Source organism: Pelophylax lessonae (assembly GCF_965119305.1).
Source record: "Pelophylax lessonae genome assembly, chromosome: 7".
In the NCBI taxonomy this organism is placed as follows: domain Eukaryota; kingdom Metazoa; phylum Chordata; class Amphibia; order Anura; family Ranidae; genus Pelophylax; species Pelophylax lessonae.
Window position 1 is genome coordinate 102344438 of NC_138774.1, and position 72089 is coordinate 102416526.

General features: G+C 45.3%; 2 protein-coding genes across 2 annotated transcripts; both read right to left on the reverse strand.

Moving 5' to 3' along the window:
- Positions 1-6255: 6255 nt before the first annotated feature.
- On the reverse strand, positions 6256-36436 carry CCDC61 (coiled-coil domain containing 61). Its single transcript, XM_082263583.1, has 14 exons — positions 36331-36436; positions 24808-24963; positions 24604-24686; positions 23263-23423; positions 23027-23179; positions 22729-22939; positions 19121-19203; positions 17977-18164; positions 15880-15958; positions 13777-13835; positions 13535-13610; positions 11604-11673; positions 11398-11470; positions 6256-6824 (listed from the first exon to the last, which is right to left on the reverse strand). Exons 2-14 carry the CDS (start codon positions 24953-24955, stop codon positions 6730-6732), a joined length of 1479 nt encoding a protein of 492 aa, XP_082119709.1. The 5' UTR covers positions 24956-24963; positions 36331-36436; the 3' UTR covers positions 6256-6729.
- Positions 36437-48489: 12053 nt separating this feature from the next.
- Positions 48490-49334, reverse strand: NANOS2 (nanos C2HC-type zinc finger 2; the record flags this gene model as incomplete). Its single annotated transcript, XM_082262542.1, has 1 exon — positions 48490-49334. One exon carries the CDS (start codon positions 49332-49334, stop codon positions 48684-48686), a length of 651 nt encoding a protein of 216 aa, XP_082118668.1. The 3' UTR covers positions 48490-48683.
- Positions 49335-72089: the final 22755 nt, after the last annotated feature.

The window sequence follows — 72089 nt, forward strand, 5'->3', positions numbered from 1 at the left end:
ATATGGTAGCGCAAACTCATCAAAAAGATAGTGCCATAAATAATGTGCAAACCGCACAAAGTCCAATAGTTCAACAGATGTCACATAGGCAAAAGAGAAAGACTAAGAGATATCATAAACAGTCCGTAATCCTTCAATCTATCTCCTGGGATGACTACGTGAAGAAACGTGTTTCTCAAGGGGATCACCACCACCACCGTGCTCCAAAGGGGGGAGGAGAAATGCCCACTCACCAGATGCTGTGGCCCAACCCACTTTCGTGTTTGAGCGTTAAGGCTTATAATGATGGTCACTGGTCCAGAGTATCCACACCGGGAAGCACACCAGCACAGTCAACAAAAGCTCAGCAGTCCATTGCAGCCTCAGACTGAGTAACTGCCCTGGTTGGGCTCCTCCATGCCATCATCTCCTAGCTGCTGGATGGCATATAAGATCAAGCCATAGGCTCAGGAAGGGACCTCGAGCAATGACACTAACAGTTGTCCATCCTGCTGCTGAGCTTTTGTTGACTGCGCTGGTGTGCTTCCCGGTGTGGATACTCTGGACCAGTGACCATCATTATAAGCCTTAACGCTCAAACACGAAAGTGGGTTGGGCCACAGCATCTGGTGAGTGGGCATTTCTCCTCCCCCCTTTGGAGCACGGTGGTGGTGGTGATCCCCTTGAGAAACACGTTTCTTCACGTAGTCATCCCAGGAGATAGATTGAAGGATTACGGACTGTTTATGATATCTCTTAGTCTTTCTCTTTTGCCTATGTGACATCTGTTGAACTATTGGACTTTGTGCGGTTTGCACATTATTTATGGCACTATCTTTTTGATGAGTTTGCGCTACCATATATATGTAGAGATATTGTATAATGTCGATCTCGTGTTACTGATGTTAAACGCTGGCTCTGCATTCAACACCTCAAGTAAGCCATGCTATACCCTGTTAGGCTTTGGGTAGGGGCAGAGGACCATGTCCGCCTTTTCGAGGATCCTGAATTGGCATCCACCTGGCTCGATCAGTGGTCGGCAGAGCAGACTGCCCCAGCCTGATCCTCCATGATAATACCCTCTTCCATGGAAGACTGAACCCCCCCCCTTACCGAAGATCTCTGGGTGGTGCGGACCCACCGTGTCCTCACCTCTGCTGCATTCCTTGGGGTCACCCCCACCCTGCACTTTTCAGCGAGGGGTCCCCCCAGCCTGGCCGGATGGTTCAGGCAGACTCCTGGTACTACCAATATCCCTCCTATAGGGCTTACTCCTGTTTTTTAGCCACACATTCCTCTGTGTTCTGTATAGATTTTTTCTTTCTTTCCCGCACCCTACTCCTTCTGCTCCAAGATGTGGGTTTTTGCCCCAGAATTTTATCAAATCATTTCCATTACTGGGTAAAATTGGCTTTGGGCCCCCCCTACCAGCAGCACCCCAGTGGCACATCAATCCCTTCTGGCTGACAGCCCTAGGCAACTCAGAGGTATTGGCAGCTAAATGGCAGTACTTTTTCAATACCAACATTGATACAGCACCCCCGAGGGCAGTATGGGAGGCATTTAGGCTACATGCCCGCACCTTACTCACCGCTCATATCTACCGCTTAAAATACTCTTCCAAACTGGTTAGGGGCCACTGATAGGCTTAGTCAACTAGAGGAATCATTTGCCAGAGACCCCTCCCTGACCACAGCCACCACTTTGAAGATACACACATATATAGTTGACCAGTTGTATCTTAAGCAGGCAAAGTGGCAATAATTTTTTTGCAAAGAATGTATTTTTGAACATGGAGAACATGCAGGCAAACTCTTGGTCTACCTTGTCCACCATGGTCTTAGGCCTCCGGTGGTAGTCTCTTTACAATCCCAGACGGGATGCTTCTTACTGACCCTAGTTTGGTTGCAACAGAATTCGGGTCCTACTTCTCTAGCCTATACACTTCTTGGGTAACCCTATCAAGCGACTCTACTTGAGCCTTTCTTCAAAACCTAGAGTTCCCTAGCCTAATGGAGGAAATAAGTAAACCTTCTGGAAATAAGATCTCAGCAGCAGTGTCCCAATTAGCAGAGGCCCCAAGCTCAGATGGCCTACCACTTGAATTTTACGCAGCCTAAGCTAATACACTGCTCCCACAATGACATGCCCTATATACCAATATTTTTAATACTTCTATGAGTGGAGCTTTAATTATCATTCTTCAGAAACCTGGTAATTAGATGTCAAGGTTCTAGCGAAATTGTTAGAATAACTTAGTTCAGTCAAGAAGCTATCTTTAGTCCACAGGCTTTATTCCCGGCAATCAGTGCAATTAACATTAGACGGTTGTTTATGAACATCCAAGCTTCATATGAAATTACTGGCACTAGAATGGTGGTGGCATTAGACACTGCAAAGGCGTTCGACTCGGTGGAGTGGGGGTACCTATGGGAATATCTACGTAGATATGGGTTTGGTCCTAATTTTATTAAGTGGGTGCAACTACTTTATCAGTCCCCTATAGCTAAAGTCTCAGTGAATGGCTGGTCGCCAGATCCCTTCCTATTGAGTCGAGGCACACACCAAGGCTGCCCCCATTCCCTGCTATTGTGTGCCCTAGCCACAAAACTCCTGTCTATAAACTTTAGGTCCCAGCCCAGTATTCATGGTCTTCGGTCTGTCCATTTGGTGGAAACAGTGGACATGTACGTTGATGATATGATTCTCTACTTGGAAGATCCAGGGTCCTCTCTTGCTTACACTCTTCAAGTCAAGTCATTGACCAACTGTGTCCCCGTTCTGGCTTAAAAGTCAACTGTGATTAATCCCAAATTCTTTCCTTTGACCACTTTCCACCAACTGACAACCAGACAAGTCTACTTCTTGCCAGCGTGGCTTGGTAGCTTGGGATTTGGGTTTCCTGGTCTTTTATGAATTAAATCCCATTAAGATAGAGCCCTTGTTTACCCTCATTAAGCAGAAAAACAAAATCTGGGCAAAGCTACCATTAGGTGTCATGGGTAGAATGAACTTGATCAAAATGGTTCTATTGCATGTGCTTTGGCAATCCCTGTTTATTTACCTTTAAGGATCTTCAAGACCATTGATTCCATCTTGAATACCTTTGTCTAGGGCAGTGGCAGGCATAAATTGCAATGGTAATACTGAAAAATACAACGGCTCTGGGGGGGGGGGGCGCAGCCTTGCCAGACTTTAACTTGTATTACACTGCAGCCAAACTATCCCATTTCTACTACCTTGATCTTTAAAGGTATTTAAAAGATATAATAAATCATCTGCGCCAGGAAAAAAAGGTAAACTAACACAAGTGTGTAACTATTGGTGTTAAATATAACTATTTATGAAATATTTAAGTCATTTGTTAGAAGGCAGCTGCTGTGGATCGGCCTGCTAAGGCCAAATTATGATCAGAAATATATAGGAAGGATGTAACAATGTACACTCTCCCTCAACACAGCGCTTGCTAAAAATATGAGTGCTCTAAATTGATCACATGTAAAAAAAAAAACCCTCCACATGGGGACTCGAGTACTGAGCCAGACCCACTGGATACTTAGAAGGGGACCCTGCACCGCGGTGCCTACAGACCCACGGGATATCAAGGAGCTGGACCAGATAATTAACACACAGCCTGCGCCCCTGTTGAAAGGGGAACTCAGTGCGGTGAGCATAATACCTGCGGGGGGGGGCCACGGACTTTGCACCAGAGCACCTGCATGGTATCTGGCTGTTTCTCATTCAGGAACAGCGGTTCATCCCACTGGTTGCTACAGACCAGCATACTTCCTATACACTTTTTACCTTGCACTACTATTTATTTGCACTAGTTGCATCCTGTTTTTCAGGATTCACTGTAAGGGCTCTTTCACACGGGCTTTCCGTGTGAGAGCTCCGCTGCGGTCCTTTTTTTTTTTTTTTTTTTTCACGGAGCGGATGACATTTCTGTCATCCGCTCCGTAGGTCCGCATATCATCCCATCCGTTTGCGGATGATATGCGGACCTAATGTAAGTCTATGGGGATTGCGGATGTCAGCGGATGACACCGCTGACATCCGATTTTCCTTCCTTTCCGTTTTTTGAACGGAGGAAAAATAGGGTTCTGTTCCGTTCGAAAAAACGGAACAGAACTGAAAGGAAGGAAATCGGATGTCAGCGGATGGTATTCCGCTAACATCCGCAATGCCATAGACTTACATTATGTCCGCAAAAAATAGGATGATTTGCGGACATACGGAAAGCCCGTGTGAAAGAGCCCTTACACTGGTTTTAGCACAGCAATAAAATATTTTTTCTTTCCGAGGTAATTAACTAAAGGATCACCATAACACGGATAAGGTTAAAAACAGGTGGTTCATACTTCATTTATACAGCATGTTGCCCTGGGAACTAATTAATCATGAGCACCACAGCTTATAGGTGTATTTTTTCATTTAATATTACCTGAGGTTGATATAGCAGTATTTGCACATAGCACCCAGCTTGCTGGCACTTTAGTACCATTTGATTTTATAGTTCCACAGTGCAAGGATTGATTTATTTTTTTTATAGTTCATATCCATAAGTGTCTCATGTGAATTAGATACTACATTGGCTTGGATCAACCCCCAACAAATATATACTCACATACTACCTAGCAGGTAGTGCCATATCCCAACGTTCCATTGCACACACATTTGGGAGTTAGCCCTAACCAGACTTGGTAATCCCCCCTTTTCATAGTCACACTCCACTCCACTGGTGTTCTAAACCTATATAAAGGCGTTTCCAGCTGCAGGCTTTAAAATGTTTACAGGCAGACAGGCTATGTTATCCCTCATCAATTCCATGCTTTTAACTACATACAGCTTAAAACATACAGTGCCAGCTCAGTTTCCTTGACAGAGATAATTCTGGGCACTGACCTAGCTAAACTGATCTCCACACTGTACTAACTTCCTCTGCGACTAAGGAAGCCCATCGAGCTGAAACCAAGTGTAAGCATGACTTGGGAGCTGTTGAAGAGGTGAATTGGGAGGAAATACTGAATTAATACAAGATGGTCTCTTCCAGGGTCTCTGACTGCCTGACCCAGATGTCCATTTTACACAGGGCCTACCTAACGCCTGTTCGAGTGTCCCATTATAAACCCTCTCACAGTCCCTTATATCCCTAAAGTTGTCCCATTGTACAGACTTTTTGGATCCAAACAGTCCAGTTCCTTTATGAGCATATGGGCCCTCCTTTGTCTCTAGACCCTAAACCCTGCTTGCTTGGCTTCTTTGTGGACCCCGATACATTTCGGAATATATTTTTTACCTGGAACGCTCTTCATTGCTCGCAAAGTGGTTGCGCTAAATTGGATACGGGTTACCCCGCCAACGCTTGAGGTATGGGTCCAAGAGGAGAATTCCACCCCTTCTTTATAAAAAGCGGTTAAAAAAACAGAGGCTGTCCTACTAAATATACTAAGTTATGTGACAGGTGCTTGGCGCAGCCCACCACATATGTAAAGTGACTCTTATGTATATTGTTAACCTATACAGTTTGACATTTAATTTTCACATGCAAGTATTGCCTAGTGATCTGTATGATGGTATATGACTGATGTAATGGGACAATAATGCTTTCTGTTACTGAATGGTCCCCAGGGCTGAACAACTGGCTTGTTTGAATCATTCTGTAATATTGATATTTTCTTAACTTAATAAAAAAATTATGCACATGAAAATGACCACACAATATTTTATCTTGAATAAAAATATATTTAAAAACAGATTTTTGTCAAAAACAAGCCCAACTCCAGCCAAAGGTTTAATTTTATTTTTAATAGAGCAAGTAATAGTCAGAACCTCTGTAAAGATTTAACTGCTGCCTGTGTCTGCACTGGGGAGATTTCCTCTCACTTCTACAGAGACATCAGTACATGAAATCTGAAGGAGCACAGGTGACAGCAGGACAGGAAAATAAAGAGCAATAAAAACATAGTAGATGGTCTAAAAACAATCCCTTTCTATATAAATTTGCTATTATACCTATCCCATCACTTCCTGTCCTTGTGACACTGTCTCCTGGACATAAATGGAGGATAAATCTCCCAGAGATTCTAACCCTTCCTCCTTCTGTACAAAACAAGATATAACATTCTGGCTGGAGTTAGCCTTAAAATGTAATAAAATACAATCTAAATAAATAACATTTCTCACATTACAAAAAAAAAAAAAAAAAGCTGTCAACCCACCCAGAAAAGTCCAAACAATTAATGGAATACATTTATAGAGAAATCATACAATCAATCACATAGTAGCTATAAATCTGACTCTTCATTTGCATTGAAATTTTTTTGTATGCTTTCTGGTTCAAGTAAGCCAATTTAGATCCAATTCTGAGAAATGGAAATTGACCCATCTTGAATTTTTGGTCCACTGACTTAGTGCATTCCAAGTAAAACCCTCTTGTAAAATTAATTCAGGTCTTGAAAAGGCAAGTTTAGGTCCTTGCCACACGTCTGCAGTCTGTGTGATTCAGTATTGGTGATTTCTTGGAAACCTCTGATGTTTATTGCAGATTCCGTAGCATCATCCAACCAAGAAACAGCATGGAATTGGCAAGTTTCGTAATGTATGGTCTCCCAAGGGATTATTTTCTCCATTTTTAATTTGGGTATATTTGGTCTAAAATTAAAACCATTTGGATTGTCCATGTATAAATCAGCACAGTTCTAGACTAAAACACCACCATAAAAGATAAAATGTGTTTTAGACTCCAGTTTAGGTGCGTGTATCTAGGTTCTTCATATAATCTTGCAGGGCCTGCAGTCGGGCATCAATGTCTGATAGGTCAGAGACTGGGTCAAAGCGGTTTTCTGCATTGGGTGCAAGAACACTGAATTAGATTTGATATATACAGAAGTATAAACCTCAACTTGTTTTAAAGAAAAACTGGATTTTTGACTTACTAAAATCATTTTCTCTGAAGTTCATTGACAGACGCAGCTCCATGTTCTTCTTGACCATTGGGTTATGCTGCCCCCTACAGGAGTAGGACACTAGGCAGGAAAAATCTTTACCACGCCTATGGGGCAGTCCCTGCAGGCATTCACCCACTCACTCTGCTATAGGATTCCTTTTTGTTGGAAGCAGTGTTTAGAAGAAAAAACCCCAACCCACTCAGAAATAGAGGGGCAGGTGCTGCGTCTATCAATGAACTTCAGAGAAAAGGATTTTACGGCAAGTCAAAAATCCAGTTTTCTCTATCGTTCAGTGACAGATGCAGCTCCATATTCTTCTTGACCATTGGGACATCCCAAAGCAGCATTTGCATGAGGGGTGGGAAAACAACGCAGAAAAGAATGCAATTCCCCAAGGGCTAAACTCAGCCAACCAGTGAACATGAAGCTCAACCAAGAACAACTGGAGCTCACCTAGAAAAAAAACATACACCCTCAAAGAGAATATTTTCTCTTTTAAACAGCAGCCTGCAAAACCTTGCAAACTTGCAACAGGGAAAGGTGGAACCCGACCCTTTAGTGAATAAGCCTGTACCACCGTCTGCCTGATCCATCTGAATATGGTCGCGGCAGGCGCAGCCAATCCCTTTCGGGGTCCATCCGTGTGGACAAAAAGAGTCTGATTTCCTGAGAGATTCAGTAGCCGCCAGGTAAACCCTAATTGCCCGAACCACATCCAAAGAATGTAAGGCATTTTCCTTTGGATGCTTGGGCTTAGGAGAGAGTGAAGGCAGCACAATGTTTTCATTCAAATGGAAATCAGAAACCACCTTAGGAATAAATGACTGATAAAGTGGAAGTACGCACTTCTCTCTGTAGAGAAACAGATAAGGTGAACGGCAGCATAGCCCCGCCAATTCAGATACTCTGCAAGCAGAGGTAACAGCCACCAAAAAGGCTACCTTCTGTAACAGTGTAAGCAGAGGAATCTCCCTAATGTTCTCAAAGGGAGGTTTTTGAAGAATAGACAGTACCAAGTTAAGATCCCACGGAGGTAACGGTAATTGTCTCGGAGGAGCCATATGGCGAACCCCGTGAATAAAAGTGTGAATACATAGCTAAAGGGCATTGGAAAAAACACAGACAAAGCCAACACTTGGCCATTTATAATACCCAAGGCAAACCGCTGTTCAAGCCCTCTTTGGAGAAAGGTCAAAATCCTAGCCATCGAAAAAAGGAGAGGATGCACCTTCAACGATTCACACCATGAGATGTACGATTTCCACGTACGATGATAGATCTTCCTGGAGGTAGATTGTCTAGCCTTCAACAGTGTAGGAATCACTGAGTCAGAAAGACCCCTGTCCTTCAATACCTGGCTTTCAACAGCCACGCAGTTAAAGCCAGCGACTGTAAAGCAGGATGGAAGATCGACCCTTTAGACAGCAGATCTTCCCTGAGAGGAAGTCTCCAAGGAGCATTGGCGACCAACCTTACCAGATCTGCATACCAAGACCGGCAAGTTCAGTCTGGGGCCACCAGAATGACTGGAATCCCTTCCACCTCTATTCTGCGAAGAAGCCTCGGCAGGAGTTTCAGCGGAGGGAACGCATAGATCAGCCGATACTGACCCCAAGGAGCCACCAGTGAGTCTGTGGCGTCCGCCAGAGGATCCCGAGACCTAGCTACTTGTTGAGTCGAGAGGCTAACAGGTCGACGTCGGGTGTCCCCCACTGGACACACAGCATGTGAAAACACCTCCAGGTACAGGGACCATTCCCCCTGATCCAACGCCTGAAGAGTCAGGTAATCCACCTGCCAGTTCTCCACACCTGGGATATGCACAATGGAAAGGGCTGGAACAAAATTTTCTGCCCATTTCAGTATCTCGGCCACCTCCCGGGCACCAACACACTTTTGGTGCCCCCTTTATGATTGACGTAAGCCACGGTCGTGGCATTGTCCGATTAAATCCAAACTGGACAACCCTGCAGACGATTTTTCCAGTGACTCAGGCAAAGCTTTTTTGTGGAGTTCCAGAATATTGATCGGTAGTCTGGACTCCTCCACGGTCCAGGACCCCTGGACACACAGCTTCCTAAGAACGCCTCCCCAGCCGGACAGGCTGGCATCTGTGGTTACCACGGTCCAATACAATGGGAGGAAGGACTTACCCTGGCGTAGGGCTAACGATGAAGCCACCCCAGAAGAGCACTCTTTGTGCTGTGACTCAACCGAATCATAGTGTCCAAGCATTCTGGATCTTTGTTCCACTTGACAAGAATTTCCCTTTGTAAGGGTCTCGTGTGGAACTAAGCAAACAGAACCGCCTCGAAGGTCGACACCATCAGGCCTAAGGCTCGCATGCAAATCAGCAGAGATGACAGGTTGCTGGATAACAGCAAAAAAAAAAAAAAAAAATCGCCCTCTGTAACTTTTCCGGGGGAAGAAACCTCCTCGCCAAAGCTGAGTCCAGAGTCATGCCCATATAATCCAGTTTTGAAGATAGTACCAGAGCAGATTTTTTTAAATTGATGTTCCAACCAAACTTTTGCTGGGTCCGTACAGTGATTGTCAAGTCGCCCAACAGGACTGAATGTGAGTCTGCTCTTAAGAGGAGATAGTCCAGGTACCCCAGTACCACAATCCCTCGTTGTTGCAGTAATGCCAATACCAGAGCCAACACTTTGGTGCAAACCCTGGGAGCAGGAGGTGGAACCAAAGGGTAATGCCACAAATTGATAATGCTCCTCTCCTACAGCAGAGCGAAGAAAACGCTGGTGTCCAGCGTAAATAGGGATGTGTATATATGCGTCCTTGATATCGATGGAGGCCAAAAAGTCTCCTTGGTGTAGGGACGCCACTACCATGCGAATAAACTCCATTCAAAATTTTTGTATCTACACAAAGCAGGTCCAGGATTGGACGCACTTTGCCTTCTTTCCTGGGAACAGTGAACAGGTTTGAATAGAATCTCTGAAAGCGTTCCCGAGAGGGAACCAGCACAATCACGCCTTGCGACAGCAGATCTTGTACTGCCTCTCATAGATCTGGAGCTAGACATAGATTGGACGTTCGAGACCGGAATATTTGATCTTGTAACCCGATATGATCAGTTAGTGGACCCATTTGTCCTGAATCAAGGAGGTCCATGGTTCCGGAAAGAAGCAAAGATGTCCCTCCACCCCAGTTACAGGTGAGGGCGTCCCTCCATGCAGACGGGGATTTGTCTGTAGATCTGGATTGGCCCGCTCTCGGCTTACCCGACCATATCTTCTTTGAACCCCCAGAAGATCTAAATGGCTTAGATCCTTTCTCCTGCTTGCCGGAGGCACGAAAAGGCCCCTTTCTATTACAGTGACTTGCCCTTGGAGGATTGAAGAAGAAGAGTACTCTTCCCACCTGTAAGACCCTTGATCAGTTCATCCAACGAGGATCCAAACAAACCGTCCACCGTAAAGGGGAGCTCTGATAGAGCCTTTTTTAAAGCCTGATCTGCAGTGGTTCAAACGATTAGTGGCATCGGGGGGGGGGGGGGGGGGGTTGGGGGGCCGACAGGGACGGATCGGCTACACCGGCACCGGCGCGACCACCCGTCGCTGACTGAGATAGGGACCTTTATGATGATGGGGAGGAAGTCCTTCGGGGAGCCTGGTACATACCGAGAGGCCAGGGGGAATGAGGGGTACCCAAGGGTCTGACCTTCCCAGCTGAGGGGCCCACGTCAGCCCTGAGACCGCCAGAGCTATGGAGTGATACTACTCACCATACCAACGACATCGGGTGGGCGCCACTCTGCACAGACTACCTCTCCACTCGGGGTGGGGGGTGCTGACGGCCAAGGGGTACGCTGCGACTCAGGCCGAACCAGGTCCTGTGCGTCCCGGCGAGGTGTTTCACTCACGGGCCAGACCCCGTCCACTGGGGTTTTGTTGTGGCGAGGCCTACGCTGAGCTATAACCTTCACACGCTCGCTGGTTGGGCTGGGAGAGCTTAAGGATCTAGGATATCCAATCTGAAACCCAGTCCGGGTGTTGATTGCATTCTCTCAGCAACAAGCTAAAAAAATTTAATTTTTTAACAAATGTTCCCTTTAAAATAAAAAAAGACAAGCTAAGACCGAAGTCCCAGTCGGTAACAAGGTCCTACTCCTAAACTAGGCAGAAACAAACTGGATCCTATGGCAAAGTGAGTGGGTGTATGCCTGCAGGGACTGACCCATAGGCGTGGTAAAGATTTTTTCTGCCTAGCATCCTACTTCTGTAGGGGGCAGCAAAACCCAATGGTTAAGAAGAATATGGAGCTACGTCTGTCAATGAACGATAGGAAAACTACATTTCAAAATCTGAGGTGCATATTTATGAATGTGGCGCATAACGACTAGATTCCCTCTTTCCTTTGAAAGATCAAGATAGAGGACTATGAACAACAATTTCAATTTTGCACTAATCTACATAAAAAACCAAAAATGAGAAACAAAGTTAGCTACCTTTCTCAATTTTCCGGTTATAGTTTGGTGTGCTGGAAAGCCTCTTTTTGCTGGATGATCGGTCTCTCTTCCCCTGCAGATCCAGAGGAAAAAGTAAAATTCTCCAACTGACACAAACCAAGTGACAACCAATGTACTAAATACTATTTCATGCTGAGAAACAGGGCATCAGCAAGAAAGCGTAGCATTTAAAAATAACAACTTACACTATTCCTGCTATTCCATGATGAAGGGGCAAAGGGTTTCCTGCCACGTGTGGCCTGTTTTCTTTCACCACTATAATATGGTTAGAGCACATTGTGAGTAGTGTGCACAAATTTGACATACACAAAACTACAGATGGTACAAGAAGGCAATACAAAGCTATTTACATATAAATTGACTGCATGATATATGGCAAGTTAACTTGTCCTGGCCTAAAAAGTACCTAAAACGATAACAGTAGTGCTGGAGTGCAACATTTCTATCTTCAAATCCATCCCTGTGGAATATTATGGATCCAATATGCAGAACCTCAACTTCCCTTTAACCACTTGCCTACAGTGCACTTTCACCCCCTTCCTGCCCAGGCCAATTTTCAGCTTTCAGCGCTCTCAGGCTTTGAATGACAATTGCGCGGTCATGCTACACTGCACCTATATGACATTTTTATCATTTTTTCACACAAATAGCTTTCATTTGGTGATATTTAATCACCTCTGGGTTTTTTATTTCTTACAAAGAATTTTGAAAAAAAAAAAAAAAAAAAAAAAGTCTTATTTTCTGTGAGTAAATTTTGAAAATAAATACATTTTTCTCCTTCACTGATGTGCGCTGATGAGGCGGCACTGATAGGCTGCACTGATGAGGTGGCACTGATGAGGTACTAATATGCCGCACTGATGAGCACTGATAGGCGTGATGAGCACTGATAGGTGGCACTGCTGGTAACTGAGAGGCACCATCAGTGCCCACACTCAGTGCCCATAGTGCTGCTAGTCAGTGTCCATCAGTGCCTAGATGAGCAGGCACTGATGGGCACTGACTGGCAGCACTATGGGCACTGATTGTGGGCACTGATGGTGGGCAGTTATGGCATTTTATTTCCCTCTTGTGTAATCAGGGCACTGGTGATCAGTGCCCTGATTACATTTCTCTGTGTTCCCTAACCGCTGATCGGCTCTTCCTCACACGCAGTCTCTGTGTGAGGAAGGAGAGCTGGCAATGAGAGATGATCTCATATGTTTACATTTGAGATCATCTCTCATTGGATGTTCCGATCGCGTGGCAAATGGCCGCTGTGATTGGCCATTCACCACGATCTGTGATTGGCTGTGTCCAAGGGACACGGCCGACACAGATTTTCCCCGATGCTCGCGGGGAGCCTGTTACTGGGAGGCCGTTTAAAGACGGCGTCCCGGAAATTAGAGCCCGTGCTGTAGCCGTCTTTCGGCTATAGCGCGGGCGGGAACTAGTTAAAAGTGTCACTAAAGGCAAAACTTTCTTTTTAGGTTTTGGATAGTGGAGAGAGATTAGTACTGGTCAGATTTTATTGCGGTCTGTGACACTGATATGGAGATTCACCCTATTTGTTCTGTTTATCCTCATTGAAAGTGGAAGTAAAAGAAAAACTAAATTTTTGTAAGAACTTACCGTAAAATCCTTTTCTCTGAAGTTCTTTGACAGACGCAGCTCTTCCTATTCATAGACTTATAACCCTATGCATTTTAGCACTTTTTTAATAGGATGTTTGGTGCAATAATTTTGATTATATGGCAATGGATACACTTAGCACTTTACAATAGATGGGATTTAATTCTATGGATTTTTCATTTCCATGGGTACAATGACTTATGCACTTTAGTACTTTTTAAACTACAGGTTTATTAGTTAGTATTCAGATTTATTTTCACATATATACTCTGTTAATTTTACTTGATTTGGAGAATCTCACTTTATGTACACATGGATCACCAATCAGCGCCTACATTTAACTAGTATTTTCCTGTTTTAGGTGTTTTTTCCCGATTTAAAGGAGCAGCAGGTTGATAGTGAACACTAAAGTATTGGGTATTAGGTGCCTTCACATAGTTTTTTATATATATCCTGTAACTTCTTGTTGAACTATAGGCCCAGTATAGACAGTATGTAACTTTACCTGTTGGGTAATGGATTGACATACTCCATTTCATCTCCAGAGCTTTGATAGGATCGATGACTTCGAAGACTCTCAACTATTTCAGAAATGAAGCATATATAGGTAACTAAGTAATGCTTATGTAAACAGCATTAATAGGTTCAAGTGCTATGTATCTAGAAGCATAGTAGAACGATCCTCTAAACAAATAAAAAAGGCATACAAAAAAATAAATACATATTAAGATGTAAAAGGTGACCCACCTGACGAACTGCGCCTCTGTCCTCTCATACTGGATGGGGATGGCAATGCTCGTCGAACTCTGCAATAAGTAGTTAAACTGTTTAGAAGCCTAATAGAAGCACACTAAACCCTTTATTGATATTTGTAATGCACATGTATTTTGCTACACACTTACACCCAATGAAAAGTTCAATAAAAAAGATATATACATACAGTATCTCATAAAAGGGAGTAGGCCCCTCATATTTTTGTAAAAAGATGTAATAAAATATGTGACAATACTGAAGAAATTACACTTTGCTATAATGTAAAAGTAGTGATTGTACAACTTGTATAACAGTGTAAATTTGCTGTCCCCTCAAAATAACTCAACACACAGCCATTAATGTTTAAACCGCTGGCAACAAAATTGAGTACACCCCTAAGTGAAAATGTCCAAATTTGGAGCAATTAACCATTTTCCCTCCCCGATGTCATGTGACTCAGTGTTACAAGGTCTCAGGTCTGAATGGGGAGCAAGTGTGTTAAATTTGGTGTTATCGCTCTCACTCTCTCATACTGGTCACTGGAAGTTCAACATGGCATCTCATTGTAAAGAACTCTGAGGATCTGAAAAAAGAATTGTTGCTCTACATCAAGATGGCCTAGGCTATAAGAAGACTGCCAAGACCCTGAAACTGAGTTGCATCACAGTGGCCAAGACCATACAGTGGTTTAACAGGACAGGCTCCACTCAGAACAGGCCTCTCCATTGTCGACCAAAGAGGTTGAGTGCACGTGGTCAGCGTCATATCCAGAGGTTGTCTTTGGGAAATAGATGTATGGGTGCTACCAGCATTGCTGTAGAGGTTGAAAGGGTGGGGGGTCAGCCTGTCAGTGCTCAGACCATACGCTGCACGCTGCATCAAATTGGTCTGCATGGATGTCATCCCAGAAGGAAGCCTCTTCTAAAGATGATGCACAATGAAGCCCAAAAACAGTTTGCTGAAGACAAGCAGACTAAGGACATGTATTACTGGAACCATGTCCTGTTTCTCTGATGAGACCAAGATAAACAGATAGTGTCAAGCCTGTGTGGTGGCAACGGGGTGAGGAGTACAAAATCAAGTGTGCCTTGCCTACAGTCAAGCATGGCGGTGGGAGTGTCATGGTCTGGGGCTGCCGGCACAGGGGTGCTACAGTTCATTGAGGGAAACATGAATGCCAACATGTACTGTGACTTACTGAAGCAGAGCTTGATCCCCTCTCTTCAGAGACTGGGCCCCAGGGAAGTATTTCAACATAACGACCCCAAACACACCTCCAAGAGGAACACTGCCTTGCTAAAGAAGCTGAGGGTAAAGGTGATGGACTGACCAAGCATGTCTCCAGACCTAAACCCTATTGAGCATCTGTGGGGCACCCTCAAACGAAAGGTGGAGGAGTGCAAGGTCTCCAACATCCACCAGCTCCGTGATGCCGTCATGGAGGAGTGGAAGAGGACTCCAGTGGCAACCTGTGAAGCTCTGGTGAGTTCCATGCCCAAGAGGGTTAAGGCAGTGCTGGAAAATAATGGTGGCCACACAAAATATTGACACTTTGGACTCAGTTTGGATATTTTGACTTAGGGGTGTACTCCCTTTTGTTGCCAGCAGTTTAGACATTAATGGCGGTGTGTGTTGAGTTTTTTTGAGGGGAAAGCAAATTTATACTGTTATACAAGCTGTACACTGTAGCAAAGTGTCATTTCTTCAGTGTTGTCACATGAAAAGATATAATAAAACATTTGGCAAAAATGTGATGGGTGTACTCACTTTTGTGAGATATTGTATACATGGCTCAGAAGGGAAATAATTACAAGGGAAGTAGGGGTAAAGCCTGCTGATTAGTTTTAGTAGGACTTGGATGCAGAAGTGAAGCAAACTCTTATGTGACTGAGCAAATTTGCACAATACTTTCAAGTGCTTTCCACGTGGGCTCCAATAAATCACATTGAATAGGTGAACATATACCACAAAAGATTAGCACTGGTAAGTGCCCAGTTAAATAGCTCTATACAGAGCCACCCCAAATTCAAACAGGCACAAGCATCTGTTTGAACAAGAACCAAAGGCAGATGTACGAATGGAAGTCTAGTTACTCACTTCTTTAAGTCAACATCTTTCTGCTTACGCTCTCTGTCTCGGATGTAGGCTGTAGGATCAAACCGTGGAGGGCGGATAGCTAAAGGATAGCACAAATTAAAAGATGTATATTAAATGCTTGAACAGAGTCTATATATTTTTTATAAATGATTTTAAAGTAGACAGCAAGGAAGTATGCAAATTGATCCTCTGAACTAATGCTCTAGTCATGGTCCAGTGTCAATACAATATCAAGCAGGCTTCCTTGACAATGTCTTCCCAGTTGGAAAAAAAGCTGGTTCTAAATATGGATATGAACTAGAAATATGTAAGATCAAAAAGAGGAAGAGTAGTCATAGATGGGGTCATTCATAAAAACTTGATTCATAAAAGTGATTGGAAGGTGTGCGGGGGGGGGGGGGGGGCTGGGGTTGGTATAGCCTCACTGTACCCTGCTGTAGATGTTCAAGTAGAACCACTTCTGACAAAAACACTCCTTTTGTGCCCAGGCGGTGGAGGCATTCCCTTGCTGAGCCCTGTATACTGCCCTAATGTTCTCCGCTCTGCTGAGCCCTGTACAACTGCACTAATGTCCTCCACCCTGCTGTCTCCTATAATCTGTCCTACATACTAACGACCCCTATATGTTACAAAACCTCTGTACACTGACCTGCACCCTACCAACCTCTGTACACTGCCCTGCACCCTACCAACCTCTGTACACTGCCCTGCACCCTACCAACCTCTGTACACTGCCCTGCACCCTACCAACCTCTGTACACTGCCCTGCACCCTACCAACCTCTGTACACTGCCCTGCACCCTACCAACCTCTGTACACTGCCCTGCACCCTACCAACCTCTGTACACTGCCCTGCACCCTACCAACCTCTGTACACTGCCCTGCACCCTACCAACCTCTGTACACTGCCCTGCACCCTACCAACCTCTGTACACTGCCCTGCACCCTACCAACCTCTGTACACTGCCCTGCATCCTACCGACCTCTGTACACTGCCCTGCATCCTACCAACCTCTGTACACTGCCCTGCATCCTACCGACCTCTGTACACTGCCCTGCACCCTACCGACCTCTGTACACTGCCCTGCACCCTACCGACCTCTGTACCCTGCCCTACATCCTATCAACCCCTGTACACTGCTCTACATCCTACTGACCTCTGTACATGATGGACTAATCAGACTTGGGGTGGCCAATTACTTTCCAGACATGAAACAAATTGTGAACGAGATTGACAAATCCCTCACTAAAGCTAACTTTTAAGGTAGGCCAAGTTTATAATTTTAGTGACATTAGTTTTACTAAAGTTTTCTAAGATTTCTCCATGCCATTTCTACTTTTTATTGGGGCCTAGTTAAGTTAATTTCTTTAAAAAAAAAAAAAAAAACCAGAGCGACGCCCAAAAGTGATCTTGATCTCTTCCATGTTGTTCACGTAGTCCACCACCTCTCAAAAGGTTGCCTAACCCTGGCCTACTAGGGGGTTACTGCCTATGCCAAAGTACTGGGACACATGCTCTGGCAACATTTGCCAGGGTGCTTAGTGTTCTTGTATGTTTTCTGTTGTGGTGGAGCAGGAAGAAGGCCGGTTCATCAGGGACATGAAAGTTTGTAAATTTTTGGGTGATGATTTTCACATCATTTCAAAACTCAAAAAGCCTAGGACATGGACCCACAGCCAACATGTCGTAGAGAAGGAATTCAGGATGTCGTTAGGGACCCTATACCACCTCCTTAGGAACTTCTAAACCGTTTCCTGAATGTTAGTATAAAATGTATGACTTATGAAAAAAGTATAATAACCACTCCTCGTGTTCTTGTATGAAGGATAGTTGTTATTCCCTCTCCCATTACTGTAGAAGACAAGGGTTGTGTCTCATCTCTGCCAAAAAGCAGAGCATATAATGTGGAGATGGTAGGTCTAACTGGGTCCTGTTCCCCACACATAGATTCAAAAGGTCACATGTAGTGTTCAAGTGGAGGGGAAATAGTGGAGTTAGAAGTTCCTCTAAAATCCTAGTTCAGAGTATATTGGGTGTGACTGCAGCTTTGCCAGATGCATATAATTTTATGGCAATCAAAGGAAAGCACTGCTTACCCACTGGGGAAGGCGATAACCTCGACTGTCTAGTCCTTCCTTCTCCAGAGCTCAGGCCACTTCGTTCCCGGGATGTGGACCTATCTCTTCGAATGCCAACCTCTCCACGAGAGTTATTGCGTTGAATAGGACCCCGGCCAGCAGAACTGGAACGGCTCTGTGGCGAGGGGCCAGTTGGTGTGACACGCCTGTAAAATAGCATAAGAAATAAAGTAAATATGAAGCTCTCGTAGCCTCCTTCAATGCAACACGAAAAAAAAAAAAACCCACAAAAGATACCCTGGTCAGGCCTCAGAAGCCAAAAGGTCTCATCTCTAAACCGTCTACTCCCCTGTTGAACATTTATACATAGGCAAAATTTATGAAATTAAAACTTCAGCAGACACCCCCTAGGTTGTTACCTCTCCTTGCTACAAAAAAGGGATAACAGGAGAATGTAATTGAAGATAAAATGGATTAAGTAGCCCCCAGTAACTCTGCACATCATAAGGGTGGGAAGGAGTTGGAACTCTGCAGCTTGAGAGGTATTGGTGCTGAAGATTCTGCCTCCAAATTGCCATGCCAAAGGCAGACGGGAGCACAAAGAGCATTCAATCTCTGCACTATGGTTTGCCTGCAAGAATCAGCAGTATACATCGAAGGCTCTTCATAAGGGAGGACTCTGAGCCTGCCGAAATGTGGATAAGGGAGGCCTCCACTAGAGCATCTGAGCTCAAGGGGATAGTTGCTTCAACTCAGGCAGAGAAGAGATCTTAGAGAAAACCAAGATAGTAATGGGGTCCCACAAGTAGAAACAATAAAATATTATAATAATAATAATAATAATAATAATAAGAATAATAATAAATAATCATCATAGCCCGGAAAAGACCAGATGTGCAACCTCTCCAGGTCCACTGTTCCCAAAATCATATGGTAGCAGATAATGAGAGACCCCTAAAAGTAGAATGAAGGCCTGAGAGAAAACAACAAATGGTTTTGATGTTCCTGTTAGGCTGGAGGAAACCGAAATAACTGGGGTGACAATAATATATTGATTGGAGAGGATATTTTTGGCTTAGGTGGAGCTTCTCGCACACGTCGGTGAAGATGATTAAGGATAAAACAAGAAGATTCTAAAATATTTTCAAATGGGTTTCCTTACCCTCTTTTGTACATAGCTAGCTCTGTGGTCAGACTCTTCACTTTCAAACGAAGGGTCCGTTCCATTGCTTGTGCTTCTTCCAGCTAAATCAGGGATACAGGCAGATCGTCAGTAGGTGCGGAGGCCAGAAATTCATACAGGCTCCAATATTTCCTCTCTTAGCTGCACACTGTATACATTTTTAGTTTCAATAGTTTTTATTGAGTTTTTAGCAGGCATAACTGGGATAAACAGCCAAGTGAACAAATCACAGTAGTATAAAATAGGGTCAAGGCGTAGAGTACACAACAGTAAGAGAGAGCAAATACACGTATCATTATATATCATAGCTTACGTATACAGGTGTGTGAACATATCCATAACACGTCTGACATCACCCCCCGGGCACCCCAGGGGGAACAAACTATGCCCCGGGAGGATGACAGGAGATAGACCTCTACAGGTTCACAGACCATCAAAACTAACAATCGTATAACCATTCCCGTATCACAACATGCCCAGAACGTAGAGCAAGATACATGAAGTCGACCCAGTTATCAAGGTAGAGGTGGAGTTAGGAAAGAGCAAGGAGAGGAGGGAAAGGGTATGAAAAACAAGATAGAGAAAGGTCCAGCTAGGTCCAGGTAACAAGATCAGTCTGAGATCGTGCACTTGGGGTGAGACAGCCAAGCTTCCCACTTCCTCCGGAACGAGGGAGTGGCAAGCGTTTCCTCCATCATACAATGGTGGTTAAGTGCTAGGATGACTTCATTACAAGAAGGGGGTACAGGAGATTTCCAGTGTGTAGCTATAGCAGATTGTGCTGCAATAAGCAAATGTATAATAACGGTTCTATGGCGAGGCTGAAATTCATGAATATTAATATGCAGGTTGGCTAAAGCCAGAGATGGGGGAGACCTTCTCTTGTGTTATGTCCGAAATGAATGTAAATAATTTGTTCCAGAAGGACCGCAGTGAGACACAAGACCACCGTGTGGTACAGAGTACCTATATCTCCACACTGTCGCCAGCATAGGGAGGGGTGGGAAGGATAGAACTTAGAGAGCTTGAAGGGGGTGAGGTACCAGGAGTGGAGCACCATATGGTACTGTTCCCAATGGGTAACACATTTCGTGGCAACATAGGTGGAGGCAAAGGCTTTCAGCCATGTGGAATCGGAGAATGAGGACGACAGGGTACCTTCCCATTTGGTGACTGAAGGAGGTTTAGAGAAAAGGTTGTGGTTGTTATAAATAGCGTAAAACAGCGTGATACCTTTGATATGAGTGGCCGTGTTCTGGAAGAAAAGGTGTACCAAACTGGGGATTTCTACAGTAGTGGGGAGCGGGTGTTTGTGGAGGAATGATTGGATTTGGAGGTAGGAGAAGAAAGCACTCTGTGGGAGGTTGAAGTGGGTTTGTAAGCTATCAAACGACCGTATGCGGGAGTCATGGAACAGGTCGCTAAGGCGCAATACTTCCTTGCGCATCCACGGTTGTATATCTAGGTGCGGGAGAAAGTGGCACAGCACCTTCAATGGAACTCGTATAGTATGCATTAGGGATGCACCGAAATGAAAATTTTGGGCCAAAACCGAAAATGCAGGATGCCCTTGGCCGAAAACCGAAAATGACTTTTTCCCCAAAAATTTTTTAAAATGGATAGAAGAGGGGCATACGCCAAAAACAGGCAGCGACGTACACCTGTCGCTGCCACCCTGTCGCAGTATATGTACTGTGACGGGTTGGCAAGAGGTTCATTTAATTACCAATGGTATTTGTATTATGCAGCATGAGGGGGTTAATGTATTGTCACTGCTGGTCACTCATCTATTAGTGACCGACCAGTGGCAGGTAATTAACCCCTTTGTGCTGCATTAGTGCAACCAGTGTCAGTGCAACCAGTGTTAATTAACACTGATACTGGTTGCACTAATGCAGCACAAAGGGGTTAATTACCTGCCACTGGTCGGTCACTAATAGATGAGTGACCAGCAGTGACAATACATTAACCCCCTCATGCTTCATAATACAAAAACCATTGGTAAGCTGCCTCAGCGCCCCCTTCGGCAGTACACCCTCCCCCCCCCCCCTCCCTCTGGCTCAGCGTCCCTCCTCGGGTGTCCTTCATTCAAAAGTCCTGCCTCTGGCCGGCGGCCCGCCTCCCGGTGATGTCACTACTACGATCTGTGTTGAATGAAGTGACATACTGGGCGGGAGGGCGGGGCGAGCGGCCGCTATAGATAGAACTATGTGATCCATCCCTGTCAGCTCAGCGCGACTATGTGTGAATGAGAAGTGACCTGACATCGGGCGGGGAGATCGGCCGCTAATAACTATAACTATGTGAGCTTCACTGTCAGCGGAGATACATGCCTGACAGTGAAGTGAAGCTCACATAGTTATAGTTATTAGCGGCCGCTCCCCCCGCCCGATGTCAGGTCACTTCTCATTCACACATAGTCACGCTGAGCTGACAGGGATGGATCACATAGTTCTAGTATCTATAGCAGCCGCTCACCCCGCCCTCCCGCCTGGTATGTCCATTCATGCACAGATCGTAGTAGGGACGTCATTGAGAGGCGGGCGGCCGGCCAGAGGCGGGACTTTTAAAACCTGCCCTGCGCCCTCCTCCTTCCTCACGGCGGCCATTATTTTCGGCAATGTTAACCCATTATTGGCTGAAATGGGATAGGCTCATTTTTCGGCCGATAATTTCGGTGGCCGAAATTTTGGTGCATCCCTAGTATGCATGGAAGGTGCAGGGGGTTGCAAATGGCCAAAGTCCCTCCACAGGGAGATGGAGGCTTGCACAATCTGGTTCTCGGAAGTCCCAGGCCAATCCCCCAGTGCAAAAGCAATGAGAACTAACTGTAAGTCGAGCCCTGGGACCTCAGAAGACTCTATGGAAGCCCATGTTTTGTGCGGAGACGGCGTCCACCAGTATCTAAGTTGGTCCAGAACACACGCCTTGTAGTAGGCAGCCAGATTAGGGACTCCCATACCGCCATGTTTTCTGTGAAAAACCATGGTTTTGTATACATCCATTTTTAATGGTAAGCTTTTACTGTGGCTGATGCTATTAAAAAAAATGGAATCCACATAACTTGTAATAAACACCTCCCTGATCCACTCTTTCTGGCTTGACATATTGAAGCCCACTCCAACCATGTTTAAATGTTGTCTTTTCTGACCCTTTTTAACTACTAGAAAATGATTGTATTGCCATCTGTCTAGGTTGGATAGGGATTGAATACTTATTTAAAGCACATGTCACCTCTGCAGACAGCACTTTACTTAAGTATTCACCCTCCACTGGACTACTGTACCTGAAAAAGGTCCCACTGGCTGCTAAAGGAGAACTCAAGCTAGAAACACAAAATCTAGCAACTATGTTGACAGCATGCAAATGTTGTGGACATCTGTCCTAAAAAGGGATTATGGATTTGCTTCACTTCAGGATTAAGAAATTACCCTAAAAATCTGCAACCTCTAAGGAAAGCACCCCCTACAGTTTATTAGCAAAAAAAAAAAAAAAAAAACAACTATTAGTGGTTTGTAGGAGAAGGAAAATTGAGAGCAGAATGAAAATACTATTGCAAAAAAAAAAAAAAATACTGTGATCTTTACCTGCTCTGTTAGCTGACGGCATTCCTCCCTCCTCTTATTGGCAAGCCGCTGATTCCGGCTTCGCTCTTTTTGTAGCTCTGACTCCAAGGTCTGTACTGCCCTCTTTAGGATTTTTGTGTGGCTGGCTTCCTTTCCAATGGGGATTTCAACGTCCGCTAATCTCTGTAAGGTAAGCTCAACCTCTCGTTTCTCCTCAGTCACCCTTTGCAGCCTGCAGATCAAAGACAGTGCCAACAATCAGAGAACAGGAAAAACTTGGAAAACAAACAATGCCCTTCAGAGTTACTGCAGTACTCACTCTTCACGCAGATGTCCGATTTCAGCCTCTCTGTTCTCTACGTTGGGTGCTAGTTTGAGAGCAGCCAGCTCCTCCTTGAGCCCCCTAATCACTTGCCGCAAATAGACAGGGTCTGGTTTACCAACGTAGGGCAGAGGTAGAGGATAATGTATTCTGTAAACATAAACTAATCAGTTAAGAAGAATGTCTGAGGTTTTTTTTTTTTTTAGTAAACCTTAATGACACTTAAGAATCACCTGTCAAACTCTACGGAGTAGATGAGTATAAGGTATCGCTTGGAACTGAGTGTTGAGCTTTTGGATGGGGGGGGCTGGCGCTGAGCCCCACCAGCCTTTCTATGGCGTAGTAACTCCAGGTCTGCATAGGTCAGGAGGTCAAGTGTTACTGATTCACTGGTCTAGGAAAAACAAATGGAACATCTGCATGGAAAAATTCTCAGTTACAAAAATACATGACTTCTTTTATGAATGCTAAGCAGCAGCTAAAGGGTCTTATCAGTAATAACCTTACTCTAAAGTAATGTCACTTGTACAACTTCATGTCTAAAGCCTGCCATAGATGGAGCACTTTTCTTTCCTGCAACCTCGGGTTGCAAGAAAGAAATCACTTGATTCCCCCATCAACAGACAGTATTGGTGAGAGAATCCCTCCCACGGAGCTATTGTGTTCTGGCAGTGGGGCAGGGTGAGCCAACCCCACCGAGAGAACAAAGTGATTACTGCTAGCAGCTATAATAGCTGCTAGCAATAATTTCATGCAAAATCAGACAGGCTGGTTGTACCCAAGCTGATCCAGCGATCAACTTGGGTACAATCAGCCTGCCCATACAAGGTTCGAATCTTGGCCGGCCCCTGCTGAGCCAGCCGAGATTTGAACCATCTATGGCTGGCTTTAGGCTTTCATTCTTGGCAAATTGTCAGGCAATTGACAGAATATATCGTACTGTGTTAATCTGTGTTTCATTAAGCAAGAGATTTGAGTGTGATGTCTAATCTTGGATTCTGAAATACCACTGAAACTTTTTTGGATAAACATGCAGTCAAGGACATACTCTGTGACTGTGAAGCGAACAACCATTAGGGGGATTCAAGCTTCCAACAGCATAGCCATATTCCTTCTTGGTACTTCTTGTGCTGTTGCATCCAGCAATGAATAAGCACAAAGGTGTGAAACGCGTCTGCTGTCCAGTTTGTTTTGTGTTCCTGTCTGATGTTGTACCTTTGATTTGAAGAATAAAACTCAAGTTTCCAAGTTCCTGGGTCTGGAAGTGCCACTTTCTTTTCTACTTACATGGACTTCTCAGGTTGCGGACCTTGGTGAGCACCCAATCCAGCAGGACTGCCACAGTTGCTCGGGATCCATCCGGCTCAGCTGGCTGCTTTCAGAGCGGTGATTTGTTTCCTTTTGGTTTCCTAAACTCTTCTGGTATCTACCCCAGCAACAGAAACCAGCTGCCTTTTAATAACACTCACGAGAGTGGGAACTGCAATCTTAATTCTGTTTTTAAGCGGTAACTAGGAGTGAATGGGTTAAGTGACCATGCAACTCCAAAACAAAATGACATTTAAGCATGTTACCTGAGTAAGTGCAGAGTGCACCATGTTACAAAATATTGAAAACTGCTTGAAGTTTCCGGTCTTGTGAGTAAGGTCTTCAATAACTGCAAAGAAATGCAGATCAGAGATACCCATTTACACCAAGGGATGAGAAAAAAAAAAGTACACTATAGGCAAATACAAAACACAAGAACCTATGCATTATTGTTACACAGAAATACTCACACTCTGCATCAAACTCGCCCCTCCACTGGTCGGTTGTGAGGGCATCTTCAACTTCTACTTCTAGGCGATCATCAGTGTTTCGGATACGCAGGATGTGTTCTATGCCTCTAAATACACATCGTGCTTCAGCTACTTCACCCTCATCCATCTTCGAACCTGAAAATGCCAACACGTACAGCACAAAACATTGAGGATGAGTAACTGGGTATATATCAACTGGGAAAAAAAAACGCTAAAGGGCAGGCCCCCATAACAAGCTTATCTGGAACTGTTTTGTAACTGTACAGTCTCCCTTTATTTTGTAAAGCACTGTGTGAAATGTTGGTGCTTTATAAACCATGTATAATAATAATTTTATATTTGATTGAGGAATCTCAGCAGTTTAATACACTGCAGCTGATGTGTCTCAACAGCAAAAACCTGCAGTTCCTCAGCAGCCAGAAAACCCACATTCTCCTCTTCAAGATAAAGAGTTAAATCAGTATCCAACGATAGCATTTTCAGCATGCACACCTCAGCAGGATTACAATTTACTTTAGTACAGCGGCTGGGTGATGGAGCATCCCCAATTATTCTGCCACTAGAGCCCCAGAGGGATGGATGAACAGAGTGAAGCAATTATTTTTTTTTCATTTACACAATTCTCAAAAATTCATCAGCAAAGACTATTTAGATCAGGCTGGATATTTGCCTGGCTATTATGTTGATCCAAAGGATTTCATACAATGAGTTCTGGAAGAAGTGTGCAGATCAGGAGATTTGACTTCCTGACTTTTCCATTTGCGCATCTAAAACAACTCTATAGTAGTTTTTTTTTTTTTTTAAAGGGAACCTTGCTGTGCTTTATTTACAGTTAGGCGTGTCATCGATGACAGGTGTAGTGAACCCAAGTCGTCTACAGTAATATTACTGGTATAATGCAGCCCCCTTGATGAACATGCATACAAGCATCTGTGCTTAAATTGTTATCTTGGATCCTAGGTCCAGGTTCCAAACCAACCACCACTCTGGCATTCAATTCTCACAAATGCTATGACTAAACCGTGTCCTATCCTAATCACTACCCAGGAAGTGAAATCTCCCCAACAGGAACACAGACATAGCACTAAAAACAGGAAAGAGGTTCTAAACTTTTTTCCACTTTATCTAAGTGGAATGCCTGCAGGGACACTGTGAACACCAGCCAAAAGACCGAAGCGTCCACCAGGGTTAATTTTGTCAACTTTTGTCGACTAAAACGTTTTCATCGACTAAATTAACACAATTTTAGTCGACTAAAATACGACTAAAACTAAAACAATTCAGATGACTAAAATACGACTAAAACTAAAATGGAATTTTAGTCAAAAGACTATAACTAAAACTAAATCGAAATTTGCTGCCAAAATTAACACTGGTGCATGCTCAAAGCTTAATACCATAAATAATACCATATTAGATTTTTCACTCCAGGACCAGCAGTAGAATATAATGAGTTTGGAAATTGTAGAGAAATGCATAAATAATGCATTACAAATTACAATTGAACACCCATTCGATTATAGATGACTAAAATGTACTGGAGTTTTAGTCGACTAAAATGTACTGGAGTTTTAGTCGACTAAAATGTACTGGAGTTTTAGTCGACTAAAATGTACTGGAGTTTTAGTCGACTAAAATGTACTGGAGTTTTAGTCGACTAAAATGTACTGGAGTTTTAGTCGACTAAAATGTACTGGAGTTTTAGTCGACTAAAATGTACTGGAGTTTTAGTCGACTAAAATGTACTGGAGTTTTAGTCGACTAAAATGTACTGGAGTTTTAGTCGACTAAATACGACTAAAACTAAAACACTTGCAGAAGACTAAAATGGGACTAAAACTAAAATGCCATTTTAGTCCTAAGACTAAGACTAAAACTAAATTGAAATTTGCTGCCAAAATTAACACTGGTGTCCACAGAAGACATGTGACGGACCCGAAATAGGACAGAATAATTCAGCCTGGAAACCTGAGAGTCCACCACAGGTGGGACTGCCCACGTACTCAGAGACTCTTCAAGGGATACCATCTATCGAAAACACTCAGACACCGCCATATTGGGTTTAGAAGAACTCCACTGACTCGGGACATTTGTATCACAGTAGGCGGTAAAAGGGAATACCTTTGCCGCTTTAGGGTATCTGTGGGCCCCGAGGGGACCGGCGCCTCTGACGCAGCAGCTGCATATCCCATGTTTAAAATTTCCTGCACCGATACAATCAGTATCAGTACAGTATCTATCAGTACACCAGCGCACTTACAGATACAGATCGGTACATCCCTGTAAATTAGGCCAAGCAATTACAAATATAGGGGATTGCTACATATCATTCAGGCAGTAAAAGAAAGAAATATAGGACGCTGCCATCACTGAACTTTTTAAAATGCGAACTACCTGCCTGGCTAAAATGCTAACTCCTCTGAAATCAGTACATTTTTTTTTTTTCACCCAAAAGAATCAGCAATGCAATACAAACAAAGAAGTACAAATCAGTCCAAGCTTTCGTAACGCTGTACAAAACGGATCTCAAAATTAAAGTCTATGACCAATCAGTTAAGAGCACATCAGGTTCACAATATGGGATTCATATTTCCATAACTGTCCTGCCTACTTTGCTCAAGGCGAGCACTGCCATTTCCCAAATTTTAGCTTTTCCAGGGGAGATTGGATAGATATCCAGATAGAAAAAAGGGTGGCAGATAATGAGAAGAAGGAAAAAAACAAAAACATAAGAATGGGGGGGGGGGGGGGGGGGTTGGTGCGGCGTTTGCAAAGGTTACACTCATCCGCCATGCCAGGTCTCAGAAATAGCAAGTTAGCCCCCGGTTGATTTTGAAAGTAGTTCCTGCACTTCTTTTTGCAAGCTCAGTTGTGCATGAAGTCGCACAGATGTCTTCCAAGTCGCACCTGAAGTAGCTACTTTGAAATTGTGAAGTAGCACGATTTCAAAGTCACGATTGGTCTTTTCCCTGCAGAAGAATTATGGAGTCCAGATCTTCCAGTACTTCTCACCTTGATCTTTCAATGACTTAGTAGGGGGTGTGGAGGGGTGCAACGGGTTATTCCGCAGTGCAGGGATGCAGGCAGTAGGTGGCGCTGAGTTTTCACACTTTTTGTTGGATAGTGGAGTATCATGTAAAAGTAAGGCCCCTTTCACACATATGGTCCGTTCAGTTCATCAGTTCAGTCACGTCAAAATGTATCAGTTTTTCATCCGTTTTTCATCCGTTTTTCATCCATTTTTCGTCAGTTGTTATCCGTTTTTCATCCGTTTTTCGTCCGTTGTTATCCGTTGCCATCCGTTTTTTGTCAGTTGTTATCCGTTTTTCATCAGTTATCTGTTTTTCATCCGTTGTCATCTGTTTTTCGTCCGATCCATTTTTTTCACGGATGAAAAATAGGGCATTCAGGATGAAAACGGATGTTAACTGATGATCATCCGTTGTCATCTGCTTTTACATAGAGATACATTGATGTCCGTTTTTCATCCGTCAACGGATGGATGGAAAACGGACAAATGGACAGCATGTGTGAAAGGGGCCTAATGCTACTGGATTTCTTTCAAGAAACACACCTGTGATGGTTTAATTGATTGTCTATCTATGTCCCAGAAGTCCCTGTAGCTGGCCGCAGACGAGTAAAAAAAAAAAAATTAAATTTCTGTAGAACGTCAAATCTCTTGTTTTTCGTATCATTAGTGTGCAAACTGCGACAAGTGATTTTCGTGTCACAATCGAAAGTGCCTGACCCAACATTATGTTTTTTTTTTTTTGTTTAAGAAATTCAAAATAATTGCTGGAACAATCGTATGAGCTATTTTCATTTTTCGATCGACAGAACTTTTGTTTTTTTTCGTTTCATCTATGGCCCACTTATAGTGCGAAGAATGGTACCTTCAGATTCTAAGCAGCTCAAGCAGGTACTGGAGGGGTGCAGTACCACAGGGGTCCTGCACCATCCTGCGAGGAGTTTATAGCCCCCTTCTTGGTACCTACTTGTTAAAGAGGCTTTTGAAGGAAAAAAGGAAAATCCTTTGGGTTTGGAGAAGGTAATGTTTAGGTCATTTTAACATTGATGTAAAAAAGTTCCTGTGGAGCTCCCAGTTCTATAGTTGAGGCATACAGTTGCCACGAAGAGTGTTGCACTGATTTGCCATCTACGCAGGTTTGTTCAAACAAGGATGGCTTTCTCACTGTGCTGGTAGGGATTGGGAACAAAAGAACCCAACCAACGTGTCATAGAAAATCCAGCTTTCTTATGAGGTTTATCTCTCTCTCTCTCAATTTGTCATAAGACGGTTAATGGAGGAGAAATGTGTTAAGGGTCATGTCAGCCATGTTGGAACTGATGTTTAACCACTTAAGCCCCGGAAGATTTTACCCCCTTCCTGACCAGGGCCTATTTTGCGATTTGGCACTGCGTGACTTTAACGGACAATTGCGCGGTTGTGCGACGCTGTACCCAAATGAAAGAGCTTTCTTTTGGTGGTATTTGATCACCTGTGCGATTTTTTGATCATGCGCTATAAACAAAAAAAGAGCGTCAATTTTGCAAAAATAACAATATTTTTCACATTTTTTTTATATGAAATTCCCCCAAAAAAATTTAAAAAACAAAATTTTTTAACATTTTCGGCCAATTTGTTTTATGCTACATATGTTAAAGCGTATTTTGATTGGTTTGCGCAAAAGTTATCGCGTTTACTAACAAAGGGAAAGATTTTTGTCATTTTTGTTGGTTTTTTTTTTTAACGCGTAATGGCAGCGATCTGCGATTTTTTTTTGCGGGACTGCGACATTGCAGCGGACAGATCGGACCCTTGACTGACATTTTTGGGGTTACCAGTGACATTTCTACAGTAATCAGTGCTATACATATGCACTGTTACTGTAAAATTACACTGGCAGTGAAGGGGTTAACTTTTTTGAGAGGGAGGGGTTATGTGTGTCCCTAGGGGCGTGATTCTAACTGTGATTGGCTATGGCTTGAGGTGTAGGAACAGTGATCAACGGTCCTACATAGTAGAACCGTATGATCACTATTCCTACACAGGGGAGAATGACAGGCGGCTTAACATCAGCCGCCTGCCTTTCTCCCTCTGCACCGACGATCGCCGAGTTACCGGCGGACATCGGGTCCGCCGGTCACACGTGCGGGGGGGGTCTGTGACCGCACGGGAGCACGCCTCCGGGGCCGCGCGATCGCTCCCTAGACCCTCACAGGCTACCGACGTAGTACTACGTCGCTCTGCCTGTGAGGGGCTGACTGCCGACGTAAATAGTCGTGCGGCAGTCGGCAAGTGGTTAACATCAGTACTTGACATGCATCAAGTAAAGTCAGAACTCGCTAGGTTTCATGCCCATGGCTGCAGGGCTTCCATAATCACCTTCCTGGTACCCGCAGCTGCTGTGAACAGCTGAATTAGAAGATGCAGCTGCAGGCGGCTGTGACAGAATTGTGTAAAGCACTTGCAAGGTCAGATGCTCTGAATGCACATTACCTGCATTCAGAGCATGTGTCTACGCGTGCTTTACACAACCCCCAGCTCATAACCCCATCTTCTAATTCATCTCAATAGGCAGCTGTATGCAGCAGCTGCGTGTCCTGGGAAAGGAGTATGCAGGAGCAGCACAGCTGTGTGTGTATGAGAGCCTGTTTATATACATGCTAGGGGTAATTGGACAGAATTTATCAAAACCTGAGCAGCCAGAACCTGGAGCAGTTGTGAAAGGTGACCAGATTCTATCTTCAGTTTGTTGAGTCAAATTGGAACTAAGGCCACTGAATTAAAGCGGAGTTCAGGCCTCAAATACCTTTTTTAACTAAAAATACCCCTATAATACTAATCCATCACCCTTTACAGAACCGCTATTCTCATACTTACAAGGTGTACAGTATTGGATTTTAGTCAAAATCTTACTTTTAAAAATGCTGTCTGGGAGCGGCCATCTTGGATGTGGGCATCTGAAGCCGCAGTGTAATCTGCTGTGTCCTTCTTCATGATTTCAGGGAGTGTTCTGGGAGTTCTTCCTGATTCCAGCCTCCTGGGAGTGACGACAAACAGCTCCCAGGATGCAATGCAAAGGCGGAAGTGATGTCGGTGGCCGTGGCCACAGAGGGGGGGAGAAGGAGGAAGTACAATCAAAAATGCCCTGAAAATAAGGTAAGGGACCCCCGAAAATTTTGAAAATGCCCAATTGTTGATCAGCATAGCGAGCACTCCAAGAATCACTAAAGTTGCAAAACAGGCCGGAACTCCACTTTAATAGTGGTTATAAACCCTTACATTACCCCAGAGAAGAGACAGGCCTCTGGCCTGTTTACCTACACCTGTCTGTCCCCTACATTCATGCAAAGTGCAGAATTTACACAGGATCTCTTCAGCTCTGAAAATCAGAAGTTACACTCTGCAGAGTTCAGTGAGGGGACATCTGAGCCCTGACTAGAGGGAAGGGACACATTCCGTTTCATACAGCACACAGGAACAGAGTGGAGACTGTCAATCACAGGCTGTGTGCTGGGGCTCCCTCACGTCACTTTTTTTTCTTGGTGTTAGAAAAATTAATCAAAAGTGACTCAAGCTGATAGTAGAGGAGCAAGGCAGCAGACAGAAATGGCAGAGGCCCCTTTCACACTAATAGATCGATCGAGTCAGTCTGTCAGTTTTTCAGGCGGACTGGATCGGACCTTCCAGTGGATTTGACTGACACCTGCTGAGATCCAATCCGATCCAGCTCACTAAAAAAAGACAGATGGGGATCCGTTTTCCATACATCTGACGGATTGGATGACCGTCGGATGGAAATGCACAGGCGGTCCGGTTCCATCTGACAGCCCATAGAGGATAGCAGGCTGTGTCCGTGTCATAGACCTGTCATCCACCCGCTCAGCAGAGAGACTGCCTGCTGAGCGGATGGATCCTCTGGTGGACTCTGCCAGTTTGAAAGTGGCCTTAGTACTCTAGTGCTAAGGATTGAGACAAGTTCTGCTTTAACTAAACAAACTTAAGATAGAATCCGATTGGTCACCATGCACAGCTGCTTCAGTTTTGATAAATTCTCCCCAATAACTCCTAGCATGTATATAAATAAGGTCTCATACACACAGATGTACTGCTCCTACGTAATCATTTCCCAGGACCCGCAGCTGCTGCGACGTGCCGCCCATTGAGATGAATTAGAAGATGGGGTTCCGCGGGGGGGTTGCATAAAGCACACGTAGACACATGCTCTGAATGCAAGTAATGTGCATTCGGAGTGAACATACTTTATAGAGAGATATATTTTATGTCGGAGGTTTACAACCACTTTAAAGCTGTCAGCTGATCAGCCTCTAGTGGCTCTAATTTTAGGTACAATGCCTAAAATTGGAGAGCAACTCAGCGTGTACAGAGGGTTCAGGGCCGTCTTTAACGCAGGGCAAAAGGAGCAACTGCCCAGGGCCTAGTCATTATTTGGGGGCCCAAAGCATCTGCCCCTTGGGCTGCCACAGCTCAGCTCTGGTCATATGCTGGCTGCTCGCTAATGTCACTTGACATCGGACAACATGCTGTGAGTAGCATTTGGGACAGAAGAAAACTCTGGGAGGAGAGCCTTGTTCTTGGGCAGAGTGGAGCTCTGTACTTGAATCCTCGGGCGGAAGCTCTGAATTAAAATCGGGGGTGGGAGGAGGGGAGGAGTGGAGCTCTGTACAGGAATCTGAGGGGGGAGGAGAGCCATGCACCCCTGCACTCTGCACCTACCTCACTCCTGCACCCTGAACTCTCTACATATCGCACCCTTCAACCCTGCACTCTGTACCTAGTGTACCCCTGAAACCGGCATTCTGTACATAGTGCACCCTTCAACTCTGTATGTAGTACACCTTTCACCTATGCACTCGATGTAGTGCACCCCTCAACCGTGCACTCTGATGCAGAGTTTATGATGTGCAGTAACCTCCTGCAACCAATCAGTGAGCAATAATGATTTGCAGTAACCTCTAGAAACCAATTACGGAGCAGTAATGATGTCCTGTGACCTCTAGCAACTAGTCAGTGAGTGGTAATGATGTGCAGTAACCTCTAGCAACTAATCAGTGAGCGGTAATGATGGGTCTTGTAACCTCTGGCAGCCAATCGCAATCGCTGCCGGATCTGCTGCAGTAAACTAATTTTGAGCCTAGCTGGGGGGGGGCCCCAAGAAAATTTTTGCCCAGGGTCCAATTAATATTAAAGACGGCCCTGAGAGGGTTTTACATAGCTTTACCAGCAAAAAGGGTGAGCCTTAAAGGATCTAGCAGGACTTCCATTTCTGTCTAAAGTTCAACTTTAATACCCCTTGGCGCTGGCTCTTTAAGGGCTTTAGAATGCCGGGAGGCGGGACTTACGGCCACATGATCGGAAAACCGATCGCAAGCAGCGATCGGGAGGGTTCCACTAGCCACCGGTCACTGTCCTGAGAGGGCGCACAATGCAAACTCTCGGCATAGCTCTATTGGCGCAAATATGCAGCCACTTGGAGCCAAGGCCCAGCCACCAAGAGGCTGCATATTTGCATGTTCTCGGCACCTTAGTACCTGTCTGCCATCTTCTACTGAACGTACACTGGGCTGTGCATTCCAGCTGTGCCAGAAAAATGGACTCCTGTGTGCATAGTGCATACATGATGTCATTCCCCCACCAGCCAGACAAGAGGCTGAAAACCCAGGACCCGTAAGTGGCTAGGGAGATGACAGTGGCCGGCAAAGGATGCAACTTCCACAACTGTGGAAGGGGGAGGTGAATATTTTGGGGGATTTTAAGTAGGGTTACACATATACAGTTCTTTTTTACTGACGAGTACCGATACTTTTGGTAAAGTACTCGCCAATACTGAGTACTGTCGTCTTTGGGGTGCGATTCAAACCCATACAAAATGAATAGGCTCACATCGCACTGCAAAGAATTGCATTCGATTTAAACAGGATTGCGATGCGATTCCTGCAGTTCACCGCATCGTTCCAGTGTGAACCCAGGTGATTTATTTTATATGGGCTCAAATTGCACTGCAAAGGTATCAGTTTTCAGGTATCGGAGTATTTGCACGAGTACCTATGCAAATGCTCGATATCGGTATTGGTGCAACCCTAGTTTTAAAGTGGTTGTAAATCCTGAACATTTTTTATCTTAATAAAAAATGTTTAGGTGTCAGCATCCCCCCCCTCCATTTTTTTTACTTACCTGAACCCTCATTCGATCCAGCGTTGTGCACGTCTGCAGCTCCTCTCCACGCACTTCCAGGTCTTGCTGGCATTGGCCTCCAGTGCTGTCAATCAAAGCCTGTGATGAGGGGGCAGGGCCAAGTCCCGCTTCTGAGCACGCACGAGTGCCCCCATGGCATTGGGCAGAGAGGAGGGGCCAGGAGCACTGGTGTCTGCCGAAAACTCCAACTCGCCAAAATCTTCAACCACGTCACTTCCGATGACTCTCCAGCAGGAATAATTGGAGATTGACGAGTTGCTGTTTTCACAGAACACCAGAAGCCAATACACTACAGTACACGCTATAATGAGTGGACATGGTTAGTCCGCTGCTACTAACCAATAGAGATGGGCTCGGCGTGTTCGAGTCCCTACGTGCCTGATCCAGTCTGGAAGTGGACACTGCACTCCATTAATCACAGGCACTGAGACAATTCCTGATCTGTGCAGCGGCGGATTGGGAAATGTCTCACTGCCTGTAATTAGCAGAGTGCAGTGTCAGCTTCCTGGCTGGATCGGGCACGTGGGGACCCAAACACGCCCAAGCTCATGTCTACTAACCAACAACATGGCTGCCGCCAAGGCGGCGACAACTTTTTTTCCTCCTTACCCAGTGTTGTGCCGAAAACTCCAACTTGCTGAGATCTCCAACTATATCATTTCCGGTGAGTGTACACCAGGAATAATTGGAGATCTCGACCATTTGGTGTTTTCACAGAACACCAGCAGCCTTTACACTCTGGTACATGCTATAATTAGTGGAGATTGTTAGTCCGCCCGCTAGTTGGCGCCACCTTGGAAGCAGCCCATGTTTTTGGTTACTAGCAGGCGGACTAACAATCACCATTGATTATAGCATCTACCGGAGTGTAAAGGCTGCTGGTGTTCTGTGAAAACACAAAGTGGTTGAAATCTCCAATTATTGCTGGTGTACACTCACCGGAAATAACATTGTTGGAGATCTCGGCAAGTTGGTGTTTTCAGAAGAACACTGGTGTGCTGTGAAAACAGGCAACTGGTTGTGTACTTTAGTGCAGTGCTCCCCAACCTTTTTATCACCGTGGCCCGGTCAACGTTTGATAATTTTTCTGTGGCCCGCTGGGGGGGGGGGTCAATGCACAGTGACCACAGCGTGCCCCCAAACAATGCACAGTGCCACAGCAATGCCCCCAATCAATGCAGAGTGCCACAGCATTGCCCCCAATCAATGCAGAGTGCCACAGCATTGCCCCCAATCAATGCAGAGTGCCACAGCATTGCCCCCAATCAATGCAGAGTGCCACAGCATTGCCCCCAATCAATGCAGAGTGCCACAGCATTGCCACCAATCAATGCAGAGTGCCACTGCAATGCCCCCAATCAATGCAGAGATGCCAGCGTTCCCCCCCCTGCCGTGAGACCCGTGCACTTACCTCATGGCAGCTTCTCTTCAGTCCCCGCGTCTCGAGTCCTCCCGCCTCCTCCTCGGCCAATGGCATGGGGTTTGCCTTTCGGCCAATCAGGAAGCGGGAGGACCCGCTCCCTGATTGGCCAGGAGGAGGATCCGTGTGACAATAGCGAATTTTCATTCGCTATTGTCACTCAATGGGCGGCTCGGGCGCACTGCTCTGCTCCCCGGCCGCCATAGTAAAATAATTTAAAGTTCCTCGTGCGGCCCGGTACCGGTCCGTGGCCCGGGGGTTGGGGAACATTGCTTTAGTGTATAGGCTGCTGGTGGTCTTTGAAACAGCAACTCATTGAAATCTCCAATTATTGCTGCTGTAGAGTCACCAGAAGTGATGTGATTGGAGATTTTGGTGCGTTGGAGTTATTATTATTATTATTAAGGATTTCTATAGCGCCAGCAATTTACAGCAGGTAAGTATAGAGATGTTATTTAAAAAAAAAAAAAAGATTACCTTTACAATCACTTTAAGCTGTGAAAGTGAAAGCTAGAATCTGATTGGTTGCCATGCACAGCTGCACCCACTTTTAGTAAAATCCCCTCATTGTCTTAGGAAGTAGCGAAGCCAGGAGATCACAATGACAGCCAGGTAACCAACAGTTTTCAAAGTCATGATCTGCAATGGCAGCCTCCATATTCCCCTCAGCATTGCCATGAACAGGTCAGTGTGGGATTTGTAGTTCTTTAGGCTGTAGAAGGCTTATAGGCCAGTCTATCCATTCACAATCCTGTCTGTAGGGAGAGGAAGAACCTGACAGGGACTAACACAAGCAGACACATACAGCAGTGACAACACAGACTATGCATCAACAAAACCACCAGAAACCCTCATTACTCACCTCTTCTCTTCCCTTTCCTGTACCAACTATCCCTCAGTCAGTTAAACCGCCGGTATCCCCAACAACACCGCCCTCTATTCCCATTGGACCACCTACAAAGCTTCCGCCCTTCCATTGGTCTTTCTGTACGTAAATCACCCAACTTCCTGCCTCTTTGTCCCCTGCTGCTCCCTGATTGGTGAAGGTTCCTATCAGTCATAGCTTCCACACCAGCTTTGGTAGGAAATACTAAGGATTGGTTGGCGAAGCAATGTTGGCTCGGTAACGTTAAGGCCCCGCCCTCTTCCAAATGACATGTGCACGCTGAATGTTAGCAGAGAGGTGCTGGTGCAGGGCGGTGTTTATTGTAACCTCCGGAGAGATGGAAGTCCCTATAGCCCTTTCCTTTCCTTCTTGGAGACAGAACAGTAAATGAGATGGAATTCTCTCTCAGTTGTGACAGGGAGTGTATTAGGGCATTCCCCCCTCACTTCCTATTCAGGTGACAACTGTATCATTTTGTATTTGCCTTGCTGATAATGGTTGTCAAGGCAACTAGTGACAACCTACCCAGAGGGGACAGCAATGAAAACCTGACCCTTCACCTCTCTATAAAAGTTTTTATATGTAGTTTTATATAAAATATATTCCTCACTTAAAGACCAGGCCTATTTCTGACGTTTGTTGCTTAGAAGTTAAAGCGAAGTTCCACCCACATTTTACAATGACCTCCATGCAGCACTCGTGTGCATCCTAAAAATTAATTGGCCATTATTTTTTTTCCCTATTTTATTTACCTTATTTATGGAGCAAAATCGTTTCACTTCCTCCTTATGTGGCCGCGGCGAACTGCGTTATTTCCGGCTTTGCATTGGCTCCTAGGAGAGGAGTGTCAGCAATCCTAGGAGTCAATGGACTATGGAAAAGCTGTGGGACTCGCTTATAACGCGCTGCGCATGCGCGAAATCCCGGATGAGGGGCACTGCGGCTTCAGATGCCCACACCGCAAATGGCCGCCCTGTACAGGAACTGCACAAAGTAAGTAATTCATGCTGCATGTACACAAAACGGAACAGTTTACAGGATATCTTTATTTAAAGAGGAAGTAAACCCTCCTCTGCATGTTGTACGTATAGGTAAGCCTATGATAAAGCTTACCTATATGTACTGTAAATATCTCCTAAACATGTACCATTTAGGAGATATTTACCTTACATGCAGCCAGTGACATCACTGGCGCTTGCACTCTGAAGGAACAGCTGCTGGTGCCGTTCCTTCAGAGCCCCGTGCAGTGACCGTCTGCTCCCACGCACGTGCGCGGGAGTGACGTCACCGCGGCTCCGGCCAATCAGATGGCCGGATGACGTGATCCTGGAAGACGGGCGACTGAACATGGCGGGGGCTGTTCCCCCCACCGACAGATCAGGCGGACTGACCCAGTGAGTATGCAAAGGAGGGAGAGTCTGGGGTGTAGGTGGGGGGGGGCTGGGCAAGGCGCGACAAATCCCAGGTCGCCAACCAGACATGCAGCTATGGTTGCCAGGAGGCTGATCTGGCAACAACATCTAAAAAAAAAAAGACAAGCCGCAGCAGAGTCAGTTTCTCTCTTCCTCTCCACATTGGCAACCTCCTGCATCCTCCCTCCCCTCCACCAGCAGACCCACCATGTGGAAAGGATCCCCTCTCCCTCAGCACCAGCCAATCTGTATGCACTGTGGTCCACCCCTTTTCCTCCCTGCCAGTCCCCATGTGTGACCCTGGAGACCAGCAGGAAGGTGAACAAAATCCAGCCCACATGGCATGCCACACACCACAACACACATACCAAAAACTTCAGCCCCAACAACTTCAAGTGCCTAATCCCCACATTCCGAGAGGCCCAAAGAGACATATCTCCCCTGAAACCACTCAGTGAGAAAGCTGTCCCACCCAGCAGCATGCCCGACCCCAGTCCCCTCCATGTGCAAATTCAAGATCTGTTGTCGAAAATAAAACCCCGCTAGTAAAAAAAAAAAAAAACTGGCTCCTAACTTTTTTAGCTGGCTTCTAGATTCAAAGTAAATTTGTCAAGCCCTGATGTAACGTTATCTTTTGTTGTTTCTATAGGTTTGTGATGACAAGTTCCCTGCTGTGCCAAATGAGACCGGATCGCTTAAGCTGTTCTGAAGAATGCCAACCTGTTCCCATCTTTCCGCTACAGTGCCTGCAGGTATGATTATGCTTCCAACAGAAAAGGATAGGTTTTCATTCACCAGCTGCTACTGTGTTCGCTGATAACGTTTTTATTTGTAATAACCTATGAATTATGTTCATAGGTTATTACAAACTATACGTATAGACAAAGGGGAGATTTAAGCCCCGTACACACGTACCGAATGTTGGCCGAACGATCGGCCGTCTTTTGTCCGGTGCTGTCCTGTCGGCTGAAAAGTGCTAAAGACTGCATACGAATTTTGTCGGCCAACAACAGCCGACTGCAGAAGTGATGTCATGTGATGGTTAACTTTCCGTGTCTTTTTTCTTTTCTGAGCATGCCCAGTCTTGCTAATCGGCTGTTTGTCGGCCGAATTCTGTACTGACTGGCAAACAATCGGCCGTTCTGGTGTCTGCCAACAAAAATTTTAATGCCTGCACACCCGATTCTGTTCGGCCGAAAAGTCGCTGTCGGTTGTCTGAAGCATCATACTAACAAGCCGACAATCGGCCGATCGTTCGGCGGCCGAATATTTACGGCCGACAATCGCTACGTGTGCACGGGGCTTTACTAAAACTGGAGAGTGCAAAATCTGGTGCAGCTATGCATGTTAGCCAATCAGCTTCTAACTTTAGCTTGTTCAATTTGACAAAAAAAGAAAACTGGAAGCGGATTGGTTTCTATGAAGAGCTGCAACAGATTTTGCACTCTCTGGGTTTAGTAAATCAACCCCACAGTCTTTAATACATTAATGCAAAAAAAAAAAAAAAATTTGTATCATTTTGATATCTGTTACATCTCTAATGAGAGTAGAATATAATTCATAGTGTGTGCTCTGTCATATTATGCTCTTGTTTTCCTCCCTTTCCTTCCATTTGATTTTACCTGCCATCCATCTTTGCCATCCATTTCATTTTTTTTTTCAGAGGGCTGACAACACTTCCAGGCTGAAATTAAAGCAGTGTTTTCATGAGCTGCAAGGAGATGTAGTCCTTAGGTGTGAGGGGTTCCTCTTTCTATGACATTAAGTCACTGCTGGGCCCTGCCCCATGCTTACTCTGAAATATTATGTATTAAGAGTAGGCAGCTCTTGCCATAATGTGCAATTGTGCTGAGCTCACTTGCAGATTATGATGACTTTCCGCTAGGTTTGCACCTCCTCCTGCACTGACAGCTCTGTGATCCATGTTTTCTCCTCTCACCTTCCAGGACGGCAAACTTATGAGAGATGTCATGCTCCTCCCTACCAGAAACACAATCAATTCACAGCTTGTTAAAAGGCCCCAACCTTCCCCTTGTCCCTCAGTTAGATTGTGTTTCCCCACAGCGAAACATTTATTATTTTCACTGACTTGAAAAAACAGAGTTTTGATGGTACCCCTGTGAGCCAGGTACAGGAATGCCGGTGAGGGCTGCACTCTACCTGCCTGCCTTCTAGGCTTCTCACAGGTGGCCCCCCAAAAGACACTCCCCGTCGGTCACCCGGGTGGTCCCTTTAGGCTTGTGTCTTGCTGGTTAGCAGAAGTCTTCTCCATTTTCCAGCTGCCTCCAGGAGATTCAAACAGCCCGCTGGAAAAGCACGCTCCAAGCCTCGCTTAAGAAACCGGAACGCCCGGCGAAGCGACGCTACCCGGAAGAGGGAAGCGAACCCGGAGGAGACGCCAGACCCGCATGGAAGCGGAGGAGCAGAGTCCCAGGCCCCGAAAACCAGGAAACCTGCCAAGGCAATGAAGCCTGCCGCAACCCACCTCACGGACAAAGAGGAGGGAAGACCGAGACAGGCAATGTCGGCAAAACCCAGGTCGGAACCGGGTAAGTGCGGTTCCTTAATGCCTTTTCTATTGGTGATACAGGGTTTCTCACATCCCTGAGTATCTCTATACCCCCAGTAGGACTTACATCCCGTCTTGACTGGGGGTATTTATGAAGAGTGATCTATGTTGTCTTTTCTCTTCTTTTACAGAGTCTCCAAGTGGAACCCAGCAGGCCCCTAATGTAGCACCCCCTTTACCTACCTCTAAGAAATGTGGTATTTGCGGTGATTGGCTACCTAGCTCGCACACTAAGCCTTTTTGTTACAAATGTATTAACAAACTGGCTGGTAAAGAGGCCTTGGGGTTATTGAAAGATATCCTAAAATCTATGCAGGAGGAAATGTTAGCCACTATACAGTCTTTCTGTAGCTCAGTTTCTCTTCCCCAGGGTACAGAACCAGGTGAGCTCCCTATTATAGAGGGCCTGTCTTCTCAGGAAAGCTCAATATCCAAGTACCTTTGTCTTTGTACCAGTATCCCAGGACCTTCCCCCTGCTCAAATAAGGGAGGGAGAAGGTGTAAGGGACATGGAAGACTAGGAAAGTTCTCAGGATAGCACTGGGGATGAGAGTGAAGTAGACCCTAATAGTGAGGTAGAGGTAGCTAAAAGGAATAGGAACCTTTTTGGCTTGGAGGACTTATAAGGACTCCTCCAAGCGGTTTATACTTCCGAGGAAATTCCTGAACCCCCTAAGGAAATTTCCACTCAAGACAAAATGTATAAGGGGTTAGGAAAAAAACCCATCTAAAGTGATACCAGTTCATCAGTCTCTAAAGGGTTTAATCTTCAGAGAATGGCGATCACCGGAGAAGGGTCTAGGTAAACAGAAATCCTGGAAAAGGAGATTCCCCTTTAAGGAGGATGAAGTGGAAAGGTTTTTCAAAAACCCTAAACTAGATGCCCCCCTATCTCAAGTGACCAAGAGGTCTGACCTCTCCTTTGAGGATACGGGGAATATTAAAGATGTTATTGACCGCAAAATAGAGTCCCTGCTGAAGAAGGCCTGGGAGGCCAACTCAGCCAGTTTGAGACCAACCCTTGCAGCCACTTGGCTCCATCAAAGGAACAATTTGATTTTCCTCTCTTCAACCTTTGGCACCAGAAATAATAAGTGAAGCCAGGATCAAGGTGGGGAGCATGCTGCGGCATTTTGTTTCCCAATGGGAAAGAATTTCAGTCTGCCCATATTTACCGACTCATTCAGGAAGGCTATCACCTACAATTCTCTTCAAAACCACCAGTTTCAATAACCCTGACTCATCCTCCTATGGAGGTTCAAAAAAGGAGAGCACTGTTACAGGGGATTCAAGCACTAGCAGAACAACTAGTAATAGTTCCCGTGCCAGAAAACCAGCACTTCCAGGGCTTCTACTCCCACGTGTTTGTGGTACCCAAGCCCTCGAAAGTTCCGTCTCATTATAAATTTAAAGAGCCTGGACAAGTTTATAATATACAAGAAGTTTTCAATGGAAAACATTTTTTCGGTATGCAGAAACCTTCAAAAAGATGTGTTTATGACTACCTTGGACCTCAGAGATGCTTACTTACATGTTCCAATTCATCCGGAACATCAGGCCTTTTCTGAGATTTGCGGTTGTCACCGAAAAAGGGACAGAGCATTGGCAGTTCAGGGCACTTCCGTTTGGCCTGGCAGTCAGTCCAAAAAATTTTTCCCAAATTTTTTTACCAGCCAGTGGCATATATTCATCTCCAGGGAATAGCTTTAATTCCTTATCTGGACGATTTACTGATCTTCGGTCCATCCGCAGATCAGGTGAGTTCAGATACCCAGAGGGTAATGACAATCACGCAGACACTAGCCTGGCTAATCAGCCAGGAAAAGTCCTCCCTGGAACCAACCCAGGTTCAGACCTACTTAGGGCACCGGATTGAGTCAAGGATTCCGAGCCTTTTTCTCCCGGAGGAAAAGGTGGAAAAAATATCGGCTGTGAAAACTCTAAAGGATGCCCCCTCGTGCTCCAAAAAGGATATTCTGAGAGTTTTGGGGCTCATGACAGCCTGCATCCCAGCAGTAGTCTATGCGCAGTTTCATTCCAGAGATCTCCAGTTCTTCAACCTTTTCTCTTGGGACAAGAAGGTAGAGTCCCAGGAAGAGATAGTGGTCCTCACCTCCCAGGTAAAGACGTCCCTAGACTGGTGGTTGAATCCAGGCAATCTGGGAAAAGGCAGACCTTGGGGTTAGTGGTATCCCGTAAGGTCACCACGGACGCAAGCACTTGGGGGTGGGGGGCACATCTAGAAGGAGCTCAAGCTCAGGGCATCTGGGACAAGGAGGTGGCCTAAGCCTCCTCAAACTTCAGAAAATTGAAAGCGGTGAACGAAGCCCTGAAGGCTTTCGAAAGTTCCCCGTGGGAAAAAGAGGTGCAGATCTTCTCTGACAATGCTACAACAGTAGCCTACCTAAATCACCAAGGAGGCACCAGGTCAAGACCTCTCTTGGAACTGACCCAGGAAATCCTGGGTTGGGCCAAAGGGAGAATAGTCTCCCTGATGGCCATCCATATAAAAGGTGAAAACAACGGAGAAGCAAACTTTCTCAGTCGTCATCCCATAAAGCAAGAGGAGTGGTAATTAAGTCCCAGGGTATTTCAGATGCTGGTCAAAAAGTTTGGATGTCCAGAAGTGGATCTGTTTGCCACTCGGCAAAACAGGAAAGTAGAAATGTTCTTTTCCCTGACTCAGGAAAAGGGAACATCGGGCCTGGATGCCCTGGCCCAAACATGGAAGTTCAGGTTGGCCTTCCCCCTCTAGTCCTGATTCCTCGAGTTCTACAGAAACTCAGTCATTTCCCGGGACTCAGCCTCCTCCTGATTGTCCCGTGGTGGCCAAGGAGGGCAAGGTTTTCAACCCTGAAGACCTTCTCAATAGCTACCCCTTGGAAGCTCCCGAGTTTCCCAGATCTGCTATCGCAGGGACCAGTTTTGCACCCAAAAACCAGACTTCTTCCAACTGATGGCCTGGTTAGTGAGCGCCAGGTCCTAAGATTGAAAGGTTGCTTAGACAGAGTGATAGATACACTCTTAATGAGCAGAAAAGCAGTAACAAAAAAGATATATCTGAAAGTTTGGAAAACCTTTTGTACTTGGTGTAGGCAGAAGCAAACTGCCTCCACCTCTGTCCCTACAATCTTGAAATTTTTACAAGATGGGGTAGAAAAGAGTGTGGCAGTTAACACGCTTCGGGTACAGATAGAAGCTCTCTGTTTTTCTAGACGCGAGACATGCAAAGGAGCCTCTAGTTAAGAGATTTTTGTTAGCCAGGTATAGAGCTACCCCTGTCACTAGAAACCGGTTCCCACCTTGGGATTTGACTAGGGTTCTAGAAAGTTTTTATCTAGTAGCCCTTTTGAACCTATAGAGGAGGTTCCATTTAAGTTATTAACCTTAAAACTAACCTTCCTGTTGGCCGTCCCGATGGCCAGAAGGGTAGGGGATCTACAAGGGCTCTCTATAAAATAGCCATTTATGTTAATCCTCCCGGATAGGCTTATTCTCAGGCCAGATCTATTATATCAGCCCAAGGTAGCATCTTCCTCTTAACAGGAAGCAGGAAATAATTTTGCCATCCTTCTGTAATAGCCCTAAGAATGAAAAAGAGAAAAAATTTCCCCCCTTAAATGTGAGGAGGTGCTTCCTCACGTATTTACGAAGGACCAAGGAGTTTAGAAGATCTAGTCCTCTTCTAATTCTCCACTCTGGACCAAGAAAGGGACTGCAGGCCTCAAAACCTTCAGTCTCTAGGTGGAGTAGACAAGCCATTACCATGTCTTATGAGGTTTCAGGTGTTCCTGCGCCAGCAAAGCTGAAAGCGCACTCAACAAGGGCCCTGGGGACATCCTGGGCCGAAAAAGCTGGAGCGTCTTGGGAACAGATCCGCAATGCAGCCACCTGGTCCAGCCATGACACGTTTTTGAAGCACTACCGAGTGGAGGTGCTGTCTCAACAAGATCTAGCCTTTGGCCGAAAGGTCCTACAGGCAGTGGTCCCACCCTAAGGTAGGCCTGTGGTTGATTTATTATCCTCTCATAAGTTTGCCGTCCTGGAAGGTGAGAGGAGAAAACCTACCGTTAGTGGACTGGTAACGGTTTTTCTAAGAACCTTCCAGGACGGCAGGCCTACTTCCCGTCCTGTTAAAAGGGTGTGTGAAAAAAATGTATAATGTAGGTGGTAAATACCTAAGTGATTATACATACCTTGTTTATTGGATGTGGAAACTACTCTTGTACAACTGAGGGAGAAGGGGAAGGGTGGGGCCTTTTAACAAGCTGTGAATTGATTGCGTTTCCGGTAGGGAGGAGCATGACATCTCTAATAAGTTTTCCGTCCTGGAAGGTTCGTAGAAAAACCGATACCGGTCAACTAACGGTAAGTTTTTGCTTTGTCCCTCCACCCTCTGCTGTCTTTTTATCCTCTTATCAGTTAAGTGCCTTTTCTCTTTGGCCATTGTGCAGCCCCTGATGATATAACACCTGTTCATGTGCACTGGAGGAACATCTACCTGGTCCCTGGCTTCATTCTTAGCATACAATACACAGCATAGGCCTTACAGAGGTGTACAGAAAATGCTAGGAGTGAGTGGAAAGAGGTTTTTGGTAGAAAAGACTGGCAAAGTATCTTCTGCCAAAAATGCACTACCCCCTAACATTTTTTCTTCTTTGTTTCAGAGTTTACTTGTGCTACAGGGTTTTTTAGATTGGCCACTAGAATGAGCAGACATTTGCAATGACTTTGCAGTCACACTGCCAACCACCCTAGCAACTAAGGAAATAAGGTATTACACAGTAGAGGCATTGTTTTCAATAAGTCAGCCGACTCCTAGACTTAAGCAAGCCGCAGACTAAGCCCTGGTTCACACTATGAATCGCCAGCCAATTGGTTGCAGCCACTTGTCAGTGTATTCTGACAGTGGAGAGTGCCGCAGTCAGAATGTCATAATGTCCCAGGGAAGGGCGGGGATGGGGGATTGGGGGATTCCTCTGTCCACCTCCTTTGTGTGGGTGGAGGAATCTGTTTATTTTTTTTCACTAGACTTAGGATGTACTGAACCAGTGGCATAACTAGAACCTTCAGGGTCCCGGTGCAAGAAACCATGAAGGGCTACCCTGACCTCCGGCCTGGGACCCTACCCTCCGAGCCCAGTGGCGGAACATCAGGGCCCGGGTGTAAATGCAACCTTTGTGACCCATTGGTGTTAGATTTTCTATTCTTTACCACTTTTTTATTTTACATTTACAATATTATTATTTTTTTTTTTTTTACAATGTTTTTGTGGAGCCCTGTTGGGGGGCTTTGGTGAAATATCAGGGGTCTAAACAGATCTCTAATGTTCTACTTTTGAGACAGAGAAAGGAGATTGAGGACACAGCCCTCAATCTCCTTCTCTGCAGCTTCAACTGCACTAAATGAATGGATAGGAATAGCTCTGTACAGAGCTTCCCCTCCATTCACAAACTGAAACATAGTAAACACAATTTACTATGTTTCAGTTATGAATAGACATGGCAGTGGGCTTTAAGATGATCTCTTTGACACCTATAAAGAAAAATCAGAAAAACCTTTAAAATTTCCCTTAGGAAGCAACAGTAATATGGAAATAATTGTGGTAGCCTGATATAAAAGCAGCGTTGCCACTGTGTTTGTTGTTTGGAATGATAGGGGGGTTTCTTTGGTTATGGCGCTTTTCCACTGCATGGAACCGAACGGTTCGGCTCGCTTTTGCGCTTTTCCACTGCATGGTACGGTGTTGGAACGGTTCAGTACGGTACGGTACGTCGGCGCTTTTCCACTACATGGAACCGAACGGTACGGCTCGCTTAAACAGTACCACCTCAGTTGTGGTTCCAAGAGGGCCGTACCGGTACCATATCCCACAATCCTTTGCATGCAGCCTTTACTGTTTGTCACTACTAGCCACTGATTGGTCAGAGAATCGTTGTTATCCCACCCACTTTACTTTAGTGGAAAAGCAAACCGTACCAAACCGTACAGAACCGTTCCAACACCGTACCATGCGGTACCATACAGTGGAAAACCAAACAGAGCCAAGCAGGGCCGAGTGGAACCGAGCCGGTACTTGCAGTGGAAAAGTGCCGTTAGAGAGGTCACATCATATAGACTGCAGTTATACTCCTAATATGCATTAAAATGTGACCATTCTTAGCACTGACGCTTTAAAACCTCGAGCAATCAATGAATTTATTGTGCTGCTAATTGAAATTATCACACTTATGTAACTTTAAGCAGCTTGAGGAGATACCTTTTTAAAGTGAATCTAAAGACAAAACTCTTTTCCCAGATGAAATGGGGAACTGTAAAAGCCAAAAATAAAAACACATGTAAGGCTGCAGTATTCACTCTATTTCTGGTGCTGGGCAATGCAGTATTTTTTTGTACCGGTTTTGGAACATCGGGCCGTGGAACGCGGAAACTTCCCGGCGGACCTACACTGATCGAAAACAGCCTACACCGTGAGTCTCTACACTCGCTTTTTTCTCTACAATTGTATATACTGCATCATGGGGCCCCCTCTCTTTTTTCTCTATGAAACTAGCCAGCCTGTGCCTGCTTGGTTGATGGGAGGAACCCCTGGAACTTTATACAATCTGTTCCACTGCATCTACAATAACAGGTTGTATATTAGTTGCGACACCTAGTGGCCACACAGGTGGATGCAATTTTTTCTTACTCACTGATTGGGAATTTCTTATCACTTTTCATTATTAGCACCACCAGAATTCCCATACTTTAAACACAACTTTATTTTCAATAATCACTGATGTTTTATTAGATTCTGCACTGTATAAAAAAAATTTGGAATAAATCATCACCCGTTTCTTCAATCTCTTGTTTATTTATTTGCTCATAAGCACTTTGCACATGGTCACTGTACACAGTTGGATTTAGTTTTTTTCCAAGCGGAATAATACTGTTGTGCACTTATTTCATTTGCTATTTGTTTGAGTTTGAATTTTATCACTTTGAGTTATCAAATCAATTATTTGACACTTGGTCACTCACAGGTAGCGCCGTATCAACCTCATTGCACTTTAATTTTAATTCTTAACCCCTAGGGGTTTGGTTGTTGGCTGCTCACACCTTATTATTCACACACGATAATCCCACAATTCCATAGCGCTGGTCACTTCTGTCTTTATAATGCAGTATTTATTTCTGCCACTAGATGTCTTCCAGGGTGAATGCAGCAATTTATTTAAACCTATTTCTTGGAGGTGTCAAGGATCCACCTGTGGGGATACATCATTCAGTTACCCTGCATTCACAGCAGAATGCTGCCATGATATCATATGGTGCTTCTTTCTATAGGATAAAGAATTCTTCAAGGCCTACAGCTGGACCTAAGACTGCTCCAGAAATGGTATGCATATTTTTTTTTCTATTTTAGGTATAAGGTACAGGTAGTGCTCCAAGTGAGGAAGAGGGGGAACAGGAGTTTGACTTTAACCCATCGGGTTTTTTAGTTTTTTGCCGCCTGTGTCCCATTAGGGAGATTTCCTTTCCTTCCTATCCAAGAGGCATAATAATAAGTGAAAGGAAAATCCCTCCAAAGTGAAGGGAAATCCTCTTTTAGGTAGCTGTCTCCAAACCAGGTGTACCCATCGGATTCCTGCTACAACTGTACAGTTTTGTATTTGCCATCACTTTCTGTTTAGGTAACAGTGGTCACCAAGCGAAAGAGAGATTGTGAATCTCCCCAGCAGGGATACAGACAGCAATACAAACATGACAAAGTGTTTGCTTTAGATACACTTAGTTCTTCCACATAACATGTATACCGCCAGTAAATTATTTGGACAGAACTGACCAGTTTAATTACGTCAACCTATTAAGTCTACTTAGTTGTTAGAATAGTATTTAAATACTATAACAACGTTTTAAATGTCTCGTTACACCCAGTTTAAATCATGTGTTAATCATGTGAAATAGACTGCTAAGAATAAGAACAGAATGATTACACAATAATGAGCAATGATAGTCAAGAAAAAAATGTTATTTATTGAAAAGTTTCAACAAAACACTTTTTTGCAGAAGCATTAAAAACATTTACAAATGGTCCTCAGGGCCGAAGTGAAGAACACTCAAAAGTAATTTTAAACGAAACATAAATACTCTTCGAGGACAGCCAAATACAGCTCTTCACTATAAAATCTTTAAATAAAACATAAAAACATAAAAAAAAAGTCTCAGTTCTCTGCTGGAGCTCTGCAGATTTCTCACGTTCTAGGCCAAACCTTTAGCCTCCAAGTAAGGACACGCTGGATCTTTGGCTTTGCACAGAAGAGTATCAGAACAACGTTAAGTGTCCTTCACCGGCAGCATTTTTGTCTTTAGCGTTTCACCTTTCGCCCGGCAGAGTTGCGTCCATTCTTTTTGTACAGACAGTGTTTGTCCTTGTTGAGTGGGCAATACTTCTTGGTGTGTGATGTGTCTCCTGTTGCCCCACAAAGTGAGCAGGAGTACATTCTTAGGACAGGACAAACAACTCTCCCCTGCTCATCCTTTAACTTGTGGCCCATATAGATATGGCGTGACTCACCATTATGTTTGCAAAAGCAGCACATGCCACCATTTAAAGGCTCTCCGTGTGGAGGCGATGAGTTCTGTTTTACCCAAGTCTTAGTTTGATGAGCATTAGGTTGACCATGGTAGTAGGTTGGTAGCAAATTAGGTTGAGTTTGCGAAGCTTGAAACGCAGTAGCTTGATCCCCATCAGAATGGAGCAGTGAATTGGCTTGACAATAGAAACTGGTAGGTTGCGAGATATGTTTCATGTCATAGCAAGAAAAATCCAGGGTCTGGCTCGGAGAGTAGGCACGGAAGGAGTGTGGCTGAAGATGATCATTTTGTTCATTAATGGCATCACCCTCTGGTCTTTTAGCAGGACTCAGCAGGAAATCCCGTAGAAGAGGTGGTTCAGAAATCTCAGTCTTTGCCATGGCCTGGATGACCGAAGCCAACTGCAGGTAGTCTCTCCACATTTGGAATTCCATTGTGATGTAGCTGTACCACTATTTCTTACCTGATTTATATTTATCTTAATTTTTCAGGGCGGAGCTTTTTGATAACTTTTATCCCTCCTATACTTTGTTTAGGAAACAAAAACATCTGATTCACAGGAAGCTGCAAATGTGTTGCATACAAACCGGGGTCTACAAACAATGCTATATACCATAGCTTGTGTGAAGTCCAGTTGAGACACAATAAAAATATGATTGTAAAAGTATACTGCAAATGGGGCATACACAGTGGTGGAACTACCAGGGTTGCACAAGTCGCAGTTGCAACCGGGACCAAGACAACAGTAAGGGGGTCTGCTTCAGAACATGTGAAAGGGTCCTGCTGCGGGAACTGAGGTGGAACAGCGGCGGGTAATGCTTCTTGAGGTAGACACTGTTCACTACACCGAGTGGGACGACCTATGCTGGTATCGGGTTCGCCAGCTGTTTCTGCTTCATACTGCCCTGTCTGTGTCCACATCTCAGTACGTTCCATCCATGCTGATAAAGAGCTGCTGGAATGTGGGCGTGCTATATTTTCTGTGCCAGTAAATACTATTTGCTTTCAATGAGATCTTGCGCTTCTGTTTTTTATTTTTATAAAGAGCCCCGTGATGGGAGTAAAAGGCCTCGGGATCAGTGGAAAGGGCCCCGATGCCGATGGAAAGTGGAAGGAGTGGGGAATCAAAGGGGCCCTTCATGTTTTTTTTTTGCCCTGGGGCCATGAAGGTTCTAGTTACACCTCTGGTCATACAAGTTATACCCAGCAAATTTTGACCATGTTAGAGCTTCATTTCTTAGCCCTCAGGGGCGGGTCTATCTCTTCCCTAGGTCAGCATCTGCTGGGGCTGGAATTCTTGACAGGCAGTTGTCTGCTGTTTCACCTTAGGTTCTGTGCTGGCTTTAGTTATATACAGAAAATCAGATTGTATGATCGCAACAAAATTTGGTGTGTTCTTTTTACTTCCAGTTATTCATGTCAAAAAAATGTATGCATTTGTCTTAAATATTGAAATCTGAGGCAGATAGGCCTATCACTGATCAGTGAAAAACGTATTATGGTGGGAACTGTATATAAAGCCACCCTGATCCTCAAACTTCATAACAGCTAGGTGCAGTGCAATGACAAATGTCACATTGTTTTTACTGATTTAATAGCCTTTGGGCAGGAAGGTCCCTCTCTGAGGCGAAACTGTGCCACTATACAGTATTTTGGATCCAGGATCACCATTTGGATCCAGAATCTTGACCCCCAGTGGTGGTGGTCTGGCTTCTGAAGCACTCCTGGTTATGGTATGCACATTGGGTGGCTCTGCTGCAAGGACTAACAGTAAGTGCAAGCATGCAAGGAGAGCTCCAAATCGCATCTGAAGTCACTTCCAGTTTTGAGAACATATGTGCAGAAGCGGCATGCGTTCAAAGCCTCCAGCTGGGTGATGCAGCTGATTGGTTGCCGCACTCAGCCTCTGCAGCACACTTTAAGATCACATTAGAGTTGATTTTATCACATACAGCAATAGTAATGAGCATAGTCCAACAGGAATACACAATATTCAAGAAATTTGGTAGCGCAGGAGTATTAACACCTATAAGTGTTTCCAGTGTGTTCCACAGGAGTGGTTGGTCAGGGTGTGAGGGGATGGTTCCAGTTCAGTACCTGGTTTATTTCTGGCATAAGAGAGCGGCACTTTTTTCTGGCAGCAGCTTCATCTAGAGTGGCTGGGGACTCCACCTAAAAGCGTTACACACACACAGTTTTTTCCTTCCAGAGGATGCAGCATATTTAGGAATTGTATACACCACCTCTACCCTCTTCTCATTTATTCTGAGAATGGAAAGGCAGTGCCAGTGGCTGTGGCAAAAGTGAAGGGTGAGTGCTCCTTCTTTTTTTTTTTTTTTTTTTTTTTTTTTTATGGGGCTTGGAACAGGGGTCAGGTGGGTTTGGGCATGGATAATTTATCCTGTGACTGATGGTCTTTTTTTTCTTACCTTTGTAGAGTCTTCATGTACTGACAAGATGGCCCAGGAAGATTCTGCTAAAGTACCCTCCTCTACAGTTACCACTCACGTTAGTAGGCATTGTGGATACTATAGTGAAAAGTTACTGGCTACTTACTCTAAGCCTTTTTGCTATAAGTGCATCCACAAGTTGGCTGGTAAAGGAAACCTTGGCTCACACAAAGGAGTTTATGTCCACGATTCAGTCTGAAATAGTGGCCATTTTCCTTTAGAGCAATCTTGTCCAGTACTTTAACCCTCCATTGCGGGGTATCAGTACCACACAGGAGGAATCCTCTTCATGGGCAGACCCCTCCATCTGAGAGGGGTCTTCCTTGCAGCAGGGTTCATCTTTTTGGGGGGGTCCCACCTCAGCCTCTCTTTTTCCTCAGGGTTTCCCATCTTTGCAGTGCTTGGGGAAGGAGAGGGACAATGAGGAAACAGAAAACTTTTCAGAGTTCACTAGAGGAGGGGAGCAAATCAAGCATTTTTTTATGGCCCTGACACTTAGGCTAACCCAAGAGTAAGATCACTAATATTTCGGTTGTCCCTTTAAGGAGACCTACTCAGGGGTTTTCACCCATGCAGGGTTAGGGGTTCTGGGGTAATCGAGGAATGGAAAGAGAGAACCGATTGTCAGTACTCTCTGAATTGACCCAGAACTTTGCAGGTTCAGAGTTTAGGGAGGGAAGAACCTCCAAACCCTGACTACAAGGACTTCTGTAGGGGTTAAGCCACAGCAAAGGGAGTCTTGAAAGGCAGCAGGAAGGGATGAGCACCAGCGTCTATGAGGCAGAGTGCAATAATTCACAGGTTGTGAGCAAGGTTGAACCCTTTGGCAACTCAGCTGGCTCAGCAACTAGCTGAGTGGCAGCTCACAAGGTTATCGTCACTGTTCAAGCAGATCAGCTCTTTTAGGGATTCTACTCCCACGTATTTGTAGTATGCAAGCTTTTGGGTAAACATAGACCAATAATTTTCACAAAATAAACACATTTCTGGAATACCAAAGATTCTGTATGGAAAATATATACAGCCTATGGAAGAATCTCATGATGCTGGATCTGGGGAACGCCTACCTCCATGTTTAATATTTGTCGAGAAAATCAGATTTCAGCAGTTTCCAATAATGACAAAACAAGGAATTTGTCATTTGCAATTTTGATCCTTGCTGTTTGGCCTAGCAGCCAGTCCAAGGATTTTTACGAAGGTCCTAGCAGAGGTGGTCTCTTTTCTTCACCTACAGGGAGTCTTGTTAATCCCTTATCTAGATGACCTCCTGCTGTATGCAACTAAAATCATGGAAGAAAGGGCAATTTGTATCTTTGAAAGTCTGGGGTGGATAATCAAGGGAGAGAAGTCATGTCTGGTGCCTGCTCAGTTCAAAACCATTTTGGATTACCTGATCAATTTGAGAACCCAGAACATTTTTCTTCCAGAGGACAAACTTGGCAGGATGGTACGATTGTCTCTCTATTAGCCAAGGCTCATAAGAGGAGTGCTGGGCTTCATGACCTCAACGTATCCAGCAATTACCTGGGCCCAGCCACATTCAAGAGAACTTCAATGTTTTATTTTTTCAAATTAGACCTGAAAGAGAATTTTCCTGAATATGATAGTCCATCTCCCCACTATGGTAAGCACCTCCTTGGATTGGTGGGTGGATTCACTAAGATTGGAGGCTTAGTGGGCCCCAGTAAAAGTGCCAGCTCCTGGGGGGGGGTCCCACCTGGAGGATCTATGAGCCCAGGGGTTTTTGCCCTCAGCTCTGAGCCAGCTATTTTCAAATTTCATGGAAATCTTGGCGGTGGCGAAGGCCTTACTTGCGTTTGAGCAGGGGATTCAGGGACAAGAGATACAGATCCTTTCTGACCACACAAGCACAGTGGTCTACCCAAACCACCAAGAGGGCACCAGTTTCCTGGTTGATGCTGAAGATTTTACACTGGTGAGGGCAGAATCCTTTCTATCTCAGCAGTCTATGTAAAGGGGTATTTAAATGCAGTGTAAGGTTTTTTAAGTCTAAAGCCTATTCTTCAGGGTGAATAGGAACTAAATGAGGAAGTGTTTGTACAATTAGTAGACCTGTGGCATCTACTAGAAATAATTATTGTCTTTCGTTCATTGACGAACACAGCTTCTGATATTCTTAACCATTGGGTTATACAGCCCCCTACAGGAGTAGGACACTAGGCAGAAAAAGTCTGGCTACGTCTATGGGCAGTCCCAGAGGATATACTCCCTTTCCCTGCTATAGGTACTCAGTTTTTTTTTTCTGGCTACTCAGAAGTCAAGACCTAGTTCCTTGCTGGGATCCCTGGTCCTGGCATTTTTTTTTTTTTTTTCTTTTTAGATAGAATTTTTTTTCTCCTAGATTTCTACTGTGAGATCTACAATCAACTGCCAGACTGGGCGACCGGCTGGATAATCTAGATGCAGTGGTCACCTTAGTCTGGCCAGCGAGTGTAGGCGGACCTTAGCTCCGCGCTAGGTTGGCTGCGACATAGCCCCAATGAATGGGGTCTGGCCTGCCAGTTAAATGCCTCGCAAGGTCGAATACGACCGGGTCCTGGCCCGAGTCGCAGCCTTCCTCCTGGCCGACAGTCCCCCATTTCAGTGAAGAGGGGTTCTGTCTAGAGCAGTGCCCACCTGGTTCCTTATATGGTAAGTAGCTGTCCCCCCCCTCTCCCACTGCAGGGTTTTGGGGTGGGCATGGGCCCCTCGTAGACGAGGGCCTTCCCTCTCGGCTCATAAGTTTTTTTTTTTTTTGTTTTTTTTTCGTCCCCCAAGGTCGACTGACAAGGGCTCGAAGCCTTTCAGGGCCGCCTCTAGAGTATCCAAATGAACCTGGTCTGGAAAAATGAGAGTGGGTTTCTACACACCCGCGGACAAGGCTCCTTCAGCATGAAGGTGCACCCTCACCCGATCTTCCCTGATACAAGACAAGTGGGTCCACAAAGTCATTTGGTCCGGCTACAAGATCGATTTTTGCTCTTGTCCACCAGCAAGGTTCCTTCCAAATTGCCCCTGTCCCCAGACCGCTTACAGGGTCTGTTTGGGCCGGTACAAGACTTGTTGCTTCAAGGGGTGATTGTCTCGGTTCCGCCTTCAGAAAGTTTTTTTAGGGTTTTTACTAAAAACTGTTTACAGGTCTCAGGAAGGAAGGCAAAGTGCGTCCAATCCTGGACCTCAAGGCGCTGAACTGCTTTGTGCGGGTGCAGAAGTTCCGAATAGAGTCCATTTGCAGGGTGGTAATATCACTGCATCAGGGGGATTTCCTTGCTTTGATCGACATCAAGGATGCCTACCTACAAATTCCAATATGTTGCAGTCACCAGTGGTTTTCTCCATTTTTCCATGGGAGAGGACCACTCCTCTGGTCCTTACAAGAGTATTAGCCCTAGTGCTAGCTTTGTTAAACCAGCGGGGGATCGCGGTGCTGGGCTACTTGGACGATCTCCTTCTGCGAGCGGAGTCACCTACTGCTCTGGTGGAAAACCTGGAGAACTCCTACAGGTGTTCAGCTGGATTCTGAATTTTCAGAAGTCTGCGCTGGTTCTGTCCACAAAGCTGGACTAGCTGGGCCTTACTCTGGACTCAGCCTTAGCCAGAGTGCTCCTTCCTCTGGACAAACTCCAGAAACTGTAGGCTGCAATTCGTCTCCTGCTGTCCAGCAGATGGTCATCCCTTCAGACTTGCATGCGGGTGCTGGGCCTGATGGTGTCTACCTTCGAGGTGGTTCCGTTTGCACAGTTCCATACTAGGTCCCTGCAAAGGGAGATTCCCGCCAAATGGGACAAGAATCCACAGTCTCTGGACAATCAGATCTGGCTGAGTCGGGGAAACAAAGGAGTCCCTGATATGGTGGCTTCGTTCTCCGGCGCTTCGGCAGGGCAGATCCTTCCTTCCCTTGTATTAGACAGTGGTCACCACAGATGCCAGCCTGTCTGGCTGGGAAGGCTTCCTCTGCAAGCAGTCTGCTCAGGGGATCTGGACACTGGAAGAGTCCAGACAACTGATCAATGTCTTGGAACGAGCGATCAGACTGTGCCTGGACCATTGGACAGATCGTCTTCAGGGATGTCCAGTGCGCATTCAATCGGACAATGCCACGGCCGTGGCTTATGTCACTTACGAAGGGGGGCACAAAATTAGCATTCTAAGGTGGGCAGAACGGTTCATTCCAGCCCTCTCCGCCGTACACATTCCGGGGGTGGAAAACTGGCAGGCGGATTACCTCAGTCGGCAGATGTTGGACCAAGGGGAGTTGTCCCTTCATCCGGAGGTGTTTTCATCAGTTGTGTCTCCAGTGGGGCATCCCAGAGGTGGATCTGTTGGCGTCTTGGCTCAACAGAATGGTGGCTGGCTCGATCATGGGCTCCTCTGGCGGATGCCACAGACGCGCTGGTGACCCTGTGGTGTCAGTATCGTCTGATTTACGCCTTCCCTCCTCTCAAGCTTCTGCCAAGACTTCTACGGAGGATCGAGGCAGAAGAGATTCCGGTCATCTTAGTGGCTCTGGACTGGCCTCACTGGGCTTGGTACGCCGATATGATGCGGCTGGTCGCCGACGTTCCTTGGAAGCTTCCTCTCAGGGAGGATCTGCTGCCCCAAAGACCGATCTTCCATCCTGCTTTACAGTTGCTGGCTTTGACGGGTTGGCTGTTGAACGCCAGGTGCTAAAGAATAGAGGTTTATCTGAGTCTGTGATTCCTACACTGTTAAAAGCTAGGAAATCTGCTTTTCAGAAGATCTACCATCGTACGTGGAAGACGTACATTGCATGGTGTGAGTCTCTTGGGGTTCATCCTCGCTCCTTCTCCGTGGCTCGGATCTTGACCTTCTTTTAACGGGGGGTTGAACAGAAATTAGCCTTGAGTACCATCAAGTGCCAGGTGTCAGCTCTGATGGTCTTCTTCCAATGACCTTTGGCCACACACTCCCTGGTGCATACCTTTCTTCAGGGTGTCTGACATTTAGTTCCTCTAGTGCAGTCTTTGTTGCCACCTTGGGACCTAAATTTTTGGTGCTTTCGGTCCTCCAGAAGCCTCCTTTTGAGAATGTTTGGGAGATTCCCCTGCTTACGCTGTCCCAGAAGGTGGCCTTTTTAGTGGCTATCAACTCTGCGTGCAGGGTGTTGGAACTGGGGACGTTATCCTGTCGTTCACCTTACCTGGTGATTAACAGAGATAAGGTGGTTCTTTGCCCCTGTCTGTCGTTCCTTCCAAAGGTTGTCTCTTATTTTCATTTGAATGAAGACCTTGTGTTGCCTTCCCTGTGTCCCAGGCCTAAACATCTGAGGGAAATTGCCTTGCATACCTTGGATGTGGTCTGACTCTGGGCAATTAGGGTGTACCTGGCAGCTATGGGGTCTTTTAGGAAGTCAGACTCACTATTTGTGATTTACCATGGGCCTTGTAAAGGGTTGTCCGCTTCCTTCATTTCTTTATGGATCAGACAGTGATTAAGGCCTATTCCATCAAGGGTCAGGTTCCTCCTTTCCCTGTTAAGGCACAATCTACTAGAGCGCTTAGTGCCTCCTGGGCCTTCCGTCATTAGGCGTCGGTGACGCAGGTTTGCAAGGCGACCACCTGGTCATCGGTGCACACATTCACAAAGTTTTATAAAGTGGATGTGTTGGCATCTGTGGATGCTTATTTTGGCCGTAAGGTTTTGCAGACTGGTGTTGAGAGGACCTGATCCACTTTGAGGGTGTATTTTTTTTTTTTCAGGTGGGCTCCAGTTGTTTTGGTTGAGCTCCTATTGCCTGGTTGGCTACTGTTTTAGCCTTGGGAATTTTTTTGCTGTTTCCACCCCTCATGTATAACACTGCTTTGGAATGTCCCAATACTTAAGAATATCAGGAGCTGTGTCCGTCAATGAACAAAAGAGAAAATGGGATTTTTGACTTATCGTAAAATCCATTTCTCTCATGTTCATTGACAGACACAGCACCAACCCCTCTTTGGAGTTGTAATTCTTCTGACACTGATTGTAACAAAACTGAGTACCTATAGCTGGGAGAGGAAGTATACCCCCAGAGATAGCCCATAGGATTAGCCAGACTTTTTTTCAGCCTTGTATCCTACTCCTGTAGGGGGCAGTATAACCCAATAGTTAAGAATATCAGGAGCTGTGTCCGTCAATGAACAACAGGGAAATGTATTTTACGGTAAGTCAAAAATACAATTTTTTTTGCCAACAGGCCAAACTGGAATGTAAAGCACTTCTTCTTTTTTTTTTTTTTTGCTCTCTTTTTCAAGTGTCCGAGTCCTGAGGCATCCATGCCCTCGTCCAGGACTGAGATTTCAGTCTGGTTTACTCCTTTTCTCCTCTGACCCTTATTCCTTATGTGCTATAAAAGTTAAGTCAGTCAGTATGACTGATTGCTCTGTAGTGGCCAAAGAGAACACGGTTTTCAGCACTGGAAAACTTTATGGTTATTCCACAGCATCATCTTCCAGTCAGGCCAGATCTGTTACCCCATGGTTTGATCCTTCACCCCAGACCTTTGCAGGTGAATAACATGCATAAAATATGTTAAATGCAGCTATGATCCTATAGGAATATTTTTGTTGAAATGAATTGTCTGGCAACACTGTAATTTTTACTGACATCCTTCCAACTTTCTGTAACATTACTTTCAATGGCTAACTTAGTGTAAGACGTCAATAAAGCTTATTTATAAGTAGGGACGGGCAACAGTTCGCCTGAGCATGAGTTCGGTCCAAACATATGCCTGTTTGGCTGTTCGCCGAACACCCGTATTTGCAGGGTGTTCGCCCGAACGAACACCCTGCAATGCACTGGGCACTGCACAGTGCATTCTGCGCCCTGATTGGGCAAAGCTTCGCCCAATCAGGACGTAGTGTAAGCTGGTTGGTAAGGAGTGGGGTTGGAAGCTGGCCACTGGTGTCCTTAATAACCGATGAGTTATCAGCTGTCAATGGGTTTCCAAAAAATGTGCCTGTTCAAGAAAGAAAAAACAGCATGGGGTCCCCCCAGTCCATGCCAGGCTCTTATCGAGGCATGCAAGCGAGCGCCCCCCCTCCCTCTTGAACCATACCAGGCCTCATGCCCTCAACATTATGGGGTGGGCGCTTTGGGGCAGGGGGGGCTCTGCCCCCGCACCCTAAAGCACCTTGTCCCCATGTTGATAAACACGAGACAGTTTTTGACAAATCTTTTTTAAAAAAAATTTAAAAATAGTGTCCCTCGATTTAAATCCATTGTCAATCACGCCGCCCGCCGGACCTAAAAAATAATAATAAAATGAAAAAAGCTGTCGCAACCTGGGAGGTCTTCTGCCGTATGCCCGCTCTGCGCTTTGACATTTCTTATATAGGCAAGGGCTGTGCCATCTGGCTATGTCCCCCCGGTGGCACTGCCCCCTCTGACGTTACGTGAATTCACATGATGTCAGAAGGGGGCGGTGCCACCAGGGGACGTAGCCAGGTGGCACCACCCCTTGCCTATATAGGAAATGTCAAAGTACAGAGCTGGCATACGGCCGGAGGCCTCCCAGGAGGCGGGGCCGTTTTTTAATTTTTTTTTTTTTTTTTTCCTTTCCGGGTCCGGTGGGTGGCGTGATTGCCAATGGATTTACATTGAGGGACATTATATTTTTATTTGTTAGTAAAGGATTTGTCAAAAACTGTCTCATGATTATTACTTTTGCACACTTCGTTGGTGAATGGATATGGGTACTATGTACAGTAGACCCCTCCCCGCGCCAAAGCACCCCACCCCCTCATGTTGAGGGCATGTGGCCTGGTATGGTTCAGGAGGGGGGGGGGGCGCGTTTGCTCGTCCTCACCTCTTTCCTGACCTGCCAGGCTTCATGCCCAAATAAGGGTCCGGAATAAATTTTGGGGGGGAACCCATTCCTTTTTTTTTTTTTTCAAATAGCCGGGTGGCAGGCAATTGTAACCGTGAGTCATTTTAAATGGGATTTGACTTGTTTTTTTTTTTTCCTTAGTTCATTTTTGCTGTAGCATGTTTTATACATGCTACAGATGTGCCACTTTACAGACACATTAAGGGGATCCCACAGGCACTATATTTAAATCAATTTTTCATTGTTATTGTTGCACTTTAAGCATAAATAAAATTACTGCTCATTAAAAACTATAGTTTTTATTTTTTATTCTTTTAATACGTGTGCTCCAGGGCAGTACCCAGACCCCCATACCCCTTTTAAAGCCAATTACTTGCATATAAATGTAAGCCTTCAAAATTGGCACTTCAATGGGGTTCTCCGATTGGGTTAGAACATTTCCCCTGTTCGGGAGTTTAGCTGGCAACTGAACAGGGGGCTGTATGGCCCATCCCTATTTATAAGTAACCTTATAGGCTGTGAACTCAACTGCCATGTTTACACTGAAGAATGGTGCTGAATGTCCAACCTCTTTTCGCCTGAAATTATTATTCTAAAGTTATCAGCTGCTGTTACTGGCAACCCACTGGCTATCCATTGGTTGCGGAAAGGTATCAAAATCGTTTGTGTTGGACGAAAACAACCACTAGACTAGAACAGCGGTGTCTTTCAATGTGAAATCTCTATTGTGCGATAAGTAATATCTCCATAGATGTATGATAAATTGATGCTGCTTACAGGAAGTTTCTGGTACAGTCATAAGCTTCCCAAGAACACTTCAACCAGTTGTGGATGTCTTCTTCCATATGGTTTGCAGGTACTGTCATGCACTATTGTGGATATCTTCCTCCATATGGGTTTTAGCAGGGGTTCCCTTGTGGACGCCTCTTCTGATGGAGGTTATAGCTTGGGTCCAATTGTGGTTCTTTTCGCCAGGGTTATTATTTTATTATTATTATACAGGATTTATATAGCGCCAACAGTTTGTGCAGCGCTTTACAGTGTGGGGGAAGACAATACAGTTACAGTACAATTCAATACAGGAGGAATCAGAGGGCCCTGCTCGTTAGAGCTTACAATCTAGAAGGGAGGGTCAAGTGAAACAAAAGGCAGTAACCGAGGGGGATGGGCAGATGGATAAAATTGAGGTAGAGTTGTTAGGTGTGGGTAGGATAGGCTTCTCTGAAGAGGAGGGTTTTCAGAGATTGCCTAAAAGCTAATAGAGTAGGAGATAATCGGACAGATAAGGGTAAGGAGTTCCACAGGATTGGAGAGGCTCTGGTAAAGTCCTGGAGGCGAGCATGGGTGGAGGTGACAAGGGAGCTAGAGAGCAGGAGGTTTTGAGAGGAACGAAGAGAGCATTTAGGTTGGTATTTTGAGACTAGGCTAATGATGTAGTTTGGGGCTAAGCTGTGGATGGCTTTGTAAGATGTTAGTATTTTAATTTGATTCGTTGGGTGAGCGGAAGCCAGTGGACGGCTTGACAGAGAGGAGCGGCGGACACTGAGTGATTGGTAAGATGGATGAGTCTGGCGGCAGCATTCATGATGGATTGAAGGGGGGATAGCCTGTGTAGAGGTAAGCCAATGAGCAGGGAATTGCAGTAGTCGAGGCGCGAGATGACCAGGGAGTGAACTAGGAGCTTTGTTGTGTCTTTGGTCAGAAAGGGGCGTATTTTGGAGATGTTGCGGAGGTTAAGGCGGCAAGATTTGGACAGCGATTGGATGTGGGACTTGAAGGAGAGTTCAGAGTCCAGGACATCACCTAGGACCTTGGCATGCGGGGATGGGCTGATAGTAATTCCATCAATATTGACAGAGAAATCAGGGGAAGGGGCACGTGGTGGAGGAAAAATAATAAGCTCGGTTTTGGAGGGATTGAGTTTGAGGTAGTGGTGTGACATCCAGACCGATATATCAGATAGTAAATTAGTGATACTTGAGGAGACTGAGGGAGAGAGCTGAGGGGTGGATAAATAGATTTGTGTATCGTCAGCGTAGAGATGGTATTGGAAGCCGTGGGAGGCTATCAGCTGACCCAGAGAGGAGGTGTAGATTGAAAATAGGAGGGGTCCAAGAACAGAGCCTTGGGGGACCCTAACAGAGAAAAGAAGAGGAGAGGAGGAAGTAGAATTGTAAGTAACGCTAAAGGTGCAGTTGGATAAGTAAGAAGATAACCAGTGAAGAGTAGAGTCACAGAGACCAAAGGCATGGAGTTTTTTGAGGAGGAGGGAATGGTCAACCGTATCAAAGGCAGCAGAAAGGTCCAGGAGGAGCAGTACAGAATAGTGTCCATTGGTTTTGGCCGTTAGTAGATCGTTTGTCCGTTTTAGGAGAGCAGTTTCAGTGGAGTGTTGAGGCCGAAATCCAGACTGAAGGGGATCAAGGAGGCTATTCTTGGCAAGGTGGTCACACAAGTCGGTATACAGTGAAGATCCCATTGTGGATACCTTCTCCCATAGAGGTTACTGCTAGGGCCCCCTTTTGAATGCCTTCTCTCATAAGAATGAAAGCTAGGGTCATTTCCTGGATGCCTCCTCCAATTGGAGTTTACAGCTAGAGTCTGACTCCACTTACAGATACCTCCTCTCATGATGGTTAAGGCTAGGGGCCCATTTTGAGTGGCTTATAGTTGCATAGTTCATCAGGTTGTAAAAAGACACAAGTTCATCTGGCTCAACCAATAAAAAACAAAGAAAACACAACCATATACACAATCCTATACCCATAGTTGATTCAGAGAAGGGCGAAAAGCATGATCCAGTTTGCTACAGCAATATCTTATTAACCACTTAAGGACCAAGCCTATTTCTGACATGTTGTTTACAAGTTAAAATCAGTATTTTTAGCTAGAAAATGACTTGGGACCCCCAAACATTATAGATATATATATTTTTAGCAAAGAGTTGGAGAATAAAATGGCGGTTGTTTTTTTTGTCACGCGGTATTTGCGCAGCAGTATTTAAAACGCAATTTTTTTTTTTTTTTTTTGAAAAATTACATTTCACTGCATTTAAAAAAAAAAACTAAACAATAAAGTTAGCCCAATTTTTTTGTATATTGTGTTGTATATTTATTTCATGCCAAGTAAATAGATACCTAACATGTTACGGTTTAAAATTGCGCACATGGAATGGCGACAAACTACGGTACTTAAAAATATCCATAGGTGACGCTTTAAAAAATGTTTAGAGTTACAGCGTAGGTCTTTGTTTAGAATTGTTGCTCTCACTCTGGCAATCGCAGGTATACCTCACATGTATGGTTTGAACACCGTTTTCATTTGCAGGTGTGACGTACGTATGCGTTTTTCCTACTGCGATGAGGGTGCTTCAAAAAATTTTTATTTTCTTCATTAATTTTTTTTTCTTCTTCTTCTTTTTTTTTTCTTAGCACTGTTTAAAAAAAAAAATAAATCAAATCACTTTTATTGCTGTCACAAGGAATGTACAGGTACTCTATATGGAGGGATTGGGGGTCTCCTCCACTGCACTTCAAAGTATTCAAAATGTGGAAATCTGCATTTTGAATACTGTCCGTTTTTTAAATTCGGCGTGGTTAGCCGCCGAGAAAACCGGAAGTCGCATCACGACACCGCTTCTGGGTTAATACATTGGAGGCCCGATCAAAGCCGAATCCAGCTTTGTTCGGGACTCCAACCAGCCGGCAGACGTGGGCAGAGCTACCCTCCTGCTCGCTGGGATAACGGCTTCTGAGCCTCATCGGCTGTTATCTTCTGAAAGTCGACCGCCAGCTTTAAAGAATGGTACCAGGCATGATCCCGGTACAACCACTTCTCCGAGCTGACGTACAGGTACGTCGATTCTCGGGAAGTGGTTAATGGCTGCAGCTTGATTTCTTTCGAGCTTATTTCCAAGAGCACCTATCAGTTATAACCGCACATGGAAAAAACATTGGAGACAAACAAAAAAGTGACCATACATTTCAGCTGCCTCTGAATTCTAGGACAGTTGCTAGTTTAAAGTAATTGTAAAGTCTCGTTTAAAAAAAAAAATGTTATACTTGCCTCCTCTGTGCAGTTGGCTTTGCACAGAGCAGCCCGGATCCTCCTCTTCTCAGGTCCCTCGTTGCTGCTCCTTGCCCCTCCCTCCGGTCCAAGGCCCGCACAGCAAGCCGCTTGCTATGGGGGCACACGAGCCGAGCTGCAGTGCCCTGTGTCCATTCAGACACGGAGCTACCATTCGGCCCGCCCCCTCTCTCTCTCCTGATTTGCTAACTGACTTTGAGTGACAGCTGCTGTAGCCATTGGCGTTGCGGCTGTGTCCCAGCCAATCAGGAGGTAGAGCTCCCGATGGCCAAGGGAATCGTGGACATCGCTGGACAGAAATAGACCTCAGGTAAATATTAGAGGGGCTAAGGGAGGCTGCTGCACACAGAAGGTTTTTTATCATCATGCAAAGAATGCATTAAGATAAAAAAAAACCTTCTGCCTTTACAACTCCTTTAAAGTGTCACTATACCCACAACTGTAAAATCAGTCTGTATGTGCAGTAAAGCATGCTTGTTATACTTACTGTGGAACCTAAGGGGTTAATCCTCCGCATTGGGTGAGAAGGCTGTTTGATCCCATCTTCTATGATTGTCCCCTGCTTCCACAGTCCCCAGTCCATCTCCTGATCAGAAAGAGCCTTTGGAATCACTATGCACATGCACAGTTTGATGTGTATTCCTTGGGAGGGTGCATTTGATCAGCACAGGGCCAATCCGCACTCTCCAAACAGAGGGTCAGTGGTCATGCTGCCTCATAGGACAGTCAGAGGAGAATAAAAACTCCTCCTACAAGCTTTAACCAGACACTGATTGAAGTCCCAAGACTGCTATATACTGCTGATGAGAAAAGGTATTTAGCAATTTATATTTACTAAAATAATTGCATTTCTATGTTCTGTGTAATGTGGGAGACCAGATATAGTGACTGCAGGGTCCTGGGTTTAAAAGATTAAAGATTTGGACACTGCAAATATTTCTGCGATGATAACTTCTGCAATGAGAACACTCATTCCCCAGTTGATTATAGTGCTTGCAGCACTGCAGCTTAAAAATTAAAATACAGTGATTTTCCTACAAGAGTACAGCTAAACTCAGTAACAAAGAGATGGCCCCTGCCCCCATCTATAACTGGCCAAGGAGCAGATGGAAGGGCAAACGCATGTCATCCATTTGCAAATGTGTGCTAGCTAAACTCCTGTTTTTATGCAGACTGTTGGACAGGTTAATTTGGTTGGTAAGCAGACTGGTTGGTGAGTTGAGCTGGAAATTTTCTCTGGTTATGTCTTACAACTAAACTCAGGCCTTTTAAGAGACTGTCACTTTTTCCACTCAGAACAATGTGAGTTCCCTTCCAGCCTGCATGCCCCCCCCCCCCCCCCAACTTCTAATTTCCTTCCCAACATCCCCATTGTCCTTGTAAGCAAAATGCCCTGTGTAAGCTCTATATTTGATGGTGTTGGATCTTACAGTGGGTTGGTTATTTCACCAACTCATATTACAATGTTTGAACCTAGCTATACTGAACAAAATTATAAACGCAGCACTTGTTTTTGCCCCCATTTTTCATGAGCTGAACTCAAAGATCTAAGAAAACTGGAATTCATCCGTGAAGCGAACACCTCTCCAAAGTGCCAGATGCCATCAAATGTGAGCATTTGCCCTCTCAAGTTGGTTACGACGATGAACTGCAGTCAGGTCGAGACCCCGGTGAAGACAACGAGCATGCAGATGAGCTTCCCAGAGACGGTTTCTGACAGTTTGTGCAGAAATTCTTTGGGTATGCAAACCGATTGTTGCAGCAGCTGTCCGGGTGGCTGGTCTCAGACGATCTTGGAGGTGAAGATGCTGGATGTGGAGGTCCTGGGCTGATGTGGTTACACGTGGTCTTCGGTTGTGAGGTCGGTTGGATTTACTTCCAAATTCTCTGAAACTCCTTTGGAGACGGCTTAGAAATGAACATTCAATTCACACCAACAGCTCTGGTGGACATTCCTACAGTCAATGCCAATTGCACGCTCCCTCAAAACTTGTGACATCTGTGGCATTGTGCTGTGTGATAAAACTGCACATTTCAGAGTGGCCTTTTATTGTGGACAGCCTAAGGCACACCTGTGCAATAATCATGCTGTCTAATCAGCTTCTTCATATGCCACACCTGTGAGGTGGATGGATTATCTAGGCAAAGGAGAAGTGCTCACTAACACAGATTTAGACAGATTTGTGAACAATATTTGAGAGAAATAGGCCTTTTGTGTACATAGAAAAAGTTTTAGATCTTGGAGTTCAGCTCATGAAAAATGGGGGCAAAAACAAGAGTGTTGCGTTTATAATTTTGTTCAGTGTATGTTTAAACCTAACCTGTCTCAACTGGGCCCCCTTAGCCATTGGCGTTGCGGCTGTGTCCCAGCCAATCAGGAGGTAGAGCTCCCGATGGCCAAGGGAATCGTGGACATCGCTGGACAGAAATAGACCTCAGGTAAATATTAGAGGGGCTAAGGGAGGCTGCTAGGTCCCCTTAGAGAAAACACTGGCGGGACGGAATCTAGCTGGAGCTCCGTGGATTCCGGCAGGTGAGCGCAGGCTTTCGGTCTGGACGTCGCCCCTGACCAAGGCTACACTTCCCATTTGGGATAGCCTTAACGTATCTGGCGATTTGTCCTCGGGCGTGTCCCCTTTGGCCCCCCTAGGGGGGTTTCCCTGGTTCTCTCCGGGTGAGGACGTCTGCTTCTTCCGCTCCTGGAGTGCGGATGGCAAGTTGTACTGCGGTAAGTTCGCTCCTTCGGGCAACTTGCTACCCTTGGCGACTTTGCGTGACCGCTTCGGCGATTTTCCGATGTCCGATTTGGCGCTACAGGCAACTGACTGACTTTTTTGCTACACTCCCAACCGCTCCCCGCCTGATTACTGGCCTCTCAGCCTTTGAGAAGTGGTTTGTAGATCCTCCAGACTCCCGCCATCTATTGTCGCATATGTATAAGTTGCTTCTGAGTGGGGTTTCCACTCCCCTTACTATGTGAGGGAATGGGAGAGAGAGCTGGAGGTGGAATTCTCTCCCCCGCAATTGTCTCGAATCCTACGTCTGACTCATGTCTCCTCCATTAGTACTAGGATACAGGAGTCGGCCTATAAGTTTGTGGCTGGCCCGGATTTTTCCAGGCTCGGATCCCCATTGCTGGAGGGGCTGTGGACAGATGGGTACCTTCCTCCATATCTGGTGGGAGTGCCCTCTGCTGCAGCCCTTTTGGGACAACATCCATCACTGGGTGTCAAAATTGTCGCTCACTCCTCCTACTCGCACTCCCCTACAATATCTGTTCCATGACACACACTCTTCGATCAAACGTTACAAGCGCAGTGTTCTGCCCTTCCTGCTGAACGCCGCCAAGTGCCTCATACCGAGTCACTGGCGAAGTTCTAACTGCCCCACGCTTTCTGAATGCAAGAGAGAGGTCAATCTGCTGATGGAGGCGGAACGGCGGGTTCTGACCTCGCAGGGAAGGCAGGAACGCTTCAAGGATACTTGGACGGGGTGGATGTTCTACTCTGATGAGATCTCAGATGTGTAACAGCTGATTGCAGCCGGGTGCCGAGGCTCCTGGCCAGCATCCTCTTCGCTAGGGTCCAGGCCCCCCTTATCCTGTCTGTTCTATTCCCCCCTCTCTGTCTGTTTCTCTACACTGTTCTTTCCTAACCTTCCTGTCCTGACCTTTGCTTTCCCTTTCTTTTCTTTTCCTAAGGCCTCTTGCTGCTGTTCTATGTAATATCCGCTGTATTCTGGATGCCTGAATTTACTGTTCCTCTGGATCTCCATGGTGTCTGGCTGGCTATCCGACTCCCCCTACGGGGACCTTCCCGGATGGCGGTGACAGACATAATGTGTTGGGGGGTTTTTTCTTTGTTTGATGTTTGGCCAAATAGGCACACTCTTTCAATATGACCGTTTGTTTGACCCCCTGTAGATGCATATGTTTCTCTCATGGCGTCCAGATTGATAGTTTTACCAATTGTGCCTTCTCTATGTATCTCTTATCTGCACTTTGCTTGTGCTTTTTGCTGTTTTGCATATACTGATACTGTCTTGACTTTGTTAAATAAAGATTATTTAAAAAAAAAAAACCTAACCTGTCTCAGCCTCATGCCAGAGGTCACGTGGTCCATCAAGTAAGTATTTTGCAGCAGTGGCAAAGGAGAAAGAAACAGCAGGCGTGTACTCTGCAAAAATGAGTGGTAAGGCAGGAGGGTAGACTATCACGTCACAGTCATTTGAGGTCCAGCAACAGCTGTGTCACGCAACATATTTGTAGCTGCAGTTGAGACCACTAGCAGCACAGGGGTATGTTTCAGCCCTGACAGTGGCACAAATAAGAACCATCAATAATTTGTTGCACTTTATAAAGTCTCTAGCAATGCCATCTCGTTGCCAAATTTTAATTGCAGGAACTTGGCAATAAATCACTAGTGCATAGTCATGTGGAGAGACCTTTCAAAGTAACCAACCTTTCCCTAAAGCCCCTTTCACACATACGGTCCGTTCAGTTCATCAGTTCAGTCACGTCAAAATGCATCCGTTTTGCATCAGTTTTTCATCCGTTGTCATTCGTTTTTCGTCTATTTTTCATCCGTTTTTTTTTACATCCACTACCAATGCAAAAACGGATGAAAAACGGACGATTTGTCCATTTACATCCGTTTTTCTCCTGTACCATGTCTGCAGCCCTGCATTCTCCTGTACCATGTCTGTAGCCCTGCATTCTCCTGTACCATGTCTGCAGCCCTGCATTCTCCTGTACCATGTCTGCAGCCCTGCATTCTCCTGTACCATGTCTGCAGCCCTGCATTCTCCTTTACCATGTCTGCAGCCCTGCATTCTCCTGTACCATGACTGCAGCCCTGCATTCTCCTGTACCATGTCTGCAGCCCTGCATTCTCCTGTACCATGTCTGCAGCCCTGCATTCTCCTGTACCATGTCTGCAGCCCTGCATTCTCCTGTACCATGTCTGCAGCCCTGCATTCTCCTTTACCATGTCTGCAGCCCTGCATTCTCCTGTACAATGCCGCAGCCCTGCATTCTCCTGTACCATGCCGCAGCCCTGCATTCTCCTGTACCATGCCCGCAGCCCTGCATTCTTCTGTACCATGCCCGCAGCCCTGCATTCTCCTGTACCATTACCATGCCCACAGGCCTGCATTCTCCTGTACCATTACCATGCCCACAGGCCTGCATTCTCCTGTACCATGCCTGCAGCCCTGCATTCTCCTATACCATGCCCGCAGGGGGGGGGGGTCAGTGTAGGGAGGGGTCATTGTAGGTGTCAGTGTAGGGAGGGGTCAGTGAAGGGGGGTCAGTGTAGGTGTCAGTGAAGGGGTCAGTGTAAGGGTTCAGTGAAGGGGGGGTCAGTTTAGGTATCAATGTAGGGGGGTCAGCGTAGGGGGGATCAGTGAAGGTGTCAGTGAAGGAAGGGCAGGGAAGAAGGGTCAGTGAAGGGGGGCCAGTGTATGTCAGTGTAGGTGGTTCAGTCTAGGGGAGTCAGTGAAGGAGGGGCAGGAAAGAAGGGTCAGTGAAGGGGGGGCTAGTGTAGGTGTCAGTGTAGGTGTCAATGAAGGGGTCAGTGTGGGGAGGGGTCAGTGTAGGGGTGTAAGTGTAGGGGTCAGTGAAAGTGTCAGTGTAGGAATCAGGAATGTCAGTGTAGGGGGTCAGTGTAGTAATAAGGTAGGTCAGTGTAGTGATCAGGTCGGTTAGTGCAGGAATCAGGTAGGTCTGTGTAGTGGTGAGGTAGGTGTCAGTATAGTAATCAGGTAGGTCTCTGTAGGTGTCAGTAAAGTGATCAGGTAGGTTAGTGCAGGAAACAGGTAGGTCAGTGTATTGGTCAGGTTGGTCTCTGTAGTGGTGAGGTAGGTCAGTGTAGGTGTCAGTATAGTAATCAGGTAGGTTAGTGTAGGAATTGGATAGGTCTCTGTAGTGGTCAGGATAGGTCTCTGTAGGTGTCAGTATAGTGATCAGGTAGGTTAGTGCAGGAAACAGGTAGGTCTGTTTAGTGGTCAGTGTAAGTGTCTGGTCAGGTAGGTCTGTGTAGTGGTCAGGTAGGTCAGTGTAGGTGTCAGTATAGAAATTAGGTAGGTCAGTGTAGTGATCAGGTTGGTTAGTTCAGGAATAAGGTAGGTCAGTGTAGGTGTCTGTGTAGTGGTCAGGTAGGTCTGTGTAGGTGTCAGTATAGTAATCGGGTAGGTTAGTGTAGTGGTCTAGTAGATTTGTGTAGGGGGCGCAAATTACGTACCTTGCCCTGGGTGCTGACAACCCACGCTATGCCACTGTGTCTGCATGTGTATATATATACATCAGGGGAAAAGCTGTCCACATAGGACCAACCTCCGCAGCGTCACCTACGTCATCCTTTCCATGCTGCCCCTCGCTTTCAGATCTCTTTACTGCAAGGTGGTCTTCCTGGTCAGGATTACAGACTAGCAGCCGGCGGTGCAGAAGATGGTCTATGTGGACAGCTTTACCCCGGATGCCTGCATACTTAGATGTGCCTGTTTTATTCATCAACCATGTGAGTTTATGAGTTGCTAAATGTTGTACCTTCATTAAATGGAACCATATTGCTACACTTAGAGGCGCCTCTCTTCTCTTTGATACCCTATAGCTCCTGCTGGATTTTGCTTCCAATCCCCTTGTGGAAGCGGCTATTTGTGGATGGACATTTTATGGTTACACAACCTATCGCAATGCTATAATCTTTTTATATGGACTATAAATTGAAGGATTTATGAATAAATGGTTGTGGAACGAATCATCTGAGTTTCCATTATTTCTTATGGGGAAATTTGCTTTGATATAAGAGTGCTTTGGATTACAAGCATGCTTCCGGAATGAATTATGCTCGCAATCCAAGGTTTTACTGTATATATATATATATATATATATATACAGTGGGTACGGAAAGTATTCAGACCCCCTTACATTTTTCACTCTTTGTTATATTGCAGCCATTTGCTAAAATCATTTAGGTTCATTCTTCTTCCTCATGAATGTACACATAGCACACCATACTGACAGAAAAACACAGAATTGTTGACATTGTTGCAGATTTATTAAAAAAGAAAAACTGAAATATCACATGGTCCTAAGTATTCAGACCCTTTGCTCAGTATTTAGTAGAAGCCCCCTTTTGATCTAATACAGCCAGGACTCTTTTTAGGAAAGATGCAACAAGTCTTTCACACCTGGATTTGGGGATCCTCTGCCATTCCTCCTTGCAGATCCTCTCCAGTTCTGTCAGGTTGGATGGTAAACGTTGGTGGACAGCCATTTTTAGGTCTCTCCAGAGATGCTCAATTGGGTTTAAGTCAGGGCTCTGGCTGGGCCATTCAAGAACAGTCACGGAGTTGTTGTGAAGCCACTCCTTCGTTATTTTAGCTGTGTGCTTATGGTCATTGTCTTGTTGGAAGGTAAACCTTCGGCCCAGTCTGAGGTCCAGAGCACTCTGGAGAAGGTTTTTGTCCAGGATATCCCTGTACTTGGCCGCATTCATCTTTCCCTCAATTGCAACCAGTCGTCCTGTCCCTGCAGCTGAAAAACACCCCCACAGCATGATGCTGCCACCACCATGCTTCACTGTTGGGACTGTATTGGACAGGTGATGAGCAGTGCCTGGTTTTCTCTGCACATACCGCTTAGAATTAAGGCCAAAAAGTTCTATTTTGGTCTCATCAGACCAGAGAATCTTATTTCTCACCATCTTGGAGTCCTTCAGGTGTTTTTTAGCAAACTCCATGCGGGCTTTCATGTGTCTTACACTGAGGAGAGGCTTCCGTCGGGCCACTCTGCCATAAAGCCCCGACTGGTGGAGGGCTGCAGTGATGGTTGACTTTCTACAACTTTCTCCCATCTCCTGACTGCATCTCTGGAGCTCAGCCACAGTGATCTTTGGGTTCTTCCTTACCTCTCTCACTAAGGCTCTTCTCCCCGATAGCTCAGTTTGGCCGGACGGCCAGCTCTAGGAAGGGTTCTGGTCGTCCCAAACGTCTTCCATTTGAGGATTATGGAGGCCACTGTGCTCTTAGGAACCTTAAGTGCAGCAGAAATCTTTTTGTAACCTTGGCCAGATCTGTGCCTTGCCACAATTCTGTCTCTGAGCTCTTCAGGCAGTTCCTTTGACCTCATGATTCTCATTTGCTCTGACATGCATTGTGATCTGGAAGGTCTTATATAGACAGGTGTGTGGCTTTCCTAATCAAGTCCAATCAGTATAATCAAACACAGCTGGACTCAAATGAAGGTGTAGAACCATCTCAAGGATGATCAGAAGAAATGGAAAGCACCTGAGTTAAATATATGAGTGTCACAGCAAAGGGTCTGAATACTTAGGACCATGTGATATTTCAGTTTTTCTTTTTTAATAAATCTGCAACAATGTCAACAATTCTGTGTTTTTCTGTCAGTATGGGGTGCTATGTGTACATTCATGAGGAAGAAGAATGAACTTAAATGATTTTAGCAAATGGCTGCAATATAACAAAGAGTGAAAAATTTAAGGGGGTCTGAATACTTTCCGTACCCACTGTATATATATATATATATAATATTGGGGTTGATTTACTACAAAAGCTGTATAGAAACCATATACTGTAACTTCTATATTTTTTTTTTTTTTTGTCAAAGCTTATCTGAACAAGCTGAAGTTAGCAGCTGATTCTATGTACAGCTGCATGAGATTTTACACCCTCCAGTTTCAGTAATCAATATATATATATATATATATATATATATATATATATATATATATATATATATATATAGATATATATATATTACATAAAAAAATAGGTTGAATCCCCTTTTGCTTATACTT

Coding starts and splice junctions, on each gene's coding strand:
- CCDC61 (XM_082263583.1), bottom strand. CDS start 24,955: ATGGATGAGGGTGAAGTAGCTGAAGCACGATGTGTATTTAGAGGCATA. Junction 23,180..23,262: donor TACTCCGTAGAGTTTGACAG/GTGATTCTTAAG, acceptor TTATGTTTACAG/AATACATTATCCTCTACCTC. Junction 15,959..17,976: donor GTTATCGCCTTCCCCAGTGG/GTAAGCAGTGCT, acceptor GCTATCCTTTAG/CTATCCGCCCTCCACGGTTT.